This window comes from Cajanus cajan, chromosome 7 (genome assembly GCF_000230855.2).
Source record: "Cajanus cajan strain Asha chromosome 7, NIPB_CcT2T_4, whole genome shotgun sequence".
NCBI lineage: Eukaryota > Viridiplantae > Streptophyta > Magnoliopsida > Fabales > Fabaceae > Cajanus > Cajanus cajan.
Window position 1 is genome coordinate 18027119 of NC_138523.1, and position 72089 is coordinate 18099207.

Here is a 72089-nt window from a genome sequence, read left to right on the forward strand (position 1 = left end):
ATGGTGACTCTATTCCACGATATGATCCACAAAGAAATTGAAGTATACGTGGATGACATGATCGCAAAGTCAAAAGACGAGATGGACCACATCCAATATTTGAGAAAATTATTCAATCGGCTTCGTAAGTATCAGCTTAAGCTAAACCCGGCTAAGTGTACTTTCGGAGTTCGGTCGGGTAAGCTTCTCGGGTTCATCGTCAGTGAAAAAGGCATAGAGGTGGACCCCGATAAAGTAAAGGCAATAATGGAAATGCCTCCTCCTAAAACTGAGAAAGAAATTAGAGGATTCCTCGGCAGGGTGAACTACGTCGCAAGGTTCATCGCACAGTTGACTGACACGTGCAAACCAATATTCAAGTTGTTGCGCAAGAATCATTCCGAAACTTGGGATGAGAATTGTCAACGAGCTTTTGACAAGGTCAAACAGTGCTTGGCCAATCCACCAGTACTGGTGCCACCTGTCGAGGGAAGGCCATTAATCCTCTATCTGACAGTACTTGATGAGTCCATGGGAGCCGTGCTAGGGCAACAGGACGAAACTGGAAAGAAAGAACAAGCCATCTACTACCTGAGCAAAAAGTTCCTTGATTATGAAACCCGCTACACGCCATTAGAAAAGACTTGCTGTGCGTTAGCGTGGGCAACACAAAGGCTCAGGCAGTACATGATAAGGCATACTACTTGGTTGGTTTCCAAAATGGACCCAATTAAGTACGTGTTCGACAAACCAATAATCACTGGGAAGATTGCCCGATGGCAAGTGCAATTATCAGAATTTGACATCATACATGTCACACAAAAGGCCATCAAAGGCAGTACCCTAGCTGATTACCTAGCACATGGGCCGACCAATGATTACCAATCCCTTCAGGATGATTTCCCCGACGAGCACATAATGAGTATACAACATGAAGAACTAAAAGACGATGCGTGGACCATGTATTTTGATGGAGCCTCCAACATGCTTGGACAAGGGATTGGGACAGTATTAATTTCCCCGCAAGGAAAGCATATCCCCTTAACGGCAAGACTCAACTTTGACTGTACAAATAACATGGCCGAATACGAGGCTTGCGCGTTAGGAATCCAAGCAGCAATCAACAATGGTATCCTAAAGCTCAAAGTATTTGGAGATTCGGCTTTAGTCATTCACCAACTGCGAGGTGACTGGGAAGTCCGAAATCCTAAACTGATACCATATGTTGAGCATATCAAAGATTTGACACAATTTTTCCAAAGTGTCACCTTTGAATACATTCCAAGGGAGGAGAATCAGTTTGCTGACGCCCTTGCTACACTATCATCGATGTTCGCATTGGATAAGGAGCATGAAATGCCCATCATCAATATCCGGCGGCACGATAAGCAAGCGTTCTGCCTACTGATAGATGAAGCTGTTGACGATCATCCATGGTTCCATGACATCAAACAATATCTGTCAAAAGGGGAATATCCTGATATGGCTAGTGATAATGATAAAAAGCATATCCGAAGAAGGGCCATGGGATTTCTGTTGATTGGGGAAACCCTCTACAAAAAGAATTATGACTCGGTCTTGTTGAGATGTATAGACCGAGTCGAAGCTCAAAACGTGATCAAAGAAATACATGAGGGGGTTTTTGGTACCCATATTCCCGGGCCTGCAATGGCTAAGAAAATCCTTAGAGCAGGATATTATTGGTCGACCATTGAAAGGGATTGTTACCAATACGTCCGGAAATGCCACAAGTGTCAAGCATATGCCGACAACATTCATGTCCCACCAACGCCACTCAATGTTTTGGCTTCACCATGGCCATTCGCAATGTGGGGCATGGATGTTATTGGACCCATCGAGCCAAAGGCATCCAATGGACATAGGTTCATCCTTGTGGCCATTGACTATTTCACTAAATGGGTAGAAGCGGCATCGTATGCTCATGTGACCCGAAAAGTGGTAACATCCTTCATAAGGAAGAACATCATATGCAGATACGGTATTCCCGATAAGATCATCACTGATAATGGATCCAATTTGAACAATAAGATGGTGGAAGAATTGTGCAAAGAGTTCAAAATTCAGCACCATAACTCTTCCCCATATCGACCAAAGATGAATGGGGCAGTCGAGGCAGCCAATAAGAATATCAAGAAGATAGTACAAAAGATGGTTGTCTCATTCAAAGACTGGCATGAGATGCTACCCTTCGCTCTCCATGGTTATAGGACTTCAGTACGTACATCCACAGGAGCTACTCCATTCTCCCTTGTTTATGGAATGGAGGCAGTTCTGCCGGTTGAAGTCGAGATACCTTCTCTGAGAGTAATCATGGAAGCAAAACTTTCCGAGGCAGAATGGGTTCAAAGTCGATACAACCAATTGAACCTTATCGAAGAAAAACGACTGAACGCCATATGCCATGGTCAAGCCTACCAAAGGAAGATCAAAAAGGCTTTCGACAAAAAAGTCCATCCTCGGATCTACCATGAGGGAGAGCTGGTGATGAAGAAATTGCTACCAGCTCAAAAGGACAAAATCGGAAAATGGGCCCCAAATTACGAAGGACCATATGTGGTGAAGCGAGCTTTCTCCGGGGGGGCATTGATTCTCACAGACATGGACGGAGAAGAACTTCGATACCCAGTCAACGCTGACGTGGTAAAGAAGTATTATGCTTGAAGACGTTGCTTGCATCAGCCCGCTAGGATGAAAACCCAAAAAGGGCATCCTAGGCAAAAGTTAGGGCAAGACAAAAAGCCCGCCAGTACAAGGGTACTAGGCAAAACAAAGGCAAAATTATCCCCGCTAGGACATGTCCTAGGCAAAAATTAGGGGCAAAAGAATAAGATATAAAAACAAAGCAAGCAACGATCACTTGAACCGAAAACCGAAAGGCGGTTCAAGTGATAATCTTCTAGAAGCAAGCGTCTTGCAGTATCTACACTCCTGGCTCAGGCATCTCACCCAAAACGATTAGGGGAACGAGAAAAGCGACAATTACAGATATAATTGTTTAAGCCAAAAATGTATAGCCTACCTTGGCCAGCCATTCTTCAGAAATTCCTTTTGTAAATCTTTCTGTATGAACATTTGTGAATATCAATAAAATATCCATTTGTTTCTTTTCTTTCTTGACCTTGTGATTATGCCTTTAAAATTGATGTTTCTAAAAATTGTACGAAACTCTTAATAATCGGTCAATAAAAGAAAATTGGAGGGGTTCCTGTAAAATCCATAATCTCCTGCATAAAGGCTCACAAAAATACTCCCTCGCATCAATGACAGAAAGTCCTCCAAGAAGAAGAGGATAGGGAGAGCCACTCACTTTTCTAAATAAATGAACAAAAATAAAAATTGTATTACATTTGTGCATCACACACATGAGTTGCACATTCAAAGACCTTATCATGAGGCAACTGCATAAAATAGAAAAATAGAAAATTGCTTGTGTATGACAACAGCAAGCAAAATACAAAGATTCAGAAAATCAGCAGCATCATACAGAATAATTGAGCCTGGAGAGGCTTGCCGAAAGAATACTCTCAAAATAACTGAGCCTGGAGAGGCTCGCCGAAATACTCCTCATCCTCCACACCAAAGAATAATTGAGCCTGGAGAGGCTCGCAGAAATAATACTCCCCAAAGGGAACCTCAGCTCATGAAGCCAATATCCAACAAGAGCTATCAAAGCAAGATCGACGACATTCCCAATGGAAGCACGATCACCCAAGCAGAATATCCAAGTCAAAGGACTTAGACTTCCTCAGTGAAGATAGCTCTCCAACTCGAGTGTCGAGTGAGGCTAAGCCTGTAGAGGCTTCCTAAATAATACTCTGGGATACATAAGATCCCCAAATCCCCAGTCGCCTACTCAAGAGGCATCCCTGCAGAAGGAGGAAAAAATAAAAAAATCAATAATCATTCCCCAAGTGGAATCTGGCTCTCAGCCAATCATTGAACGTCAAGCTGATACGCCTAACAGAAGAGGCTAATCAAAATCAACGACAAAATCCCCCAGTGGATAACAGCCTACACGGAGGCAGCAAAATCAAAAACCAAAAGAGACACCCGAACAAGGATAACCGGGATACTCCACCAACGTCGAAAGGACGTCAGCCAATCATAAGGCACCGCTCACATCAGAAAGAGCATCTTTGTGTCTGCACCCAAAGGAATCAGAAATTCCCCAGTGGGAACCAACTACGCAATGGAAAGTTGGGACACAAGAACCTATGAGTAACTGCACATCCCCTAGACGGATCCCTGCGTTATCCAGCCCTTAGTGGCACAAAATCAAAAAACAACCGTCGAAGCAGCATCGTGGACTGTGGAGACAAAATCATCACGAATCCCTGGAAAGGAGATATTCACGCTACCCCCGTCGTCACAAACACGGAGGTATGCAGCTTCCGGCTCGGACAATGAGCGAAGCTATCTCTGGAAAAGGGGTACTCACCGCTTACCGTTGTCATAAGGGTACTTAGCTTCCGGCTCGAACAAAGAGTGAAGTTAAGCCTGGAGAGACGGTACTTACAGCTTCCAGCTTGGGCAACAAGCAAAGCAAGGCCTGGAGAGGCAAAACTCACACTGCTTACCGTTGTCATAAAGGTACTTAGCTTCCGGCTCGAACAAAGAGTGAAGTTAAGCCTGGAGAGACGGTACTTACAGCTTCCAGCTTGGGCAACAAGCAAAGCAAGGCCTGGAGAGGCAAAACTCATACTGCTCACCGTCGTCACAAAGGTGCTTAGCTTCCGGCTCGAACAAAGAGTGAAGTTAAGCCTGGAGAGACGGTACTCACAGCTTCCAGCTTGGGCAACAAGCAAAGCAAGGCCTGGAGAGGCAAAACTCACACAGTTCACCGTCGTCGTAAAGGTGCTTGGTTTCCGGCTCAAACAAAGAGTGAAGCTAAGCCTGGAGAGGCGGTACTCAACCATCAGCGTCATCAGAGGTGCGTTGATGTCCAACTTCCGGCTCGGGCGTCGAGTGAAGTTGGCCTTGGAGAAGGTAAACTCAGCTACCGAGGATGTCAGAAGCGCCGAGGTATGCACCCACCTGGAGAGGCTACTCAACATTTTCCCACCGGAAGACGCTACAAGTCAGAAGGTCGGCACAATACCCGGACAATTGGGTCAACTCCTTTACTTGTCAGCCGATATACCAAAAGGCCGTCCGACTAAGTAAAGGGGGGGCAGCTGTAGACCCCTAAAATTGTCCGGGTCGGAAATAAAAGCTTGAAGACTCTCGAAGACTGAAGGATAATCAGCCAGAAGGACTCCTGGAAAGCCCTAGGAGGGTTCTCTGTAGGTCTAGAGGTCTTAGAATAGCTAAAAATAAGGAAGTGGAGGGAAAAAGCCCAATACGGCCGTACTGAACTTAATACGGCCGTATTGAAGCTTCAATACGGCCGTACTGAAGTCAGTACGACCGTATTGACACTTCAATACGACCGCTGCGAACTCAATACGGGCGTATTGAAATTTCTGACTTTCAATACGACCGTATTGAACCCCAATACGACCGTATTGAAGTTCAAAAATTTCAATACGGCCGTATTGGCCCTGTAGGCCGTACTGCGCCTATTCCCTATAAATATGACGTCAATTGGACGTCATTCCACACTTTTCAACATAGTTTGAACCCTCTCCTTGAGTATTCTGGGGTTTTTGAGCAGTGTTCTGCCCTAGAAATCACTCGGAGAGTTGATCCGACGAAGTTCTTGAGCCCCGAGCCATTTTGCTTGAGGATCGAACCTAGTCGAGGGGAAATCTCTTTGATTCCCTTAGTTAAAATTTTGTTCTAGGAGAGCGAGGAGCGGGCTTGTAGAGCGAGGGAACGCCAAAACGCTTCCCAGTTCATTTTTTATAAAAAGCACGCTTCAAGAGGTTTCCCTTCAATCCTTCCTTTTACTGCTTTCTGTGTGCATATTTAAACTGTCATCATGTAGATAGTCAATTCATAATTGTTTAGAATAAATAGGGGTAATTTAGTAATTTTACGCTGTTATTTTAGAAAATAATCTGTCATAGGGAACCCGAAAGGGGCGCTGTGGGGTGCTAACACCTTCCCCACGCGTAACCGACTCCCTTACCCAACTCTGGTTGTAGTGGCCAAAGTTGATTTTTTAAATCAATTGCCTTATCCCTTTTTCCAATGTTTTGAGTAAAACATTGGTGGCGACTCCACGAACCCTCCTTTTATGAAAATCTCTAATCCATGGAGGGTCCCGCTTGGGATTAATATGGATTAGTGAGCCTTTTAATAAAATTGCTCGTTTGACGAGGTCTCAGTTTGAGAATAAGTCATTCTAGCAATCCACTATTTTTAAACAAATAAACGAGTCCAACCATCCCTCGCGAATGCCGAAAGCCCGTTTCGGGCCGGTGGCGACAGTTGGTCTAGTTGGAAGTTTCTCCACACAATTTTCCTGTCATGGTAGGACTTCCCTTTATTCTTGTAAATTTTTGAGGATTCATAAGCCTGCAAACGCATTTCTTCAAGTTCATGAAGTTGCACCTTCCTCTTTTCACCTACAGCTTTAATATCAAAATTTAATGCCTTCTCTAATGGTGTGGTTAATGAAAATTTTATTCGAGCTTCCAAACACACTTCATCAATCACATCCACTCTAAAACAATCTTTCTTATCATTTGGGTGTTTCATAGCTTCAAAATATTAAAATTCACCTCATCACCATGCACCCTGACCTTGAGTTTGCCATCATCAACATCTATAATGACCTTAGCTGTCTTCATGAATGGACGACCCAGAATGAGAGGAACCTCAGAATCCTCTTCCATGTCCATGACAACAAAATCAACTGGAAAGAAAAATTTATCAACCTTAACCAAGAGATCTTCAACAATACCATGAGGGTACTTAATAGATCTGTCAGCCAGCTGCAGAGTCATCCTAGTAGGTTTCACCTCCACATCACTTATCCTCTGTAACATAGATAAGGGCATAAGATTGATACTAGCCCCTAAATCCAATAATTCCTTCCCCACAGAGAGATTTCCAATGGTGACTGGAAAAGTGAAACTCCCTGGGTCTCTAGATTTTTGTGGAAATGACTTCTGAATTATAGCACTGCAACCTGCCTCTAACTCCACTGTTTCATCCTCACTCAGTTTTCTCTTCTTTGTCAGAAGCACCTTCATGAATCTTGCATAAGATGACATCTGTTCTAAAGCCTCTACAAAGGGTATGTTGATTTGCAACCTCTTGATTATATCAAGGAACCTTGCAAACTGTCGTTCCTTGTTTTTCTTTGATGGAGCATGTGAATAAGGTAAATTCTTCACAGGAGGAGGCCTAACAACTTCTTTCCCTTTCTTCTTACCCTTCTCCCTCACATTTCCATCTCTATTCTCATTTTTCTCACTCTTTTTTTTATTTTTCTCATTTTTTTCTGCCTCTTTATCAATTCCACCTCTTTCGCACTTTCAAGCTCAACTTCACTCTTATCTTCATTCACTCCATTTTTATTTTCCCTCAAATTGTCACCAATCCCCTTTGCTATCACAGTACCTCTCCTGGTTGTGATTGACTAACAATACTCTTTAGGATTGACCCGTGTATTGGCTGAAAAATTATTGCTTTGCTGCTCTGCCAACTGCTTAGCCAACTGCCCTATTTGTACTTCTAGATTTCTGATAGAGGCTTCAGTATTTTTCTGATTGGTTGTGGAAACCTGGATAAACTGTGTAAGAGCTTCCTCCATTTTTGATAGCCTATCTGGTTGATAAGAAGATTGATTTTGATATGGCTTCTGTGGAGGTTGCCTTTGTGATGGCCCTGCTTCTTGCTTCCACTCAGAATACTGGTTTTGATTATTCCTCTAGCCTTGATTCTAGTTATAATTGCTAGAGAAATTCCCTTGCCTTCCTGGATTATTCATGTAATTCACTTCCTCTTCCTGGTCTAGTTCAGAGATGGTGCAATGTCCATTTGGATGATCACCTGCACAAAAATCACATCTCATTACCTGCTGAGCGCGTGAAGATGATCCTACTTGAAGCTTGGACATCTGTTTCTTTAACTCTTCCATCTGCTGAGAAAGGAGTTTATTTTGAGCTAGAATTGCATTTTGAGTATCCAGTTCCAGAATTCCCCTTTTTGTGGGCTGGCTCCTATCATGGAGAGCTTGGTAATCACTGGCTGCCAAAGCATCAATAATAGTGATTACTTCCTCAGAATCCTTCATCATCATAGAACCACCTGTAGAAGCATCCAATAACATCTTTGTTTACGGCCTTAACCCATTACAGAACATATTGAGCTGTGCAACATCATCAAACCCATGATTTGGGCATTTCCTCAACAAAGATTTATATCTCTCCCAAGCTTCACACAAAGGTTCATCAGCACCTTGAGAGAATGTTGTAATTGTTGATTTAGCACTTATATATCTGGAAGGAGGAAAGAATCTTGCCAAGAACTTTTGCTCTACATCCTCCCATCTGGTCAGGCTCTGATTTGGGTGGGCCTGCAGCCATGTCTTAGCCTTACCTGTCAAAGAGAAAGGAATAATCGCAAATATACCGCTTTTTCATCTTCTCCAAGAACGCCCATAGTGCCAATAAGCTCATAGAAAGTAGATAAGTGTATGTAGGGATCTTCATGGTCCATCCTTCCAAATTGGTTGGCAGTTATGAGAGATAATAATGCAGGTTTCATCTCCACCCCCTTGGTTGGTCTGGCTATACTGGAGAAGTGCCTAGGACCCAACTGATGATTGTATTCTCCTAGGAGTCTTCTTGGAGGATGATGGGGTCTATCACCACCACCCGGTCCTTCTTCAGCCATTGATTCAGGAATAGAGTGTTGAGTTGAAATTGAGGTGGAAGTACCCTCCTGTTCTTGTCTCTCCTGTTCAAGCTTCCTTTGTCGCCTTCTTTTGCTATTATTTTTCCTAGCTATTTTCTCAATCTCTAGATCAAATAGCAATTGCTCAGCAGGAATTTTACCTCGCATACAAAGACTGACTTAAACAGAAAAGTTAGAACAACAGGTAAAGAATATATTTAACAAAATGAAGACCAACAATATATACAACAAGCTACAACTAGAACAATAGAAATCACAAACTATCTTGACACAAGTCCCCGGCAACGGCGCCAAGAAACTTGTTGGTGTTATTTGTTGGTGTTATAGGCAAGCGCACCCAAATCTCTGTAGTATAATTAAAAGATTGTCGAACCTCAGGGACTTGTGAAGTAAGCTATGATTTCTATTATACTAATTGATGCTTGTGAATTTAAAACTTAAGTAATTACACATGTTCAAATTTGATATGGATGATTGATCAAATTTAAGTAACCAAAGGATAATTTAATTTAAAGGAAAACAGATACGAGAAACAGTTTGGGATTAAATTCATCAATCTCCCTCCTATGCATTCCTATTGATTCTTTCAAAAGATTCCATTACCCACTGCCATTGAGTTCTCTAAATTCATTCAGACTCAATCCCTTGGCATAAGAAGTTCTAAGATATTTAACTCAATGAATGATTCCTCACTTCATTCAGTTAAATATCCCGCATTAAGAATCAGAACTTGTTGCAACTATTAATTTCAAGACCATCCCTGGCTCTCAAAGCTAATAGGTGATTTGTTTCAAGTCTAGATTTAGAAAACGTTTTCCAACCAAATTCTAAATCCAAGATCAAAGATAAATGATCAGTTTATCAAAGCATTAAGAACCGAATACAAATCACTGACATTGAGTAATAGCTGAGATATATATATATATATATGAATCAAAGAGGAATACACCAGAGTTTGATGACTACATTAATCCCAAACCTAGAGCTTTAGCTCTCCATGGTACAAGAAATCACAAAACAACAAGATGAAAGGTAGAAGAAAGAGATCCTCTGAAGAATCGCGTCCCCACGAGCTCCAAAGTGCTCTGTTTCCTCGTTCCTCTCTGTTCTTCTCTTCGTACAGATTGTGTTTTTCTTTTTCTCTCTCCCCTGCCCTTTTATACGTGCTAGAATTAAAATAGAGTAGTCAAGAAAGAGAAGAATCCGCTCAGCGCCTTGAAACGGCTGAGTGGTTTGAAGAATTCTTCACCATGAAGTAATCTGAAGGGTTGAGCCGTTCAAATCCGCTGCGCGCCTTGGAGATTCTTCACTGTTAAGCAAGGACAAGGGGCTGAGCACTTCATATCCGCTGAGCACCTAGGAGGCAGAGAGCACTCCTTCTTCCAGGGCCAAATCCGCTCAGCGCCTTAGAGTGGCTGAGCGCCTCTCCTTTGCTGCATTTGTTGAGCTCTCTGGCTTGAAAGCGCTCAGCTGTTTCAAGGCGCTCAGTCGTTTGCCTCCAGATTTCAAAAACTACAAAATAAGAGAAAAATCTGATCAAAAACTCATCACTCCATGTAATAATGTAAATTAAGAGCCCCTCTTTGATTCTTAATGTATTTGCCAAAATTATATCAATATATATACAAAAAGTGTGTTAGATAAGTGTCTCAAATTTAAATTTCATTAAACTAATTAGATACTTATCAGTTAGCAACCTACACCAAAATTTTAGGACAAGAAAATCACTTATTTCTTTTGATTTGATTAATTTGTATAAAGAATATTATAGTAATTTAATTTGATTCTAAAAGAAAATAAAATATTTTCTCTCTTTTATTAATTTCATTCTTTAACTCATTTCTCTTTTTCTATTAATTAATTTTTATTTGTTCAAAGAGAGAGAGAGAGAGAGGGATATCATAAGAGATGATAGAGAAATGAGTTAGAGAAGGAATTAATAGGAGAGATAAATAAGTTGGAGAAGGAATTTCTTGGGAGAGAGAAATGAGTTGGAGAAGAAATTTAATAAAAAAAAGAGAAATGAATTAGAGAATAAAGTTAATAAAAGAGAGAAAATATTTTGTTTTCTTTTAAAATTAAATTAAATTACTATAATATCTTTTATACAAATTAATTAAATCAAAAGAAATGAGTGATTTTCTTTTCCTAAAATTTTGGTATAGGTTGCTAATATGCTCCGACTAAAAAAATAGGTGGGAGTATATTAGCAATCCATATATATATATATATATATATATATATATATATATATAGGGTTATAATTACATCAGTGTAACTTTTACTAAGTATTACACCGCTCAATAACTTTATATTAATTGTGAATTTTGTAAATCCAACTGTTAGATTGAAAGTTCATATCACTTTATACATGTATATCAAATTTTGTTAAAATTGAACAACAACTTGAAGGTAATCAAAGTGTTAATATTTTAGTGTATTTTAAAATGAATATATTACGTCAATTTTTTTTATATAAAAATGAAGATCAAATCATCTTGGATTAATATAAATTTTTGTATATATGATCTAAGAAATATGAACTTTCAATCTAACGATTGGATTTACAAAATTTACATTTCATATAAAGTTATTGAACGGTGTAATACTTAGTAAAAATTACACTGGTATCGTTTGAACCCTCCTCATATATATATATATATATAATTACACCGGTATAACTTTAACTAAGTGTTACACCGCTTAATAACTTTATATTAATTGTGAATTTTGTAAATCTAACTGTTAGATTGAAAGTTCATATCTCTTAGATCATATATACAAAATTTTATATTAATCCAAGATGATTTGATAGTTCATTTTTATAAAACAAAATTGACGTAATATATTTATTTTAAAATATACTAAAATATGAACACTTTGATTACCCTCAAGTTGTTGTTCAATTTTAACAAAATTTGATATACACATATAAAGTGATATGAACTTTCAATCTAACGGTTGGATTTACAAAATTCACATTTAATATAAAGTTATTGAGCGGTGTAACACTTAGTTAAAATTACACCAGTGTCGTTTGAACCCTCCTCTCTCTCTCTCTCTCTCTCTCTCTATATATATATATATATATATATATATATATATATATATATATATATAACAAAACATAAACATAAACATACATACCCTATATGTTGATCAAAGCAAAAGAAATAAATCCAAGAGATATACATAACATCTATACATTAGAGCAACCTTTATCAAAGTATAATTTGAGTAACTTTAATCTATCATAATAGAAAAGATTCAAAGCATATGGTGATCATACATGCAAAGAAGTCATAATTCTATCATAGTAAAAACAATAAAGTAATGGTAGCAAATGAATATGGAAGAAGGTTATGTGTGCATTTAAAAGAATAAAATTTCCAATTCTCTCCTTTTACCATCGGACAAAAAGGATAGGGCACCATTATTGTCAATTTTTTTTTAAAAAACATAAATATTAAATCAAGATTCTAGTGGTAGTGGAAGTGGAGGAAGTTGGAGATAGGGTGGTGTTCTTACAAGAATCAGATCAATTCTTCAGCTCGGGTAGGTCACCTTCTTCATCTTCATCTTGGTCTTGTAAGAGATCAAACGAAGTCGGCCCGCGAGATTAGTCTTCTCGATTGATGTTCTCCTCCCGCGTCTCGGGTGTACCTGCAAAAAGGACTCCGACAATCAAGTTAGTTGTCCGTCATATTTCATCTATCTTCTATATAATTACCTATTCCGATGTAATCGTCTTGTAATCGGTTATCCTCCGGGGGTTAATAGAAGTTGAGTTGATAGTTATTATAATGGATTATACGTCCGATGTCATGAAAATGCCTAGGTGTCTTGCTAATGCCATGTATCAAGTTCGATATCTATATTTCCCAAGTAACTCGACATCTTATATAAATGATCTTCTGAACCGAGCTATTAGCTTGGTCTGATCTTATCATAAGCTCGGCTGGGTTGGTACATAAGCCCCCAAGCTCTGAATGATGTGAGAATGAAAGAGCTGAAAAACGCAGAAAGGATCTCGTATAGTGATAAATACGAAAAGACATCTCACAGGGTTATGACCTTACAGGTCTGACGGCTCCACATGTAATGCGTTAGGGGTTGTAACGTTTATAAGTCCAACGACTTTATTATTGGGAAGCGTGAGCAGGTGCGGCGCTCAATCATTATAGTGGGGTTTTTCCCATTCAATATACCCTAATTTTAATTACGCCAAACATGAAATTAATGAGTCGCGGCACTCGAACAATTATCGAAAGGGTTTCTTGCTACATATATAAGTGAGTGAGCTTCTACGACAGTTTTTACTGCCAACATTATTTGGTAGCAGCGTGTGTCAAAGTCTGCCATAGCCGAAACTTGAAAGGTCGCCTACAGAGAGTTAGGTACTTTGAGGATCTAAAAGTTTCAAAAGCATGCACCCAACAGGTATTATTATCGCACTCTCGGGTTTCGTTTTTGTGTTGTGATTTAAGTTGTAGGAATGGGAAAGGTGAAAGGGGAAAAAGACAAGGGGAAAGGAAAATTTTCTAGCGATAAGGAAAAAGAAGAAACTGTTCGGAAAAGGGGAGGTAATAATAGAAAAGATTCTCACTCTAAAATTTTAGTTACTGGTTATGAATGGGTAAGGAGTGATGTAGGGAAATATGAAAGTAAAATTAAGAACGAGATGAAGGCTAGCGTTTTGCAACATAAACTGAAATTTTGTCTTCCCCCCTACTTAGAGCGTCTGTTAATTGAACCTTGTACAGTAGATGAACGTGTATTTTTCGAAGTATCCACATCACCTCCTTTCATATATATGTATCAATGTTTGTTCAAAGACCTAGGGGTTTTAATTCCTTTTACTCCCTTTGAATGTGAGTTCTTAAAGAAGATTAACGTAGCCCCTAGTCAATTACACCCGAACAGTTGGGGTTTCGTGCGTGCTTTTCAAATTTTATGCTCAGTATTGGGAATTGAGCCAAGCTTAGGGAAATTCATGCATTTTTATCAAGTGAAATTAGGGGAACCACCCTTTGGTTGGGTATCATTAAGTGGGAGCTCAAATGGGGGGTTATTTCAAATATTTTCACAATCATATAAAATCTTTAAAGAAGAATTTTTTAAAGTACAATCTGCACATGGGAATCCCAGTTCGGACCCAATTTTCCATTGGAATGGCGAACCAAAATTTCCTCTAAGTTGGCAATCACAACCTATGAGGTTTTCTAGGTCAGAAAGGTTAGTATTGTCACCTGCCGAGAAGAAAGATATAGAGAGATTGGAAAAGCTAGCTCGGTGTAGACACCCAATTTCGTCTAGGGGGCACACAAACAAAGAAATGGACCTCCATTACGAAGGGAAGGGGCTTCCGAAGTAGGCAAACAACAAGACAAGACATCAGAAGGCCTAAAGGCCAAATAAGGTGGTTTCAGTAGCCTGGAACGGGCCGTTCCAAAATCGAAACGGGCCGTTCCAAAACTCAGAACGGGCCGTTCTGAACCCCGGAACGGGCCGTTCCAATATAAGAACGGGCCGTTCCAACGTAACTGAAATCAACTAAATATTTTGGGTGGAACGGGCCGTTCCAATACCAGAACGAGCCGTTCCACACAAGGCAAATCTGGAACGGGCCGTTCTGGAAAAGGAAAATTTGTGTTACTTTCTACTCTGGAACGGGCCGTTCCAAAACCGGAACAGGCCGTTCTGGCCCACTACTGATCCCTATAAATTGAAGTCTTGGGCACAGTTCACCGTGCGACCAGAGAAATTTCGAATAAGACTCCTTTGAGGCACGAAAATTCTCTATCTCTCTCCCTTCTATTATATTTTTTGAGATTTGTGTCGCATCTCTATATTCTCTCTCCCTCCTATTGTATTTCTTGAGATTTGTGAGGCATACTGTAGTGTGAAAGGTCGCCACAAAGCACCTTTTTCATATTTGAAGATTCAATAAAGCTTGTTCAAGAGGTATTTCAGCTAATCTTCTTCTCTTCCTTTTATTTCTTATCTTTATCTTCTTTTTTTGTTATAATAAACATCATAATGTAGATATTTTAGGGTTAATCGCTTAATTTATATTTTAAGCATGATTTATATTTTAAGCATGATTTATATTTTAAGCATGTAAATAAATATTAATAAAGGGGATTCAATATTTAATTTATTAATTTTTATAATGTTAACTTCATCATAGGGTACCAATTGAGGGCGCTGTAGGGGTGCTTAATACCTTCCCTACTCGTAATCGACCCCGAACCCAATTCTGGTTATCAAGGCCATAGTTGGATCTTTAAAAAACCTTTTCTTTTTCCAATGTTTTTGAGTAAAATATTGGTGGCGACTCCATGAACCTATTTTCAAAAACCATTAATTAAGGATTAGTCTGGTGTCCGGGCATTCCTTAATTAATAAGACTTTTAAAAGGATGTCTAAACCATACGTCGCGAGATCGGAAATTTTCGGGTTGCGACAAATGGCGACTCCACTGGGGACGTTTAAAGAGGGTCAGGCCCATTTAATTGATGAAGTTAATAAAATAAAAGTAATAAATTAAATATTTTTCCCCTTTACTTTATTTGTTTTATTTGTTTGGCTTTAATATTTGTTTGTTTGTTTATTTAAATTTTGCACCTGTTTGAATAAAATTGTTCACAAATCTTTGCACACAACAGTTCCCCCTACACCCGGGGGCATGAGGGTAATAAACATAGGGAGTTGTTGACGTACGACCGACCCAAGTTTGGCTTTGGAGCCTGCGAGCCTTGTCAGAAATCACACTCAAGGTGATAACCGGTTACTCTAGCCCGAAATACTGCGACAGACCTTAGAGTTTGCCAGGTGACGGCGACAGAGATACTGGGTCCCTATAATGTGGGCACCTTGGGGGCCTTAAGACCAGTGAGATTAGAACCGTCCTATACAATGCACTTTTCTTGCAGGGACCACAGACCAAGGATTTAAACATGACTGTTCGCGGGTGTACATTTGTTTGAGCATATGCGTGTTGCATTTGTTTGTGTTTATTTATTTCAAATAGATAAGAATTACAAACAAGTAGATATCAATAAAAAAAATATGATAAAAATTTTAATTCCCTTCTGTATACCCTAACTCTAAAGCATCATATAGGGTAGTTTATTTCAACAAAAAAAAAAAAATATATATATATATATATATATATAGCAAAAAAAATCATGCATCATAACTCTTAGTTAAAAACATGATAAAATTTAGGCAAAAAATAAATATCATGCATCTCCTAGGATAGTACATTAGCATACATTCATTAGAAATGGAAGACACGTGTAATAGTATGCAAAGAATGTTCTCTAAACAAAAATCAATGAGAATGATATCCGTTGAATTTCTCATATGTCTTTGCATCCTATTTTATGTTTCATATAGATAACACGTCTTCCTTGTAAATAATAAATACGAATAAAAAGGGAAATCTAATTTGTGCGTGTTAGCCGGATAATGAAAATTACTGTAATCAAATGTGAACCTGATACATCAAATCGGGAAACACTTATCAGTAATTAGGGGCATCACACCCCCAAATTGACGATTCAAACAGCGGCGAGACTTTCCCATGACGAAATGACAATTGTCGGGATAGGATGAATGCTCAAGAATGGACGAATCCTTGCTTCTAGGGAATCACAAGACAAAATCCAATTGAGAAATAAAGACATTGCGCGACGAAAACCCGCTAGGATGAAAACCCGTAAAGGGCGTCCTAGGCAAAAATTAGGGTAAAAGAAAAAAAGAATTAAAATCCCGATACGATACGTCCTATGCAAAAGTTAGGGATATATAAACATGTCTCTCTGAGTTAAAATCGAAAGGTGGCTCGAGTATTCCCTTCGAACGCAAGAATTCATAAAGATTTCACTCCCAGTTTGAAACACCGACGTCCAATCAAGCGAAACAGTCTTTTTGAAATTATCAAATCATCCATGACTTTCTAGGGGGCAACCTTTGTCTATCTCTCTGTGTATGAATCACGAACTCGGGGCATGCCCGGGCCTTCGAGCTTTGTTAAAGGGGCACGTGTAAATTGAAAGTACTATTTTAAATGCCATAACACTCTTTTGTTTCTCTTCTCCCTCTAAATATCCATTCTAGGCCTCATCCATCAACCCTTAACAAACAAAATGCATTTGCAACAAAGATGTTACTCAATAATAGCATGGAAAGGATAACAAATGAACAATCAGAATTCAAACATGACTAGGGTTTGATAAAATAAAGACATCCCATACCTCATGAGTGCTGCAAAAAATGAAGGCCCGGCAGGAAACCCACTAAGGGGGCTGCGCAAAAGTTAGGGCAAGATCTACTAGGCAACCCACAATCCAAAAAGGGAAACCTAGGCAAAAGTAAGGATCCAAAGAAAGTGTCGGCTAGGGAACACATCTCAAGTAACCTAGGCAAAAGCTAGGACATCAAAGTAGCGTTCTGAGTTGAAAACCGAAAGGTGGCTCAGGGAATCATCTAAACAAAGCACAACCCCAGGTCATCACTCCACTTTCCAAAAAGGCTAAAACACAATGATAACTTCCTTGTAGCGAATACATTTTGTTTGATAACCATAAACACCAAAGCCTACCTTGGCTAGCCATTCTTCTAAAATCCCCTTTTGAGAAAATCCCTTCTAACAACCCTTTTAAAATAATAATAATAATAATAATAATAAATACAAACATCCCTTCTTTCTTTTCTCTTAACCCTTATGGCATTAAAATGGTACTGAAAAAATACACGGAATATGCACAGTGAATACTCACAGAGGGAAGGCCGAGATGTCCTCAAATAGAGGTTAGAGACGCTTGACTACACATCGACTAGATAATCAAGGAGCCACTGAAACCTTGAGTTCAAAAGAACATATCCCGGCGATAATCACAAATGACATGGTTAAACAGGAATCGTCAACATTAACCTTAACGCGCACAGGTTAATTTCCCAACAAAAAAAATTGAATTGCATGTTTAGGCACAAATACATGAGCATAAACTGCATCGCATGCATATGAGGTAGGGGCATATGGAAGGGCGTTACACAAAAAAAATGGAATAAATAAAAGAATCATTCCTATCTTGCATTTTCTTTGCATCCATGCATCCATGCATTCTACTTGCTATGGGTCAAGAAGAGTCATCAGGACAAAGCACTCGTAAAAGCTCAAAAGTCAAGCATGAGTCGAAACGGTGACAAACAAAAACCCCAAGTGATTCTATGTGCCCACTAAGCAAAGACACATCAATAGTGGAATAGAATGGAATCAACCAAGCAAGCAACTATAAGCATGAAGAGGCCACCACGCCTTACTTCTTCACCAAATGAAAGATGATCCAAGAGAATGCCAGACTAGGAATGGTTTCCTCACCAAAGCCAGGAGTGGCTTCCGAAATAATACTCATTAATAAAGATTCAACAAATAACATCATCATGGGATGGGATCCCTCCACCAATGATGACAACAAAAGATAAAATAGAAAAAGGAAAGCTTCGTACATGTTGAAAAAGCCAAAGCATTTAAGAAAAAATAGCAGAAAAAGGCAAGCTTCAAATATGAAAAACCCGAAGCTAAACAAAAATGAAATTCAGAAAAAAGAAACCTACCACAAGCAAGCGCCTGGAGAGGCATCACAATACTTACACAACAGGGGCAACACCAGAATTCCCGTCACCCATCCACTTTGCCCACCAACACAGGGGCACATCAAACATCTCCTGCCCATCCACCTAGGAGCAGTCTTTCATCCCACAACACCAACAAGAAAAGCCAAAAAGGAAACACAAATTCCAATTGACAACATCTGAACAAAAGACAAAAGCAGCCCAAATTAGAGGCATCACGACACACCTCCTACCCAACATCCTTGGGGCAATATCTACCAAAATCCAAGCAAACCAATGAGGGCACCGACAGTTTCCTCAAAATACAACAAAGGTCTGGAGAGACTGTACTCACATCCCAACCGGTATACAACAAAGCCATGAGGGAAAGGTCTGGAGAGACTATACTCAAATCCCAATCCGGTATACGACAAAGCCGTGAGGGAAAGGTCTGGAGAGACTATACTCAAATCCCAATCCGGTATACGACAAAGCCGTGAGGGAAAGGTCTGGAGAGACTGTACTCGCATCCCAATCCGGTATACGACAAAGCCGTGAGGGAAAGGTCTGGAGAGACTGTACTCGCATCCCAATCCGGTATACGACAAAGCCGTGAGGGAAAGGTCTGGAGAGACTGTACTCGCATCCCAATCCGGTATACGGCAAAGCCGTGAGGGAAAGGTCTGGAGAGATTGTACTCGCATCCCAATCCGGTATACGGCAAAGCCGTGAGAGAAAGGTCTGGAGAGATTGTACTCGCATCCCAATCCGGTATACGACAAAGTCGTGAGGGAAAGGTCTGGAGAGACTGTACTCGCATCCCAATCCGGTATACGACAAAGCCGTGAGGGAAAGGTCTAGAGAGACTGTACTCGCATCCCAATCCGGTATACGACAAAGCCGTGAGGGAAAGGTCTGGAGAGACTGTACTTGCATCCCAATCTGGTATACGACAAAGCCGTGAGGGAAAGGTCTGGAGAGACTATACTCACATCCCAATCCGGTATACGACAAAGTCGTGAGGGAAAGGTCTGGAGAGACTGTAGTCATCTCCCAATCCGGTATACGACAAAGCCGTGAAGGAAGCTGAGCTACGAAAAGACTCCCTCTTCAACAAGCTACAAATAAAAGAACGCACTATCACAAGAGACACAATGGAGCATCTACTTGAAGATCGAAGATCAAGTGTACAGTTTGTTAGCCTTGTTACCCAATAGAGTATGCAACCAACACTCAACTACTCTAAAGGGCGAGGACACGAGCGAATACACCTATCCAAGAGAAGGAACGTAGAAGCGCCAACACCAAAGAGACGAGGAGGAGACCCGGACGAAATGTCTACGTCTTTACTTACCTTTGGAAAAGCAACACATAGCTACTCCAAAGGACAAGTAAAGAGGGGCAGCTGTAGACACCCAATTTCGTCCGGGGGGCACACAAACAAAGAAATGGACCTCCATTACGAAGGGAAGGGGCTTCCGAAGTAGGCAAACAACAAGACAAGACATCAGAAGGCCTAAAGGCCAAATAAGGTGGTTTCAGTAGCCTGGAACGGGCCGTTCCAAAATCGAAACGGGCCGTTCCAAAACTCAGAACGGGCCGTTCCAAAATCGGAACGGGCCGTTCTGAACCCCGGAACGGGCCGTTCCAATATAAGAACGGGTCGTTCCAACGTAACTGAAATCAACTAAATATTTTGGGTGGAACGGGCCGTTCCAATACCAGAACGGGCCGTTCCAAACAAGGCAAATCTGGAACGGGCCGTTCTGGAAAAGGAAAATTTGTGTTACTTTCTACTCTGGAACGGCCGTTCCGTTTACAAAACGGGTCGTTCCAGGGTACGAAATTTACACATAATAATTGGGCCAGAACGGGCCGTTCCAAAACTGGAACAGGCCGTTCTGGCCCACTACTGATCCCTATAAATTGAAGTCTTGGGCACAGTTCACCGGGCGGCCAGAGAAATTTCGAATAAGACTCCTTTGAGCACGAAAATTCTCTATCTCTCTCCCTTTTATTATATTTTTTGAGATTTGTGTCGCATCTCTATATTCTCTCTCCCTCCTATTGTATTTGTGAGGCATACTGTAGTGTGAAAGGTTGCCACAAAGCACCTTTTCATATTTGAAGATTCAATAAAGCTTGTTCAAGAGGTATTTCAGCTAATCTTCTTCTCTTCCTTTTATTTCTTATCTTTATCTTCTTTTTTTGTTATAATAAACATCATAATGTAGATATTTTAGGGTTAATCGCTTAATTTATATTTTAAGCATGATTTATATTTTAAGCATGATTTATATTTTAAGCATGTAAATAAATATTAATAAAGGGGATTCAATATTTAATTTATTAATTTTTATAATGTTAACTTCATCATAGGGTACCAATTGAGGGCGCTGTAGGGGTGCTTAATACCTTCCCTACACGTAATCGACCCCCGAACCCAATTCTGGTTATCAAGGCCATAGTTGGATCTTTAAAAAACCTTTTCTTTTTCCAATGTTTTTGAGTAAAATATTGGTGGCGACTCCATGAACCTATTTTCAAAAACCATTAATTAAGGATTAGTCTGGTGTCCGGGCATTCCTTAATTAATGAGACTTTTAAAAGGATGTCTAAACCATACGTCGCGAGATCGGAAATTTTCAGGTTGCGACACTCGGCCTTTAGAAAGCAAAGCTATTCTGTTGCTTTCGAGATCACAAAATCCGCGGGACGATTTAGAGGGTAAGTAATAACAATAATGTTTATACGTAATTAACACCGTGTAATTGAATATGTTATTGATTACTGTGATGTGTAGGAATTATGGGAAAGAGCAAGTGGCGTGAGTTTAAAGCCAAATATAATGCTGAGGAGGTTGAAGTTCTGGGTGCGGAGATCGGGCATCCAAAGGGGAAGAAGGAAAAGCTGGATGATCAGGTTTCAAAGAAAAAGCCACAAGTTGATGATAAAGGTGTTGATTTAAGTCATCAAACTAAAGTTAGTGCTAATATGCCGAGTTCTTTCGTTTTGAAAAATGAACACGAGAAGGGTGATAAGCCTGTCATAATTAATCTCGAGGAAGAAAAGGTAAGGAGTATTTTTCTATAATTTTCAAATAGGTAATTGCTACATGAAGTGTATGATATTGAAACGTACTATACTAGTTCTGTGGATATAGGCTTTAAAATCAAAGGAAACAATGGCTCCAGTTTTGCCTGATAATACAATGTCGGACTTACAAAAATTGATTGCCCAGCTCGGATTTTCGTCTTGGACTTCACAAGAAGGACCATCTCAAAGTGAACAAACTGCTCGGCATAGGACTTTGCATCAGAGATATGATTCCAATAATCCTTTAGGAAGATTGGATCATATTAGTATGTCCCCTAATGTTACTTCTCTTTGGAATGCCAAACTCACTGCCAAAGTCTTTTATAAAGAAGATCCAGCATACATTGCCGATAAAGCAATGATTGAGAAGGTTGGCCCGATTCAGGGGCTAGATTCTGTTCAAGTATTTTTGCAGAGATCAATATCCGTAATTGATCATTGGAAAAAGAAGTGGGAAAAAAATGCCATGCAAATGAGTAGATTAAAAATAGAGAATGCTAAGGTTGGATTATTGAATGCTGAGCTTGATGAGGCGAAGAAGAAATTGGCTGAGATGACAAAAGCTTTTGAAATCTCCACTAGATCTGTCAAATCCTATTCGGCCAAGGTGGAAGAATTATTGAAAAAGGTGAGGATTATGGAAGGAGAAAAAGAAGAGAACAAAAAAGAATGTACTGAGCTAAGAGAGAAAATTGAAGAGAAAGAGAAGGTTATGTTGGATTTGCAATAAGAAGTTCAAAGACTAAAGGAACAAAATAAAGTTTGTCAACAGGTGATTGTTGCAGCGGTTGAAAAGGCTGCCGAATTAGAGAAGACAAATAAAAATTTAAGTGAAGAACTTCGTACCACCGAATTGAATGTGATGGCGGAGCATAAGAGAGAATTCGCTAAAGCACTTCGCCAAATTAAAGTGATTGCTCCGGACGTTGACTGTGAAGAGCTTCACGTTAACAAAGATGTGTGGGATGGAAAATTGATTAATGAAGATGATCTGCCTGAAGATGCTAGCAGTGAAGATTGATATTTCAATATAATCTTGGTAATATATGTTCATGTTGTAGTTTTTTTGTGTTTTAATAGTGGTTGTATGACTTTTTCACAACTTGATATTGACCAGCAAGTTATCATATGGTGTAATGAAAATTAATATTAAATAGATATGGTTTCATATATGGTGTGATGAATGTTTGTTATAATGAAGTTTACTGATATACTAAAATAAGATAAGTAAAACTTTATCAAGTTATAATAAATTTAGTATGAATAGAGTTGATCATGTTTTGAATTAAGAAAGGTAAGAAGATCAAATTTGGTTAAGATTCAAATTTATATCGGCTCAAACTTGGCCGAGTTTCAAAATTACTATAAAGATGTTGGCTCAAATTTGGCCAAGATTGACTCAAACTTAATTTGGCTGAGTTTCAAAATTACAAAGTCCATGGCTCAAATTTGGCTGAGATTAAGGTCATGGCTCAAATTTGGCCAAGATTCGAGTGTTTACTTAAGTTCGTCTAAATTGGCCAATTAGCAAACTGACAACAACATCGGCTTAGACTTGGCCGAATTTCGTATGAAGAAATATATTGGCTCAGATTTGGCCGAGATTTAAATTTGTGTTAAGATTATAACATCGGCTCAGACTTGGCCGAGTTTTAAATTAAGATATCGGCTCAAAATTAGCTAATTTATTATCGTGGTTAATCACAATGTTGTCGTGGTTAATCACGATGGAGGAAGAAGGCTAAAATAAGAGAAGAGAGTACTTATAATATAAAATTATGTGCCAGTTACATCTCTTCTATTTACCTCAGGTATGCCTCATTAAAACCTCTCCAGCCAAAACCTTTTTTTATTGGGGAAAAAGACTGAAGTAGGAAAAAGAGTACAGTACCTGGGTTTACATGCCTCAACTATAATAAAATTTCAGGTGAGTGGCATTCCAAGTTCTAGGAAGAACTTTGCCACTCAACTCTATCAGGCTATACGCCCCATTTTGCAAGCATTCTAAGATGCGGAAAGGGACTTCCCAATTCGCTGAATTTCCCTACTGATGTGTCTTTCCTAGCGTCTTCTGTAGCTCTCTAGACAAGGTCTCCTTCATGAAAGGATCTCGGTTTGAGCTTGGAATTATACCTTCTCGACGCTCGAATTTTACAAGCCTCCTTTTGTACTTTAGCACATTCCCGAGTTTCATCAAGCAAATCAAGGTTCAACCTCAATTGTTCTTCATTTTGAGACTCGTCAAAATTTAATCTCCTGTGACTTGGTTCACCAACTTCTACTAGTATCATTGCATCGGAACCATAGGTTAATTTATACGGAGTTTCTTGGGTATTAGTTTGTAGTGTGCAATGATATGCCCACAAAACACTAGGAAACTCTTCAACCCACTCTCCTTTTGAAGATCCTAACTTTTTCTTAAGTTCTCGAAGAATCACTTTATTTGCTGCTTCAACTTGGCCATTTGTTTGTGGATGTTCTACCAAAGTGAGCTTGTGCTTGATTCCAAGTTGATTCAAGAATTGTTCAAAATTTTTGTCCACAAATTGCTTGCCGTTATCGGTAGTAATTGCTTGAGGTAGGCCATATCTACAAATGGTTTTCTTCCATGTAAACTTCTAAACATTGGCTACTGTAATTTTCGCTAGAGGTTCAGCCTCAATCCACTTTGTGAAGTAATCAATCCCTACAAGTAAAAATTTCAATTGACCTTTGGCAATTGGGAAAGGACCAAGTATATCCATTTCCCACCATGCAAAAGGCCATGCTGATTGCATGGAGTGTAGTGTTGTTGCAGGTAATTGATGTAAGTTGCCAAACTCTTGACAAGCTTTACATTTTTGTACATACATTTTGCAATCTGATCTCATGGTTGGCCAATAGTATCCAGCTCGGATTACCCTCGTAGCCATAGATCGGGCTCCAGAATGCATACCACATATACCACGATGAATCTCATTCATCAGATATTCAGCTTGATCTAAACTTAAACATTTTAAAACGGGAACCGAGAACCCCCTTTTGAACAATTCACCAGCTTCAATTATGAAATGACAAGATTTGACTTTGATTTTGGAGGCTTCAACTTTGTCTTTCGGTAGAGTTCCATCTGTAAGATATTTCCATATGTTTGACATCCAACTTGGCTAACCAAGGTCATTGGCTAATACTGCTACGGAGTCATAGCTAGGAGTACTAATTGTCTCCTGAATGATTGTTTCTTACCATTGTTTTGCATAAGTGCCGAACTGAGCATGTTATTGGCTACAACAAGACACAACAAGAGATCGGTGTGACTATGAGGTTTGGACAGGATAGGTGCTGTGGATAATTTTTTTTTTTAAATCAGAGAATTCTTGTTCACATCAGTCATCCCAATGAATTTTTTTTTGGCATTTTGAGCAGGTTAAAAATAGGTTTGGCCTTCTCTACCATCTTAGGAATGAACCAGATAAAGAAGCAAGTCTGCCTGCCAACCTCTGTACCTCTTTATGACTTTGGGGGCTTCTCATGTTAATCAACGCTTGACATTTATCAGGATTTACTTCAATTCCTCGACAAGTAATCATGAATCCTAAAAACTTTCCACCTTGGACTCCAAAAACACATTTTTCAAGATTTAATCTCATGTTGTACTTCCTGACTTGCTAAAATATTTCTTTCAAATCTTGAACATGATCGTCAGCTGATTTGGTTTTGATAACCATGTCATCAACATAAACTTCGAGGTTACGACCGATTTGCCCAGCAAAAACCTTGTCCATTAACCTTTGATATGTCGCTCCTGCATTTTTAAGTCCAAAAGGCATGACATGATAATAGTAATTGGTTTGCTCTGTAATGAATGCAGTGTGTTCTTCATCTGGGGGATACATTAAAATTTGATTATAGCCTGAGTAGGCATCAAGGAAACTAAGCATGGCCTATCCATAAGCTCCATCAACCAATCTATCAATGCTGGGAAGCGAGTATGCATCTTTTGGGCAAGATTTGTTTAAGTCAGTATAATCAATACACATACGCCACTTACCGTTTGATTTTTTAACCATTACAACATGTAGACACCCAATTTCGTCCGGGGGCACACAAACAAGGAAATGGACCTACGTTATGAAAGGAAGGAGCTTCCGAAGCGGGCAAACAACAAGATAGGACATTAGAAGGACTAAAGGCCAAATAAGGTAGTTTTAGTAGCCTGGAACGGGCTGTTCCAAAATCGAAACGGCTCGTTCCGAACCCCGAAATAGGTCGTTCCAATATCAGAACAGGTCGTTCCAATGTGACTAAAACACCTAGGAGTCGTAGGCTGGAACGGGTCATTCCAATACCAGAACAGGCTGTTCCAAACAAGTCAAATTTGGAACGGGCCATTCTGGAAAGGACAACTTTGTGTTAATTTCCACTCTGGAACGGGCCGTTCCGTTTTCAGAACGGGTTGTTCCAGGGTGCGTAATTTGCACATAACGACTTGCCCAGAATGAGTCGTTCTGAATCTGGAATGGGTTGTTCTGCCCCCCTTCTAATTCCTATAAATAGAGGCCTTAGGCACAGTTTTCAGGGCGCCCAGAGAAATTTTGAATAAGACTCTTTTGAGCACGAAAATTCTCTATCTCTCTCCCTTCTATTGTATTTCTTGAGATTTGTGTCGCATCTCTATCTTTTCTCTCCCTTCTATTGTATTTCTTGAGATCTGTGAGGCATACTGTAGTGTGAAAGGTCGCCACAAAGCACCTTCTCCATATTTGAAGATTCAATAAAACTCGTTCAAGAGGTATTTCAGTCAATCTTCTTCTCTCCCTTTTATTTCTCATCTTTATCTTTTTTTTGTTATAACAAACTTCATAATCGCTTAATTTGTATTTTAAATATGTAAAAAAATATTAATAAAGGGGATTCAATATTTAATTTATTAATTCTTATCATGTTAACTTCATTATAGGGTACCGATTGAGGGCGCTGTAAGGGTGCTTAACACCTTCCCTACACGTAACCGACCCCCGAACCCAATTATGGTTTTGAAGGCCATTGTTGGATCTTTAAAAACCTTTTCTTTTTCCAATGTTTTAAGTAAAATATTGGTGGCGACTCCATGGACCTATTTTCAAAACCATTAATTAAGGATTAGTTTGGTGTCTGGGCATTCCTTAATTAATGAGACTTTTAAAAGGATGTCTAAACCATAGGTCGCGAGATCAAAAATTTTTGGGTTGCGACACAACATTGGCTAACCAAGTGGTGTATTTGATTTCTCTGATGAATCCTACATTTAAGAGTTTTTGAGTTTTAGTTTTGACAGCTTCTCTCCTTTCACCACCAACCTTTCTTTATTTTTGGGACACAGGTTTTGCCTCCCTATAAATGGCCAATCTGTGGCAAATGAAATTGGGATCTATTCTAGGCATATTTGCACTACTCCATGCAAAGAGGTTAGCATTATCAGTAAGAATTGACATGATTTTACCTTGGAGATCGGTTTCTATATGCTTTCCGATTTTGGTGCATTGACCTGACTTCTTGCCAATTTGAAATTCAAGTAGTCATCAACAGGATTAGGCCGATGGTCGTGCATGTCAACTCGGGGATCCAACTTGGCCATCTCGCGTATGTCTACGTGAGCCATGACTGTAGAGGTCGGTGTTTCAAGTTGAGGCTTGGTTAAAGTGATCTTCAAACTTTCAGCGTAACACCTCCTTGCTAATTGTTGATTAGCTTTAATAGTTATGATATGTCCATTCATGCCCGAAAATTTCATGGTTAAGTGGGGTGTTGACACTATTTCTCCTAATTGATTTAGTGTTGGTCTCCGAATTAGGATGTTGTATGAAGTGAGAGCGTCAACTAACAAGTATTTCACCAACACTCTTCTCGAATTCTGAGTTGTACCAAAAGAGGTTAGTAACTCAATAAAACCATGAGTATGAACTCGCTCACCTGCGAAGCCAAGGAGGGGCTCAGAGTATGGTTGGATCATATTATGAGGGATATCAAGCTTTAGAAAGGTTGGCCAATATAACACATCGGTAGAACTGCCTTGGTCAATCAACGTCTTTTGAACTTCCCAATTAGCAACCTCGACCGAGATAACCATAGGATCGTCTTGGTTTAGGCTTATTCCTTCATAATCATCATCAGTGAAAACAATGGGAGGAGTCGGTGTATCTGGCTTGGATTCCGAGTTGTGACAATTGTTGACATTTTGGACATTACGCAGATGTCATTTTCTGGTGGAGCTAGAACTTCCTCCCCCAGCAAAGCCTCCAGCAATGGTGTTGATGACTCCGCGTATGTTATTTCCTTCAGAGGATTTGTCTACGTGTTGTGGGTCGGTACTATTTGTGCTCGGTTTGCTTTCCTCACGTGCGTTTGTTTGATGGTAATTGCTTTGTTCAGATCGGCCTTGGTAGTTCTGGTATCGTCCCTGATATCGGCTTGGATATCGACCTCGTCCTCTGCCACGTCCTCAGAATCCTCCTCTAGAGGCTTAACCGCACTGGACATATTGTCCAAGTTGGCCAGCCTAAATCAGTTCTTCAATTTAGTCTTTGAGGCTCCAACATTCTTCTGTTGTATGTCCATAATTTTTGTGGTAGCGACAATGTTTGCTCTTGTCGGCGTTGACCGGGTTGTGTGCCGGTGGGGGTAAGGAGATCAGATCTGCGTGGTTAGCTTCCTCTAAAATGTTAACTCGAGGAACATTGAGGGGTGTATAAAAATTATACCTGGGACCTCGTGTTTGACGAGGTCTCTTTGATCTTTGGTCAAAATGGGTTTTTGACTTCTCCTTGCTACTTGAATCTCCCTTGGTAGTGAAGCTATCTCGGACATAGTTGCGAAACTCAACATGTTCCTCCATTTGGATGTATTCGGCCGTGTGTGCTCTAAGTTCATCCATGCTTGCTGGTTGATGTCGACAAAGACTATCAAGAAAAGTTACTGGTTTGAGTGCCATAAGCATAGAATGAAGGGCGACTTTAGGATTAAGGTTACGAATTTTTATGGAAACATTGGCAAAGCGTTCCATAAAATGTCTCAAGGACTCGTCATCTTGTTGTCACAAATTGGACAGCGTAGCTGATGTGATGTGGTGGGGTCTGCTGGTGGCATATTGGGCAGAAAAAAGGCGCACGAGGGTATCAAAATTATCAACCGATATGGGTCGTAGTTGGGTGTACCAACTAAGGGCATCCCCCTTGAGTGAAGTTGGGAATACATGGCACATGATAGCGTCATCGTTTGTGTATAGATTGATCTGGGTGACATACGCGTCGATGTGCTCATCAGGATCAGTGGTTCCATCATACCGTTCAATATTCAATGTCTTCCAAGCAGGTGGAAGAGGAACTTCCATGATGCCGTCAACAAAGGGATGTCGACGAACCGAGTGATGATCATACGTAGGATGACTGATATGAGTGTGCTCGGATCAATGAGTTCGACTAGGCTCTGGCGGATATGTGGGGTCTGGAGAAGAATGATGTTCCTCAGCGGCGGGAGGAACATGACTAGTGTGAGGTGTGTGTGGTGGTTGGTATTATTGCCATTGAGTTCTGAAAGCAACGTTTTTGACACGCAATTGTTGCAAGTCGGCTTCATGTTGTTTGCGAAGAGCTGCATGTTGTTGCCACATCAATTCTATTTGCTCAAGTAATCGTCGTACGGGTCGGATTGTCTTCCATGTTCGACGTGTCTTCGCGTACTGCACTCGTTGCTATGTTGGTTTGACTTTGGGTTGAAACCATAAGGATGGTGGATGAAAAGTTTTACCAGACCCTCCTTCTAGCGCCAAATGTTCTTACAAGAATCAGATCAATTCTTCAGCTCGGGTAGGTCACCTTCTTCATCTTCATCTTGGTCTTGTAAGAGATCAAACGAAGTCGACCTGCGAGATTAGTCTTCTCGATTGATGTTCTCCTCCCGCGTCTCGGATGTACCTGCAAAAAGGACTCCGACGATTAAGTTAGTTGTTCGTCATATTTCATCTATCTTCTATATAATTACCTATTCCAATGTAATCGTCTTGTAATCGGTTATCCTCCAAGGGTTAATAGTAGTTGAGTTGATAGTTATTATAATGGATTATGCGTCCAATGTCATGAAAATGCCGAGGTGTCTTGCTAATGCCACGTATCAAGTTTGATATCTATATTTCCCAAGTAACTCGACATCTTATATAAATGATCTTCTGAACCGAGCTATTAGCTTGGTTTGATCTTATCATAAGCTCGGCTGGGTTGGTACAGGTGGTAAAGGAGGAAAGTATTATTGTTGTTGCTAGGAAAAAAAGATTTAACACAAGTTGTTCCAATCTACAAATGTGTCTGAGAAAGAACCTATAGGTAGAAAGGTTTACTACAACATCTTCATCATCCTCTAGAGGAGCAATCATATGAAGGGGGTGTTGAGCTTGAGGAATTGGAGGGTGTGTGTGGTGGGGGGGGGGGGGACAACTTCCACAAATATGTCATTGGCAATTTCTATGATTGGTGGTAGAGCTTCAAGAAACAAGGGCATATCTTTAGAAACAAGGACGAACCATGGTACATGGGGGACAAGTTAGAGTATGACGAAATTTTCTCACATAAAATTTGATAATCAAATTTTAACAAATTAGAGTGTGACCAAGTTAGACTAGTGCCATAGTGGAATAATCAAATTAGATCATAAAATTAAATGACTTAAATATATTTTTAGTCCTTATAAAATTGATAATTTTGATAATGGTCCTTCTAAAAAATTTTCTTTGTTTTTCATTCTTCTAAAATTTATAAACATTATCTTTTGTCCTTGTAAAATGATTAAATTTTGATTTTGATCACTGTAAAATATTTTTCTTTGATTTTCATTCCTTTAAAATCTAAACCAACTATTTTTAGTTCTTGGACATTTTAAGGTAGAAAAATAACATTTATTTTAAGGATCTATAATATTTTTTAAAAGTGTTAAATATTGATATGATATCAATAATGATAGGTAATATTTAAGACAGTTACTTAATTCTTTAATAAATAAAAAGTAGTTAAAAAATGATCGCATAAAAATAGGGACTAAAAATAATAATTTTAATTTTATAAGAATAAAAAAACAAAGAAAATTTTGAATAAGGACTAAAATCAAAACTTGTTAATTTTATAGGGACTAAAAACATATTTAAGTCAAGTTAAATTTAATGTTTCAAAAAGTACTTTTTATATATTTTGAAAAATAGATTTTGAAATATTAAATTTAATATTTTAAAAAGTATTTTTTTCTTCATCCTTAGGGGGTTTGTGAAGTTAGAGTAGAAATGAAATTATTATTAAAAAAGAGAGAATAATAAAAAGTGTATTATGATATTAGAGAAAGATGTATTTAACAAAAGTCATGTATCATTGATTGCCTAAAGGGACTGAGCCCACACCACACCCTAAATAAATTGGGTAAAAAAGTCAATAGGGCCCACTTTAGTCGATGATAACGGCCAATAGCAGCCGTCAGCTAATGATCAAAGTAATAGTAGTCAAACATCATGCTTTTCCACATTAATTTAATTATTTATTGGATAAAATAATTAAAACCAATTGTATAATTAAATTTAAAATATAAAGATAAATATTTTATTTCTTATAAGTAGCGCGAATAAGCATATTACAGTTCAAATAATAAGAATAAATATTTTTATCAAATGCAAATGAAAAATTTATATATAAATATTAACATATAAGTATACAGATAAATATTTATTTTTTATTTTATATCTATTATTTGTAAATTAATAATTGATCTAATCGTACATTGCAGGGGATATAAAAGAGAGAAATCATCTCAGACCCTCATCTCCCATCCCAAACTTCAGAAATTTCCTCACTTTCTTGTTTTCGGCCAATTTGGATAACGTGCGAAAAGAAGCATACAAACCAACGGAAACATTCATTGAAACTTACACTAACATCGGATTTCTGAAACTAGGCGACAAAGACGATATAAAAAAAAATATTTTTTTTTATTATTTGTTTTAAAAGAAAAAACATGGAATATTTTTCTTGTAATATTCAAAAATTAAAATTAAAATTTTGATCCCATGATTTCCACGAGTAATTGCTTAATTTTCAAGGAACTTGTTAGTTGCTCCTGTGTGTTGCGGGTGCATGGTGCGCTTTCAGCCATTGAGCCATGTGACCTACTGAACTTGCTTGTTATGGGACCGAGAGCAATTAGCTTCTCCTGCTTTTCATTTTTCTTTTTATAATTTTTTAATTAAAAAATATTTTAATTAAAAATGAGTAGACAATTTTATATTTTAAAATAACAATAAATGATGCTTTTATGGGATTAAATTTAGTTTATTTAGTAATTGTAATAGCTAATACAATTCTATACCACTATTTAAAATTATAGACATAGTAGAGTTACTTAGTGCGAATTTCTTTGGCGGTCAACATTTTGACTTTTGAGAGAATGGACATAGTAAGCAAAGAGCAGCTTCATGGTCCACAAAACTTGGTCAAAGTTATTTCCTTCTTGTCTATAGAATTATTATTCCCAACCAAATTCCCAACAAACTCCATCTATTCAGTTGCCAGAGAAAATGAAATTATAGATGGAACAACAAACGTAAAACATGGACGTCACTAGTAGAATGAAGAACACAACAATTCTTTTAAAATGAATTTAATTAATGAATTTACATTATCATACATGAAATCAATAAATGTAAAAAAGAAGCTAAAAATAATAATAATATGCACGACCATCCTTCCACACACAACAGAAGATTCGAATGTGGGAGTTTGGAAGGTACATTTGAATGTGCTAGTGCAACACTACAACACAATGCTGCAATTAGTAAAATTGAGATTTTGGATACACATTGCATGAGCCATGAAGCATGAGAAAACTTGCAGCAATATGTTATGTACAAGATTGTCCAAACATGTACCTCGCACTGAATTCCAACAAACCATACGAGTGAGAAGGCTCGTATGTCATATCATATCCAAGTTTTATGAATCAACCACCAAATTACACTCAATCTCACGTAAAAGCAAAAAAAGAACACTGCACAGTACACCAATTTTTACCATTCATGGGGCAAAACAAAATTTCATCGTAGTAGTAGTAGTAGTGTTAATAAAATTCAGTTGATGCTCCCACATTTGACATGGGAATTCAAAAGTTAATCCCCCATTTGCATACTCGAGACACATCGCCATGGCCTTACACGTGTTCCCTTGTCCAGAAGCATCAGCAGGCCCACACTTTCAGGTGGTAACCCGAACATGTACCTGCAGTCACAGCATTTTACATAATGAACAATTTTTAGTCTAGGATCGTTGTTTAAGGATGTGAGGATATCAGTAACAAGCATTACTCTTCCCTTGAAGATTTAAAACAATGCACATAACCGATGAAATTATGAAACCACTATATTTAGAAAATAATAACATAATTAAGACCTATTTTGGTAAACTTCTTCAGAAGCATCTCTGAGAGAGAAAATTAGGAAGGAAACATGAAATAAATTTATTTATAAGCTAATTTGTAGAAACTCTCCTATTAGCTTTTTCAAAATCTAATTTCAGCTTATAGAGAAGCTTATTTCAATTTTTCTTCCTATTTTTTTATCTTAGAAATCCTTCTGGAAAGTTTATCCATACATGCCCCTAATGGATAACATTACTGTGAAGGGTGGTTTCACAGAGCATGTGTATTGTTTCAAACCTGGATGCATAATTAACAGGCATCATCACAATGACATTGCTATTTGAACAATGCCTATGATTTGAGGGAACGATATCAGTATGTGATCATCAATTTGAAGAAGCGACCTAAAAGTTCCATAACAAGAACAAATAAAAGCTCTCTCACACTTCCCAGAACTTATGTTTTCCTGTACTGTTCAAAGACTAGGTGTTGCCATTGTTACAAACAAGAAATCATTCTGTAGAGAAGAGATTATGAATTTATGGATATGGTAGCATTTAACTTTTCATAAATTGCGTTTGGTCCAATCTTGTTATTTTAAGGAAAAGAAAAGGGCCAAAAACCAAATCCAATGACAATGGTGAGGCTTCAAAGATATATATGACTCAATGTCTAATATTTACTCGTAGGAGTTATCACTCATGAACAAAGGCCACTTGAATTCCAAAGGATTGCCTTCTATTTAAAATGATTTCTGAGTAAAGGCCATTTTAATATGAGAATTATGCCTGTTTTGCCATCACATAAGTAAACTGCAGACTGAATAACAAAGGCAATAAATAAAAAATGTAGCCATCACTTACTTGCTTTGACGAACTTTCTTTCTCCAGAAAACAATTGATGAGACCCACTGAACACGGATGAAATAATATAAGTTCCATTTTCAAAGCTTTAATCAAATGTAAAAATGTTTTCAACAATGCAATCAGTTAAAATGGCATGCATTACAAAGGCATTGTTTAAATGATCAACGAAACACTACAAAGAGAGAACAAAGGAGAAAAAAAATCTGTTACTTCTGCTGTAAATGAGTGACATCTTTTTCATTCATTAATTGGATTCATAAGTTAGCTTGTAAGGCATATTCAAAACTTGGAAAAGCCAATTTGGTTAGCTGCAAACCACAGAAATAAATCCTTTACCGTAATGCAAGCAATGATAAGAAAAATGACGTAACAATAGATTGATTATCTCAATGCAAGCTTGAAACCAACCAAAAAGATGGATAGATTAAATAAAATAGGATGTGTTCTTCCCCCATCAGATATATGGCAGAAACTAATACTTTGTATTGGAAGTAACCATTTTCGTCTGTAAATTACCTTAAAAATTGATTGATTATCTCAATGCAAGCTTGAGACAAACCCAAAAGGTGGATAGATTAAATAAGAATTTAAGATGTATACTTCCCCATCAGATATATGATAGAAACACATACATTGTATCGGAAGTAACTATTTTCAACATTAAATTACCTTAAAAATTGAGAAGAACGAAGAGTTTCCAGCAACATATGGTTTCCTTGCCATTTTTCGTTGTGGTGACATCTCTTTGCACAGATGTTGAGCTATTTCCTTCAGTAATACCATCTGTGCTTTATCTGTGCGCATTGAAATGATTGCCTGCCTCATTGATTCCCTATCGGCCTCAAGTGCCTGAAGTCTCATGTAAAGCTTCTTAATGTAGGGATCCTCAAAATCAGCAGCATGATTCCCCAACTCCCTTGGAGTGGTTGCATAATCTTCGAAACCGCCAGCTCCAGCTTTGGAATCTGAGAAACCATTATTTGGTGCCCCAGCCCCACAATGAACAGAATCAATCGTATAAATTCTGTCACTCGTATCATCACCATCTGATGTATTATCTACCTTCTTCAAATTGGAATGATCCTCTGGCTGTGAGAAATAATCCTTCCTATAGTTACTATTGAGCCTGGGAGAATCCATCATAAAATCGGGACCAGATTCTTTTCCCATCCCACCAAATGATGAGTCACGGGACAATTTCCTAGCATGCTTAGCCCGACTTGGAGACTGTCCAACAATCACTTTCTCTAGAATGTTTTTCCCTGTAAAATCCCCGTCCATCTGGCTGTAAGTGGGAGTTTTCTCCATTTGAGAAATCCTGTTTTCCAAGTTCCTCAAATGGTCAGTTGGAGTTTCACCAAACGCGTATTTCTCTATATCCGTGTCTTCATTATCAGCATCCACACCACCATGCATCACATTGCACTTCAAAGGAGGGTATTCATAGGTTGGAAGTTCACATTCATCGCCCTCAGCCTCAGCCTCGGTAAGGCCAAAACTCATCAACCTGTGTTTGTAAGCCTGAACTTCACAAGTAAGTGACTGAATTATCTGCTCTCTCTTATACAACAAATCTTCCAAAGATAGAAGCTCCTCCTGATCATGTGTCATCTTCTCCTCCGCAAAACGCTTGAATTGGCGTGCTTCCATTTGAACCTCTGCCTTCTCCCTCTGCAACCTCAGAATCATCGACATAGCCTCATTCGCCGCTGTGGACGAAGAATTCCTCTCCTCCTCCAACTCAGCATTCATATCCTGAATAGTTTTCTGCTGCATGCTGACCATCTCCCGTAAGGCCACACATTCATTCTCAATTTCAACCCGCGCAAACGTGGGCATGGCTAATTGACCATCCATTTTGAACTCATCATGCTTCCGTTTAACAGATCGAATCCAAGTCCCCGAAGATTGAGCTAGCAAGGAGCAACCACATCCACAGTTGCAACATTTCAGCAAATCCCTAGAAGATGGGACTACTTCCGAATCCATAGATCAGAGAATGCATAAAACCCTCAAACAACCTCAATTCACCAAAAACGCCTCACCCAAAAAAAAAAAATATAGCTAACACAAAAATCTCATTAATTGGAATTTTGGATTTTTCTCTATCTTCCCCCTCACTCTATGCCGAACACCTGCTCCCCGGGATCAACAAATCAGGCAAAACACCTATAACAAAAGGGGGAGAGAAAAAAAATGTTAAACCTATTAACAATAACAAACAATCAACAAAAGAAAATAATAAAAAAAAATTAAACGCACCTACATGGTAAAAAGGAAAAGCATTCCAGAGCATGAAAAAATAGAGAGCAGCAAAAAAAAAAAAAAAAAAACCAACCCCAGAACTAAAAATCGATTTTTTTAATTCCCCCGCATTTACAAACAACCTCAAAAGCTTACCTCCAAACCTAATTTCCAAAAACCGATAAATTCAAAACGAAAAAGAGAAGAAAAAAATGAGGGAAAATAAAAATTAAGAAGAACCCACCTCAAAGGAAGTGCCGTTGACAAATCAATAGCAGCCGGCGGCGAAGGTAGCAGCAGATTTTCCCGAAAAAACCAGCTTCGGCGGATAAAATTAGGAACCAAAGAAAAAACCGAGAAAAAAGAGGAAATTTTGAAAAATAAAGGGAGCAGCAGCTGCTACGAATGAGAGAACAGTTGAATCCTCGTTTTCTTGGAATGAAAGAATGAATGCAGGAGCGGGAACGGCGTTTGGTGGGAAGGGAAAAAAAAAATAACGAAAATCAAAGAGGGAATTTTTTAATATTGAGAAACCCTAGATATTTTTAATTTCTCTTTTATGTGTGTTTGGGATTTGTTTTTTTATGTTTATGTTTTTGTTTTTGGGAGCTGTAGCTGATGGATCTCTCTCCCGAGACAGAGAGAGAGAGAGGGGAGAGAGAGAGACAGAAAAGAACAAAGAGGAGAGAGAGAGATGAACGAACGGTGTGAATTGTGAATCCCAGAATTGAGAGTGAGCTGTTCATGGGAGCTTTGTCGGAAATTACAACTTTTCTTTACTTTTTTTCTCTTCAATATACTATTTTTTTATTGTGATTTTATCCCTTTTTTCTTTTTCAAATATCTATTTATGACTATTGAGAATTTGAGAGTACTATCAATTTGACAAAATTTAAACCATATATTGTATCTTAGGTATTAGGAAAATTCTAAACGGACGTTCATTTGTTGAGGGAAACTAAAAAGAATATGATTAGGAATAAATAAGATTCAGCCGTCATAATGGATTTGAGTTTTGAAATTATATTTTTTAAGGATATATTTCAGTTATATTTTAGATGTTTTGATTTGATTTAGTATTTTTAAAATGTATATTTTTAGTAGTCATCAAAAGTATATTTTTAATAAAGTTTAATATGTTTTTATTTTCTGTAAAATTAGTTAACTTTAATTTATTTCTTGTAAAAAAATTATTTTTGTCTATCTAAAATTAAAAATATTGTTTTTAATCTTTGTTTTTTATGTGATTACTTTTAACTATTTTTTTATTAAAATATTAAATGACAATTTTAAGTATTATTCACAACTATTAGTGATATAAAACACTAATTTCCTCTAAAATTTTGATACATACTTCTACTAAAAAATAGTAACAATTGTTTTTCATTGGACCACTTCAATTCTAATAAGATATTTTAGTCAATCCAAGTCTTTGGCCCATAAATGTTGGAACAAATGTTGCTTAAGATGTTGAATACCACTATGATCATCTCCTATAATGACAATGTCATCTATATAACTAATAAGATACACACATTGAATAGTAGAAAAGTGTTTATAAAACAATAAATGCTTAGTTTCACTACAAATCATCCCAAACTCTTGAAGAATTTTGCCAAATCTCTCAAATCATGTTCTAGGACTTTGCTTGAGCCCATATAAGACTTTATGTAGCCGACAGACCAAACCATGAGACTCCTCATGAGCAATAAACTTAGGTGATTGCTCCATAAAAACTTCCTCAAGCAACTAACCATGGAGAAAAACATTTTTTTTTTATATCTAACTGATAAAGTGGTCAATTGCACATGGCAGCCATGGATAGGAAAAGACTTACAAATGTCATTTTTTCAACTTGAGAGAATGTGTCACTATAAATGAGCCCAAATATTTTGGTGTAGTCTTTAGCTCAAGCCAAGCTTTCAAATGATCAATCTGACCATCAGGACCCACCTTAATTGTAAACCCCCAACAATAACTAACTATAGATTACCCCGATGGAGAGAGGACAAGAGACTATGTATTGTTAAATTTCAAAGTTGTCATCTCATCAATCATAACCTACCTCCAACTTGGATGTGAAAGTGTTTCTTGAATAGTCTTAGAGATGGAAAACCTGATCGACCACCTTTAATAAGATTTCTCGTTCCAATAATGTTTTTTCATCTACAATGTTCAAATTCGAGACTTTATTTAAAAAAGAACTGAATTTAGTATTACTCAGACCAACAATTTATTGATGTGACTTTGATAAGTTATAAACGCTCTTGAAAGTATTTATTTAGTAAAATTTTATTTTATTTGTTATTAAGGTAATATATACATTTTAACAGAATAATTAATTATACTAATACTTACTATAATAAGATAATTATATATAATTAAAATTTCTTTATTTTATAAATGATTAATTATATTGTATATTTATAGTTCTAGATCTACTAAGTATATTTTTAGAGCATTAGGGTGAAAAAAGTAATAATTTATTGATATTTTAAAAATAAAATGAGAGAATAAGAATTTTAATGTTACCATTTTTAACTAAAACTAGTAAATAACTTGTGGATATGCACAAATATTTTTCTTTTCTTGATTACTTGTGAAATAAATATTGTTTTAAATTCTTTATATTAAATTAGAATAAAATAATAAGATGAAACGTGTACAAGAAAAAAAAATGATGATGGAGGATCATCCTTAAAGCATTATATAAGGCCTATCACAAGGTCCATGGCTAGGAGAGTGGAGAAAGATGAAGAACACACCACAACAAAAGCCATAATCGTCATGTGTGTGGATTTTGAGCCCTCTCCTTAGTTTGTTACTTTCTTTTTCTATTTTGCCCTTGTATTTTTTGGGTACATTAGATATTAGGATTTTATTTTTTATTTTGTATTTAGCCTTTGTATTATGGGGAAAATTAGTCTTGGATTTATTTTGGGACTTAAACCTTGACTTGTGAGGTTGAAGTCCATCTCTTTCTTTTCTAGGTCTAAGGGCACTTTAGTCTTTTAGGAGAAATGAGAGCCATTTCATTCGGGCTGCATTTAGGGATCATTTAGGGTACCTTTGGGCTTGAAAATTTCGGCCAAATGCTCCCAAGAAACTTAGATGCTCTCCTCTCTTTATAAGTACTCTAGGTCATCCACCTTGTAACAACTTTGGAATATATGCATTTTGAGTGAGCATTTTTGCCTCAAGAAACCTTCCTTAGTCTCCTAGGACCTCACGGCCATATCCTCTCATCTCTACCCTAGAGTGGACCCCACCATCCCTTGGTGGAGAGAGCTAGCTAAGAGCACCAAAAATACCTTTCACATCTCCTCTTCCTTATTCGTCTAGCCTCACCTCATTACCACCCAATATTATTTTTCATCACCCTTGAGGAAACATCCAACCATCATTCTTCATCCTAATCTGTGGAGAAAGAGGGAGCTCCTCCTTGGAATTCATAGATTACACCATGGAAGGAAGGAGTCCATCAAATGATGTAAACTTTTATATTAAATACAAATAAAATTCATATTTATGAACTGTTCTTACCGGGAATCCAAGGTAGGGATGATCCACTAGGTAAGATCGGTGAGCCTCCTTCACTGGTACGCTTGCTGCTCCAAGATGGGGGTGGTACCTGCAAAAGAGACTCCGATGCTAAAGTTAGGGTTTGTATGAGTGTATGTCTCGTATAAGTAATGCATGTACCTTAGTATGGATTAGGGTTGCGTTGGGCCTTGGGCCTGAGATTAGTTGTGATCTAATTAGATAGCGGATCTCGTCTGGACCGAGATCTCCTCAGATCAGTTATGATCTGGTTAAGTGACGAGCTGACGTCACGTAGCGCGTATCCGAGGTCGTCATGCACTGCGATGCCGAGCTGGGAGCTCGGCTTTGCAGTACAGATAGTACACTAGCCCCCCGAGCTCCGAAGGTCGTAGGTCGAGGAGTTAAGACTGAGCTCGACAAGGGGTCGTGACTTTTCGCGTACGCCTATTTGTCATGACGCCATGTGTCATAACCGTCACCTCGTTCTCATAACGCGCGGGCGGCGCGGTGACAAGATTGTATTTTTATTTGTTTGATGACGTGGCCTCTTTGGGCCGATGTGGTGTTCCGATGTCCATGTTTCATGGTCGGGCTGAGGAGCTCGGCAATAATGAGCTTACAGCTTGGTTAGACTGGTAAACCTTTGACCGAGTCAGCATATTGGTGAGGGACAAGTCGGCAACTCGGCTGGCCAGTACACTTGCCTCCCAAGCACCGAGTGATGTAAGAGCAAAGGGGCTTCTGAGGAGTTCCCAAATTTGTTGTTTGAAGGTTCAAATTCGACCTTGTTAAGTAGATGTGATCTCAAGGTTCGGACTCGGCCTTGGTTAAGAAAATGTGATGTCAAGGTTCGAACTCGACCTTGGCATCAAGGTTCGGATTCGACCTTGGCAACGTAATTTGTATTTGGAGGTTCGAACTCGACTTTAACATCAAGGTTCGAACTCGACCTTGGCAAGTCGTCATGGTTAATGTGCCGATACCGAAAATGTATGGGAATGGAGTTGCTTTGTTGATTTATTTCTGAGGTGTGCCTCGTTAAAACCTTCCTTGGCCAAAAACCCTTTTCTTTAGTGGGAAAAAAGGCTAAGGAGGAAAAAGAGCACATCACCTGAATTTACAAGTTAAGAGAAATAAAATTTGAGGTGGGTGGAATTCCAAGTTCCAAATTTTCCTTTGGAGGGGTTTGTTTGCTGAGATGCCACGTGTCATAACCGGTCACTTCCGAAAACGTGCAAGTAGCGCGCTGATGGGAGTGACGGTTGTGTAATGATGGTTTGTGTTTGTCATAATGGTTCTTCATTAATGTGTCGTCAGACGTGCCCCTTGGCTGACGCGTGGCGTGACCGTTTTGAATTTAGGAGGAAACCTTTTCTCTCCCTCGCGCCTCTTCCTCTTTTCACTTTACTCTTTTTTCGCTCTTTGGCTTTCTGAGTACGATAGTTCTCTTTGCCTTCTCGTTTCCGTTCGTTCTCCGTCTCCGTTTCCACAGTTTCCGTCGCCTTTTCTGGTAACCCCGTCATTATTAGGGTTGTTTTCTGAGGAAGAGTACCAGGTACTTCCTTTCTACAATTTTCTTTTTTCTTCTTCCCAAATCTTCTTCGAGTCTTCCTGTTTCTTTAATGGCTAGTGGAAGTGGTGCCGGTTCTTCTGCGCCTGCCAGGGGCAAGGCGCGCGACAAGGCGGTGGCTGCCGGGAAAGCCGCTGTCGAGAAGAATGACCCGCCTCCGCCCAAGGACCTGGAACCAGGCATCCCTGGTTACGACTGGGTCAAGCGCGAAATGGGGGGGTCCAAAGTGTGTTCAGGTCGTTTCTGGAGGTCAACGCAGTTTGGAGAACGCACCGAATATGTGACCCTTCCATTTCCCGGATGATCCGGCTCGAACCCTGTCCGGGCGGTGAGGGTGTGTACATGGGGAGGTCTACTGACCCTCCCCATTTTTATGTCTACTAGTGTCTCTTCAGGGACTTGGGCGTCTGTCTTCCTTTCACTCAGTTTGAGTGTGATTTTTTGAATTACATCAACGCGGCTCCTTGCCAGCTGAACCCCAATAGCTGGGGTTTTTTGAGGGCGTTTCAAGTCCTGTGTACAGTCCTAGGGATAGAGGTGTCCCTTCGTGTTTTTCTTCACTTCTACCAGTTGAAAATTAGTGTTCCGCCTTACGCCGTGCTGTCGCTGAGTGGGAGTAGGGATGGGGGTTTATTTACCCTTTACGCCCAATCGTATAAAAATTTTAAGCAAGAGTTTTTTCGGGTTGCCCTTGTGGATGTCGACCCTTTAGAGGATGGGGGTTTCTACTTCGGCGGGTTGCCGAAGTTTCCTTTCTATTGGTGCCCCAAACCGTCTAGGTTTCACGTGGTGGATCACTTGCAATTGACGGCTTCGGAGGCGGCCGCCATTGAGAACTTTTTCGCGCTTCCTCGTCCGCTGGATTGCAAGCTCATTCTGTCGCTTGCGAACTCGGTGTACAGGGAGAGGGGCTTGGAGAGTGAGTATTTTTGTCTTTCGGTAGCTTGTTGGAGTTTGTGTAATTTTTCTTCGCTAATGTGTTTTATTTCCTGTTTGTAGGCATCATGGGGAAGAACTTGTGGCGTGAGCTAAAGCATCGCTACAACGTTACCGAGCTCGTGGTCCCCGAACCTCAAGAGGAGGATGTTTCCCCCCTGAAAGTCAACTGAAAAAGAAGGAGGGGAGAGAAGGAGGTCGGGGGGACCTCTGCCCCTCTAGACGCCGAGGAGGTGACCTCCAAGGCTGTTGATGCTGGTGCGGTGGACCTTACTGAGAGTCCGCCGCCCAAGGAGGCTCCTCAAGTGGCCGTTGAGGAGATGGTTGGGTCGCCGAGTCTGTTGCTCAGGCTGCCAAGGTGGTGACCCCGGCTGCTAAGCAAGTTGCTCCCTCCACCGAGGTAAGTGTCTTGTTTTCTTTAATTTTTCTTTTGTGTTGATTTTGCTTGGTTTATTGATGCGATGTGGTTCTTTGCAGGCGGGGATAGCTGCCGAGGTGGAGGTTCAGGTTGCTGAGCAGGTCGCCCAGGCCGCCGTGGTGAGTACCCCAATTTTCGTGTTTTCCTGTATGTTGTTCTTTTGTCCTCTAACATGCTGTCCTTTTGTAGGTGGGGGGTGCTGTTGAGACCCCGGCGGCTTTGGGCTCGGTGATGCCCGAGGCAGGTTTCCCTGTTGTTGAGCAAGGGATGTCGGCTGCCGCCTCTGCTGCTGCCGAGGTTCAGGGTAGGGGGCCAGGTTCCGAGGTCCTTATGGCGACGCCTGCAGCCTCTGTGGCGTCGTTAGGTCCATCACAGGGGGCCTCCCGGAGCCGATATATTGCTCACCGCTTCAGGAAGGATCGCTCTGATGTGCGTCTGGACCACGTGAGTGCCTCCGCCGACATGAATTCGTTATGGAGTGCGGGGGTGACTTCCGAGAGGTTTTTCCCCAAGGGCTCGCTAAGCTCGGAGGATCAAGAGATGATCGAGGAGGTCGGGCCCGTGGAGAGCTTTAATGCTGCTCAGGTCCTTCTGTAGAGGGCTACGACCATTATGGACCACTAGAAGCATAGGTGGTCTAAGCAGCAGGAGGATCTGGTTAGACTGAGGGGTTGAGTTCGACCCCTGAAGGACGAAAATAAGGTCCTGAAAAAGGAGAACAAAGTCCTTAGTGCTGCTCTCGGTGAAGCAAAATTGTAGGGTGCCGAGCTGCGAGCCGCGAGGGGGGATCTTGCGAGGGTGCAGAAGTCACTGGAGATTGCTTTGCGCTCGAACGAGAACTACGCCTCCCAGGTGGGCGAGCTGCAAGGGCTTGCCGCCTCGTCCCGAAGTCGGGTGCGCCTCCTTGAAGATAAGGTGACGTCTTCCCGTGGTCGGGTTCGCTCCTTGGAGGATGAAGTAACCTCCCTGAAGAGTGAGCTGGTGATGGCGGCTGAGAAGCGCCTCTCGACGAGGTCGTGCTTGGCGGTAAAGAGGAGGAGGTCGCCGCCTTGAAAGTGGAGCTGGCGAAGCAGGAGGCGGAGAGGGCGGTGTTGGAGAAGAAGCTGGAGGAAACTGAACGAGCTATCGTGGTTGAACACAAGCGGTGTTTCCTCAAGGTGGCTCGCCAGGCGAGGCTTCTTGCCCCGGGGTTCGACTTCTCTGCCATGCACGTGGAGAAAGTGGTCCGCTTTGGGAAGCTGGTAAAGGAGGACGACCTCGAGGACAACTCTAGTGAGAACGCCTCTACGTAGGCCATTTTTGTCGTAGCTTAGTTAATGTTTTTCTGTTATTTTTTTGTTTGGAATTCAAGTGTAGAACTCTAAAATTCTTGCTTGTATTTGTTTATTTTTCTTTTTCTATTTGCGTTTGGGCTTTCCTTTGCCTTTGCGTTTAGGCTGGATTTTTGTTGTTTGCACTGTGAGACACGTGTTCGATGTCTGTTGTATACTTTTATACTTGGTGATACTCTACCTTGAGTTGATCTTGCCGAGGTTCGAACTCGACCTCGATTTTTCGTTACTTCTTGTAAAGGTTCATACGCGGCCTTGATTTGGTCATGCCGAGGTTCGTACTCGACCTCGGGCTTTTGTTACTTAACTCTTGTAAAGGTTCGTACTCGACCTTGATTTGGTCACGCCGAGGTTCGTACTCGACCTCGGGCTCTTGTTAAGTAATTCTTGTAAAGGTTCGAACTCGACCTTGATTTTTGGTCATGCTGGGGTTCGTACTCGACCTCGAGCTTTTGTTACTTAACTCTTGTAAAGGTTCGTACTCGACCTTGGTCATGTCAAGGTTCGTACTCGACCTCGGGCTTTTGTTAAGTAATTCTCGTAAAGGTTCGAACTCGACCTTGATTTTTGGTCATGCCGAGGTTCGTACTCGACCTCGGGCTTTTGTTACTAAACTCTTGTAAAGGTTCGTACTTGACCTTGATCTGGTCATGTCGAGGTTCGTACTCGACCTCGGGCTTTTGTTAAGTAATTCTTGTAAAGGTTCGTACTCGACCTCGAGCTTTTGTTACTTAACTCTTGTAAAGGTTCGTACTCGACCTTGATCTGGTCATGCCGAGGTTCGTACTCGACCTCGGGCTCTTGTTAAGTAATTCTTGTAAAGGTTCGAACTCGAACTTGATTTTTGGTCATGCCGAGGTTCATACTCGACCTCGAGCTTTTGTTACTTAACTCTTGTAAAGGTTCGTACTCGACCTTGATCTGGTTATACCGAGATTCATACTCGACCTCGGGCTTTTGTTAAGTAATTCTCGTAAAGGTTCGAACTCGACCTTGATTTTTGGTCATGCCGAGGTTCGTACTCGATCTCAGGCTTTTGTTAAGTAATTCTCGTAAAGGTTCGAACTCGACCTTGATTTAGCGTGAAGCGTGAAATGATACAGGACTAAAAATATAAGTTGAACAGAATGAGTCATTTTATTGGTTATGTAAGTGTGCCTCGTTAAAAACCCTCTCAGTCACAACCCATTTTTCTTTTTTGGGATAAAAGACTGAGGCGGGAAAAGAGTGCACAACTCATTCATACAAGATTAACTGAAATAGGACTTGAGATGCGTAGCGTTCCGAATTCGCGGTATTGGTTTTCCGCCGTGTTCTTGCAATCGGAGAGCGCGGGCTTCCTGAGCCTTATCTCCGAGCTCGCTAGCGGGACTTGGTCCCCGGGCCGAGGTCAGTGGCCTCCACGTGGGTGATGTGAGCCACGGTGGGGGGATCCTTCTTGCTTTGGTTGCTGGATGAGGAGATCTTCAAACTCTCAGTGTAGCACTGCCGAGCCGTCTTCTGATTTGCTTTGACGGTGATGATTTTACCGTCACTTCCTGGGAACTTCATGGTGAGGTGCGGAGTGGACACCACTGCTCCGAGCTGATTCAACGTCGGCCTCCCAATGATGATGTTATAGGAGGTGTTGGCCTCCACAAGGAGGTATCGAACCATGATTCTCCTTGTATTCGGAGAGGTTCCGAACGTGGTCAGTAGGTCCACGTATCCCCAGGTGTGCACTCGCTCTCCTGCAAAACCGACTAGGGGCTCTATGTGGGGTTGGATGAGAGAATGAGGGACGTCTAACCTGAGGAACGTTGACCAATACAGGACGTCGGCCGAACTCCCTTGGTCTATAAGTGTCTTCTGAACTTCCCAGTTGGCTACTTCTACGATAATGACCATGGGGTCATCTTGGTTGGGGCTGACGCCAGCGTAGTCCTCGTCGGAGAAGGAGATCGGCGGTGAGCTCTGGTGCGATGCCGAGGTAGCGAGGTGGACACTGTTGATGTTGCGCAAGTGTTTCTTCCAGGCCATGCTACTGGCACCTCCCCCTACGAAACCACCTGCAATTGTATTGATTACTCCCCGTAGGGGAGCTGACCCTGTTTCCTAGCTTATCTCTGCTTGCACTGCTCCGCCGGCATTTTGCTGAGGGCCAGAGGGTTGGTCCGTGCGAGCTCCCAAACCACGACCTCTGCCTCGTCCTCGTCCACCGTAGCCCCCTCGGTGACCCTACTGTCGCTGGACATATTGGCCAAGGTGGTCTGCTTGAATGAGCTCTTCAATACGGTCTCGGAGTGTGCGGCACTCCTTAGTGGTGTGACCGTGATTCTTGTGGTACCGACAGTGCTTGGATTTATCGGCACTGTTGGGGGTGTGACCTGGCGGTGGCAGGGTGAGCAGGTTGTTGTTACTGGCCTCCTCCAGGATATGCACTCGGGGCACGTTTAGGGGAGTATAGAAGTCGTATCTCCCCCCTTTGTTTGCCTTAGCCGACTTCTTGAATTGGCTGTCGTTGGTGACTTTCATCTTGTCTTTGTGGTCACTGTTAGGTTTTACTTGTGATTTGCCGCGAACCTGGTCACAGAAAGTGGAATGCTCCTCCATCTGGATGTAGCCCGCAGCACGAGCGCGAAGCTCGTCCATGTCGCAAGGAGACTCACGACATAGGCTATTGACGAAAGGTTCAGGATTGAGTGCCATGAGCATGGCATGCAGGGCGACCTCGGGGTTCAGATTTCTGATTTTGATCGAGGTAGCGACAAATCGTTCCATGAACGCCTGGAGCGGCTCGTCATCGTTCTGTCTAAGACTGGCCAGGGCGGCAGAAGTGATATGGTGAGGTTGGCTCGTCGCATACTGTGCTGTGAACCTTCTGACTAGGGTGCCGAAGCTGTCAATGGATTCAGCAGGCAGTTGGGTGTACCAGTTGAGCGCAGCCCCCTTGAGTGAGGTCGGAAAGACCCTACACAAAATAGCGTCATTGTTAGTGTAGAGGTTTACCTGTGTCGTGTACATGTCAATATGCTCATCTGGGTCTGTTGTGCCATCATAGCGATCGAGGTGGAGAGGCTTCCACCCATGAGGGAGTGGCGTCTCCATGATGCCATCCACAAAAGGGTGGCGGCGGAAGGTTGCCTAATCCCCTGCGTCGTGAGTAGGGGCCTTGCTGACTTCATGAGCCGACTTGCGCGTCGGTGCCTGAGACCGGTGCGTGGCAGGTTGTTGAGTTGGTGCCCTAGTTGCAGTCCGGGGTTGAGAGACTGAATGTTCCTCTTCCTCGTTGTGGTTGCTGGTATGAGGAGGATGATCAGAGTGGCGCCGAGGGAGTTGAGCCCGAATTCGCTCATTCTCGGCGCGTAGCGCCGCCAGGTCGGCTTCATTAGCGGTACGCATTGCCGCTAGGTCAGTGTCGTGCTTGGCACGCATGCTTTGTAGGTCGGCGGCGTGTTGCTGCCGCATCTGTTCGACCTGGTCGATTAGTCTCCTCAATGCTGCTTCGTTATCCATGGTAGTTGAGTGATTTGCGTCGTCTATTGCGCGTCTACTATGGCTTCTGGTGAATACCATAAGTGTGGCCGATAAGAGCTGTCTTGATCGGCCCCACGGTGGGCGCCAAATGTTCTTACCGGGAATCCAAGGTAGGGATGATCACTGGGTAAGATCGGTGAGCCTCCTTCGCTGGTACGCTTGCTACTCCAAGATGGGGGTGGTACCTGTAAAAGAGACTCCGATGCTAAAGTTAGGGTTTCTACGAGTGTATGTCTCGTATAAGTAATGCACGTACCTTAGTATGGATTAGGGTTGCGTTGGGCCTTGGGCCTGAGATCAGTTGTGATCTAATTAGATAGCGGATCTCGTCTCGACCGAGATCTCCTCAGATCAGTTATGATCTGGTTAAGTGACGAGCTGACGTCACGTAGCGCGTATCCGAGGTCGTCATGCGCTGCGATGTCGAGCTGGGAGCTCGGCTTTGCAGTACGGATAGTACATGAACTATTGTAATATAAAATAAAAAAATTTGGTCATTCTACCGTTAGTTGAGAACATTAATTGAAGTCTGTTAACAAAAATGATTGAAAACCATGCTAACAATGATGATATATGTTATGTCTATGTTGTAAATAAAAATAAAAGAAAAAAGTATTTAAGTTCTATAAATTTAGTTCTTTTACATATATTTCCTAAGTTTTAGTTTCACCGCATTATTGATAATTTTTCAATATGATTAATTATTAATTTTGTAATTATAGATCTAAAGTTTGAATCAAAGTTTTTTAATATAGTTTGTCCTTGATACAATTAATATAGTTATAAAATAATTGGTAGGTACAATATTATAATACTTGCATAAAAGTATTTATTTTTCCTATTCAACCACAATAGTAAATAAAAAAAATGTATATTATTATGCACAAAATTTTAAATATGATTGATAATTGATTTTGTAGTCGCATAACTAAAGTTTGATCTCAACTTATCTATAATTTAGATTGTCTTCAAACCTTTGAGTATGCATTTCTTGATGTATTTTTAAATTTAATTTATAATATGTCTATTAAGAGTCAACAATGATAATATATTAAGTCAAAAGACGTTATTTGATCCCTCAAGTTTTAAAGTTTTAATGTTAACAAATAGAATGTTTATTTAAGAGATTTTTTTTTGCAAAATACAAATTAGACAAAGAATAAAGATACAAATCGTTAGGCAGACAATGTGTCATCATACGAAACACACAGTTTGACTTCATAAAGTCTTAAATGCATATCATTTATAATGACTAACGACTACTTGTTGCATGTCTAGTTGATTCCTTAACAAATTGAATTAAGAAAGCTCTTTGGAACTCACAAATTTGTTAAAGTGAATGAAGTCATGCTTTTCAAGAAAACCAAGGAAAGATGGATCCCTAAAATCACGAAGAAAGTCAGCGTAAGTCGATGTAGAACTTGCTCTTTGCTGACATACACTACAAATAGTATGTTTGGTATCCTAAAGTTGATAAGTAGACTCCTTGATTAGATAAGAAATGACAATTTGATGAAACATATTTAATGCATCAACAAACAATTCTCACTTCAAGGAACGTGTAATGAAGACAAATGAAGCAAGACTGTGAGGAATCTCAAGTTTTTGCAACAATCATCTTCATTTAGGTAATTATATAAGAAGCTTCAAGATAAAAAAGAAGAACTTTTGAAGAAATATTTTTAGAAGAACTTTTTATACAAATTATTATTCATTCTTTCTATCAAAGACTTTTGTTCTTAATTGGTTGTATCATGTGTTGTTTGTAAGATTAAATAACATCTATAAAACTTTACCCAAATATAATTGTTATAGGGTTGAGTCTGGAGAGGCTTGCCTGTAAAAGAATACTTGTTTAGGCCTAAAGAGACTTGTTTGTAAAATAACACTTGTTTGAACCTAGAGAAACTTGTTTATAAAAGAATAGCCTAAAGAGGCTTATTTGTAAAAGAGGCTTATTTGTAAAAGAATACTTGTTTGAGCTTGGAGAAACTTGTTTGTAAAAGAATATTTATTTGAGCCTAGAGAGGCTTGTCTGCAAAAGAATACTTGTTTAAGCCTAGAAAAGCTAGTAATTTTATTTATTTATTCTTGTCAAAAAGCCAACTTAATCTGGTTGGATTGAGAACTAAACATAGTCTTAGTGGTTGAGATGAACCAGTATAAAAATACCGTGTGTTTTGTCTATCTCTTCTCTAACACTCTTTACTGTTAGCGTTATTACTTCACTACTTAAAAAAGTGCGAGTTTTTTTTATTATTATTCAACCCCTTTATAGTGTCAATTTTTTCCACACAATACTTTATTTTTATTTATTGTATCATCTAGTTGGTGTTAAATTTTACTAAAAATAAAAAAATAAAAAAAATGTTCCTTTTAAAAACATTTTTGTAATCACAATTTTTACACATGGCATTATATAAAGAAGTATAATGGCATAAATTGCTAGCCTATTCCATACACTCACACACATATATATAGTTCGTATGGTATATATAATATTATAAAAGTTGTATAAAAGCATTTATTTAGCTCACATGAGATCAAACATAATAGCAAAATAAATAAAAAATGCATACTTTAGTAATCACAATTTTTACACATGATATAATATAAATAAGTATAATAATCTAAATTTGCTAGTCTATTCCACATACCCACACACACATAGACATACACATATATATAGTTGGTATGGTATTATAATATTATAAAATTTGTATAAAGTATTTATCTAGCTGACATGAGATCAATCATTATATATATATATATATATATATATATATATATGTATGTATTATTATGCATAAGTTTTTAAAGAGGATTTGTGGAGAAAAAATAAACACTAGAAGGGGGTTGAATATTGTATATCAAAAACTCACATATTTTTTTGCAGTAAAGTAATAATGCTTGTTAGATAAAGCAAAAAGAGTAGTTAAATAGAATATTGAGTATTTTTATACTAGTTCACCTCAACCACAGAGACTACGTCTAGTTCTCAATCTAACCAGATTGAGTTTCATTATCTTGAAACAAAGATACGAGTATTTTTTTTACGAAGCCACTTCTGGTTCAACCCTAAGAATTTTTTGATTTGCCTCTTCAAGCAACTACCCAATTATTATTTTAACAACAAGCTTTTACAGGCTTAACAACCACATATTCTTTTACCGTTAAGCATCTTCAGGCTCAAGAACAAGTATTCTTTTTTTTTTGTACTAGCCTTTCAAAGTTCAATGTTATAATAATGATTATGAAGGTTATGGAAAATTTCTGTTCGTCTCACTATGATGTTAAATAACCAATTATAGAGCAATGAATGTTTATAAGAAATAGGGTTGTCAAAATGGGTAGCTCGACCTGGCCTGGCCCACCATGGGTTGGGCTATAAGTGGGCCAACTCGGCTCGGCTCACCTTTAGGTGAGCTTAAAAAAAATCAACCCGACCTGGTTCACCACCGATTGGTGAGTTAAACAGGTTGACTCATTTAAATTATAAAAAAAACAAAAAAAAATTATTGAACTTTATAAAAAAATAAATATTATAATTTTATATTTTAGAATTATAACTATGTTAATAAATATGACAAATAAAATGTCAAAAAGGAATTAGATATTATCCACAACCAACTTATAAAATCAAAATTATTACATAAAATATTGATAAATAATATCAAATTAATATTAATTATCATTATCCATAATTAGTATGTACAAAATTTAGTCAATGGTATAAATGTATAATCACATAAATTAATATTTGAGATCATAAAAGTAAAATAAAAAAATGAAAAAAATATATTAGGTGAGCCAACCCGGCTCACCATGGGTTGGCTCATGGTGAGCTGGGTTGTAAGTGGGTCGGGCCAAATTTTATACAAATGTATCTATGTAAGATTAACATCTCTTTTTCTTTCTTATGCATTGAGTCTTCTTATATAGTAGTTCAGAGAAGATGATCGTTGTAACACTTTGAGTCCAGCTCACAAGTTTGTTTCGTTTAGGGTTTAGGATTTAGGGTTTAGGGTTTAGGATTTAGCATTGCCTTCTTTATGACGACATGTAACCGTTTGACTCATTTAATGCGAGAATTAAATGTATTTCACCAAATAGTACATCTTATCTAATCAAGGAGGCTTCTTATCAACTTTCCATACCAAACGGAGCTTTTAGAAGCAATGTCAAAAAAAATAGTTGTGATAGTGACTTTATCTGCTTTTCTCCGTGATTTTAGGGATTTGGTTCTGACGGAAAGCAAAGCTCTTCTTTTTAACAAATTTGGAAGTTCCTAAATGGTCTTTTGATTCGATCTGTTAAGGAATAAAACATTCAAAGCAAATTTTGTCATTAATCTTAATAAAAGATATATATTTAATGTATATGAGACAAACTTTATGTTTCATCTGATGGACAACGTCTTACAAATGATATGCGTCTTATACTTCGTATGGTAAGTTTTTCAAAGATATGTTTCAAAGACATTTTTCGCATGCATTTTTCTATATAAAAATGCTTAGTTTGTTAGCATTAACATTCTGAATTTAAGGGATCGTCTTTTGACTTAACAGGATTGATAATTGATTTTGTAGTTACAAAATTAAAGTTTGATCTGACTTATCTTTAATACAAATTATCTTTAAACTTTTGAGTATGCATTGCTTGATACATTTTTAAAGTTAGTTTTGACATGTTTATTAAGAGTCAATGATAAAAGTACTTTGTTTTTTTTTTATGGTATATCTAGTTAGTGCTATATTTTACTTAAAAGTGTTTAAAAAATAAATGTTAACCAAAAAACTTTAATAACCCCAATTTTTATAAGTGACATAATGTAAAGAAGTCTAATAACATAAATTATCTAGCCAATTCCATATATATATATATATATATATATATATATATATATATATATATATATAGTATGTACAATATTATAAAACTTGTATAAAAGTGTTTTTTGGCTGACATAATATCAACTATAATGGAAAAAAAATCTATATTATTATGCATAAAGTTTTAAAGAGGATTGATAATTGATTGTGGAGTCACAAAACTAAAATTTGGTCCTAACTTATCTTTAATATAACTTGTCTTCAGACCTTTGAATTTGTATTGCTTGAGTTATTTTTAAAGTTAGTTTATATTATGTCTATTAAGAGTCAACAATGACAATACTTTGTTCTTATTTATCATATCATCTAGTTGGTGCTAAATTTTACTTAAAAAAACTTTAATAATCCCAACTTTCATAGTGGCATAATATAAAAAAGTCTAATAACATAAATTTGCTTATTCATCATACATATTTTGACAATAATACACTTGATAAAATTGGTAACATGTAATACTTCAAATTTTAATAGGTGTGAACAAATAAGAAAAGTTAAAAAAGTGATTTTGCTAGCCTAAACAACAAGAAATAATTAATTTTTGAAATAACTAAAATATCACAAGTTTAATACTAATGTGAAAGTAAATATCTTTTATTTCTTTCCTTTCTTGTATGTAGTTATTTTATAGCTAAATTGCATGAAGATCTCCTAAGCATTCTTTTTTTTTTTTTATAATCTTAGTAACTTTAATTTCTTGTGGTTGAGTTATCTTTCGGGGGAACATAGTTTTCAAATCTCATAATTATTCTCATAACTTTTTTTTTGTAATTGGCATTTTTTCTTATTTTTATTTTTTAGATAAGATACATTGAATAAAATGAAAAAGGAAATAGTACAAAAGTTAAAGGTAAGAAATTTTATATTTTTCTATTTAAGCTCAATATCTATTTCATTATTTTTTAAAAATTTAATATTTTAAACTTTAATTATAAGTTACACATTGTAATGAATTAGTTCTTCTTTTGAGAGAACAAGATGAAGAGAAAGAATTTTTTTCAAAGATATTATTGAAAGAAAATTTATTACAAAGAAAAAGAGTCTAAGCTATATATATATATATATATATATATATATATATATATATATATATATATATATGTAGATGCACATATGAAACAAAACTATATTATACTAAAATATCCTATTTTAATATATATAAGATGACAACTCAACTAGCTTTCCTAAAAGCTATATCAATCTCATTACTAACACCCCCTTGCAAACTAAGTGTTCCAAGAGAGTGGATATTTAGTTTGGTCCTAAGAGTAAGAAACTGATTACTAGAAGGAGCTTTAGTTAAGAGATTTACAATTTGAAACTGAGTTGGCACATGTTTGACATTTATTTCTCCTTTGGCAGCCTTCTTGCGAACAAACCACAAATCTAACTCAAAATGCTTTGTTTTGGAATGCATAACTAGGTTAGCAATAAGCATGAAAACTCCCAAATTGTCACACAAAATGAGAAGAGGAACCATTACTTTTATCCTGAGTTCTATAGAAGAGATTTGAGCCATTGAGTTTCTGCTACCAGAGCTGCAAGGCTTCTGTATTCTGCCTCTATGCTACTCCTTGACACTACTTGTTGTTTCTTGGCCACCCAAAATATCATGTTGCTTCCAAGAAATAAATAGTACCTAGAGGTGGACCTCGTATCATCTTGATTAGAGGCCCAATCACTATCACAGTAGCCCATTGTATGCAGATTGTTTAACTTTTCGAAAAGCAAACCATGATCACGTGTCCCACTAAAAACTCTTTCAACTAGCTTCCAATCACTTTATAGTGGCTTGTGCATATATTGACATAGTTTGTTGACTGTGAAGGCAAGATCAGGCCTAGTAATAATGAGTTATTGAAGAGGGCCAACAACATAATGATATAGACTTGGATCTTCAGCTGCTTATGTTCCCTCATATTGAAATTTACATCTAGGAGCAAGAGGAGTCTTCACAGGTTTTGCATCTTGCATTTTAAGTTTATGCAACAAGTCAAAATCATATTTGGATTGATTTAAGAGTAACTTGCCATCATTGAGATTTTTGGCTTCTATTCCAAGAAAATAGTGCAATTCTCCAAGATCCTTTAGGGGAAAAAGTTTATTTAATTTGGAGATAATATGTTGCACAAAGTCTGCATTGTTTCCTATTATAAGGATGTCATCAACATACAAGCACATATGTGATAATATTAACAGTAAAATGTATAAATAGTGAACTATCACATTTAGCTTAAACAAATCCAAAGGATACAAGTGTAGAGCTTAGTTTGCCAAACCAAGCTATTAGAGCTTGTTTTAATGCATAGATTGCCTTCTTTAATCTACACACCAAATTGGGATTGTTGTTGTGAAACCCTTCTAGTGGTTTCATGTAGACCACTTCCTTTAGATTGCCATTCAAAAAGGCATTATTAACATCCATTTGTCTAACAAACCAGCCTCTAGATTGTGCAATAGACAAGATGACCCTAATAGTCGTATGTTTAACTATAGGGCTAATAAGTTTATTAATAATCTAGACCATGTTGCTGGGTAAATCCTCTTGCCACTAGTTTGGCCTTATATTTAGAGATGTTTCCATCAAGATTATGTTTGAGCTAGAAACTCCACTTGGATCCCATGGGTTTTCTATGTGGAGGTAAAGGAACAAGATCCCATGTTTAATTTTTGATTAAATCATTGTGTTCTTCATGCATAGCTTGAATCCATTTAGGAGATTGTAGAGCTTCTCTAACTGTACTAGGTTCCATTTCAGCTACCATGGCTTTTGGTTTAAAAATACCAGCCTTGCCTCTTGTGACCATAGGATGATTATTGATGACAAGAGGTATAACTCCAAAGCTAGGATCTGTATCAGAATCAATCTCAATAATGGAAGTATTTGTATTCTTAGTTAAAATAGTTCCTACATTGTTAGGAAGAATAACCGTAGGAATAATGATCACATGACTTGTAGGTTAAGGAGTATCCTTAATTTGAGGCACATTACAATTAGGAATTGGGAGGATGTATATTATCGGGAGTAGGAGGACAACTCAAATCTTATTTTCTTTTACTAAGCATAGGAAAATCAAATTCATCAAATATAACATGCTTAACAATTTGAATTTTTACTGTTGAATCAAGACATTTATAACCCTTATGATTACAACTATAATCTAGAAAGATGCATGGTTTAGACTAGTAATCCATTTTATATAGATTATAAGGTCTAAGATATGGATAACACCTACATCCAAAACTTCTAAATATGCTATAATCTGGCTTCAGATGAATAAAGTTTCAAATGGAGATTTTAGTTTCAAAACAGGTGTAGGAATGCGATTTATAACAAATGTAGTACAAGCAAATGCAGTGCACCAATAATCAAACAACAAACTAGATTCAGATAATAAAGTGAGGCCTATTTCTATAATATGGTGATGCTTCCTCTCAAGGGCACCATTCTGCTCGTGCATATGAGGGTAGCTAAATCTATGAGTTATGCCATTCTTTTTTAGTATAGAATTGAAGCTTTGATATTCTTTTGCAGCATTTGTTTGAAGAATTTTCAATTTCTTTTAAAATTGTAACTCTACCATCTTCTTAAATTCAAGAAAAGAGTTTAATGCTTGATGTCTATATTTTAAGAAGTAAGCCTAAGTGAATTTTGAATATGCATCAAGAATAAAATGTAATATCTATATCCTTCTTTTGAAGGTAGGGGTGATGGTCCCCAAATATTAGAATATACAAACTGCAATGGCCCAATATAAACAATTTCAAAAATAGGAAATGGAGATTTATACATTTTTGCCTAAGCAAAAATAACCACAAATAGAAGCATTGTCATTTATTAGTATAGGTATATTACATTGATTTAAGACATGCTTAAAAATTTTGTTTGCACAATGGCCTAGCCTAGAGTGCCAAATCTATAAACTATTACATGTGGTAAAGGAATATAAATTTGGATAGGAAAATCATTATTATGATGAACAATTTGCATATTCTCAAAAGCATAGAGGCCATCTTTAAGCTTCCCTTGTAGCAGAAGCTTCTAAGAGCCCTAAGATTTAACAAAATAGTCAATGGAATGAAATTCAAAGAAACATGAGTTTTCTTTGGCAAATTTAGCAACAGTTAACAAATTTTTAGTGATATCATGCACATGTAACCGTTTATTAAGAGTAAAAACAATGTTATTGGAAGGATTTTTTAGTTTAGAAGTGCTAGCATTATGAATACTTAGGTAATTATCATTACCAACTACTACCTTCTCTGATCCTATATAAGGAGTTTTGATCATTAGATTGGATAAATCATTAGTAAAATGATTTGTTGCACCTGTATCAGGATACCGGGTGTCATCCAAAGAAGATTGAGTTGTAGAGGTTGTTATCATAGCTTGATTGACAATACTTGTACAATAATATCAGATGTGTTGTTCTTAGTGGACTTAGGATCTGGTATATTTTCATCAAAACAAGACCAACAATTATAGGTAGAATGCCCCAAATTTCCACACAATTGATATTGAATTCGTTGTCCACAACCTCCACCAAAGCTATTTCGATTCGAGTAGCTAGATCTGCCTCTTCCATGGTTCTGACCCCGTCCACGTCCACGATTGGTCACAAGATTACCTTTCTTATTTTGATTTTGAGCAATATTTGCTTGAAAAGTGGACAACTCATGTTTCTTATGCCTCTCAAGATGTTCTTCTTGATGCATCAACAGAGCTTCAATCACAACAATAGTGTATGCTTCAGTATGTGATATACATGAAGTAATGAATCCATCATATTCTTCACCAAGACCATCAAAGATTGCGTCTATGTGATCTTCAATTAATAATGGCGATCCAATTGCAGCAAGGGTCTCGATGATTTGTTTCACTTGTATGAGATACTCGGCAATCGATCCACTTTTCTTGACACTACAAAATTGAATTTTTAACTGCTTGACACGCGCTTTCATTTGAGATGCAAAATACACTTTCAAAGCATGCCAGATTTGATGCAACCACACGCATCAAACCATACAGATCTTAAATTGTGAATCCATAGATTCAAGCAACCAAGATTTCAATAGATTGTCTTGTTGCTCATAATTTTCGAACGCAACATTCATCGAACCCTCCAATTCATCATCCGAAGTTAAGAATTTTGTAGGAATCGATTCTGCACCATCAATGTGTTTGTGCAAATGAAATCCCTTGATCGTGGCTTCTGCATGTTGCATCCAGGTGAGAAAATTATCATCTGTTAATTTGGATGAAATTGCATTTGAGAAGATATGAGGATGAAACAAAGTTTTTGCGGAGCAATGAGAAAGATCTAGGATCTTGGCGTAACTGATACCATGTAATGAATTAGTTCTCCTTTTGAGAGAACAAGATGAAGAGAAAGAAACTTTTTCAAAGATATTATTGAAAGAAAACTTATTACAAAGAGAAAGAGTCTAATATATATATATATATATATATAGAGAGAGAGAGAGAAAGAAAGAAGGGATCCGTTTACTCTAGGAGTAAGTCTACCTTGATTTACTTCGTCCAATAACTCATGTTTTACATCAAATTTCAACGATCCAACCGTTAAATTTAAAGTTCTTAATGCATAGATCAAATTTACAAATGTTTAAAAAATTAAAAATTATTTGATACTTCGTTTCATTAATTCAAATCAACGTATAATTATAAAAATATTTTATACGAGAATACTAATATATGTAACTATTTTTTGTTTCCATTTTTTAGTGGACTATTATATCTTTCAAATATTAAAAGAAAATAAATTTTCATATTCTCTCATAATATCCACCCACAACCATAACTATCTACAATCATTTATTCCATTATCTCCTTTTTATTTTACTAGTATTTTAGCATGTGTTATGCACATGCTAAATATTTATTATATGTAATTAAAATTTATAATGAATTATATATAAATAAATATTATATTTAAATATATAAATCATATTTAAAATTTGTATAAATAGATATTTTTAAACATATAAATTATATTTTGAATTTTTGATAAATAATTTATATTGTTACACAATATTATTTTTATTTATTGATACTTTATTTTAAAAAATTAACATTTAATTCAAAATATTTATAATAAATAAAATTTGAATTAGATAAAAAGAGAGAAAAAAAAATCCTAAAAATCCTCTATTTTTTTTAAAAAAAATTAAGAGACACAAAATGTCTTCTTTTTTTTCATACTAATATATATATATATATATATATATATATATATATATATATATATATATATATATATATATATATATATATATATAAGATAAAAATCACATTCTTTAATAATAACCATTAATTTTGTAAACAAAAAAAAAACCATTAAATTTAGTTACAAAATAAAAATAATTAAAAGTAATAACAAAAGTATTTAATATTTATAATATTTTATTTTAAATCTGCATTTACCTATTTTCGTGTGAAAATAAACCTTTCTCATAAAACTTAGTCAATGTATAATATTAATTAGGTCAAAGTTTCTCATAAAAAAAGTTAGGTCAAAGTTGAAAGAGAGTTTGAACGCATTTTACCATTATACATTTCCTGTTTTCTTTTCATTATTATTTTAGAGTTTGGGAATTATAACATCTACAATTTCTAAAATGTATTGATAAAATTAGCTTATAATTTAATTGAACGTTTTAAAATATAAGTTATGTGTTGAAAGTGATTGAGTTAAATGCATATATTAAAATTAATCAAAAAATTTATCCGTATATATTAAATATAAATAATTATCATGTAGGAGAGTATTTTTTTAGGAGATTTTATTTAAGAAAAATATTTTTAACTTCTTATTTATTTCAATTTGTACTACCATATATATATATATATATATATATATATATATATATTAAATTTATTAATTTAACATAAGTTTTCAAAAATTAAAATAATCTTGGCGCAAAATATATAATTTTAAAAAATATAAATATAATTTATATGTTCAAAATATTTATTTATATAAATATCAAATTAATATAAGTTATATATTAAAATACATATTATTTATTTACATGCATAATTTACTATAAAATTTATTTTATTTTATATATAATAATCATGTAGTCTATCCATTACACCTGGGAAAATATCAGTTTACTAATGAATGTAAAATAACATTAAAGACATATTTAGTTTAAAAAATTATATTCAAATAAATTAATAAAATAAAATAAAACTAATTATATAATAACTTGCTCTCATAAGTTACTAAAATAGTCTCGTGTAATAAACAAATTTATTTGATTAAATTAACTTAATGTTTTGCCAAAATACACTCTTAATAATTTTCTATTGTTTTGTTTCCAATACTCTTGTGTTCTTTGACCATGAGTTGGAATTTCAGTTGATCATTACGACAACTATAACTAGCTTATAAAGCTATGTGAATCTTCCACAAAAAAATTGTGTACACAACTCCTAATTTATATCATTCACTTTGAGAAAAGGTCAATAAATAAAATACTATATTATTTTTTATGCAAATAAAATTTCTTCGTTTTTGTGAGTTGATACAGTTATAAAATGCAGGACAGCGAGGAAGGAGAAAGAAATGCAGGCTAACTTAGCAATATTAGCTAAAATTTTAAGAGTGATTATTATTTTAAAGAATGTTTGGGTGAATTTCTTAAAGAAATAATTTTAAAAGAAAAAAATATATAAAATAAATTTATTTATAAATTAAAATTAACTTATGTATAAGTTAATTTAAAAAATTATTCTACTAATTTCTTTAAAAAAAATTTACTCACACATAAACTAATTTTAATTTATAAAAAAAATTATTTGCTTCTATAATTCTCCCATAACTAATAGACTAATAAATGTTACACAATTTCCTAACTATTCGTTTATTTTCTACATATTTGACCGGTCTGTTTGTAGTATAGTTGTCAAAACAGGTCATCTGGTCCAGCCCACCACGGGTTAACTATTTGGTGGACCAACCTAACTCGACTCATTTATTAGTGAGCTTAAAAAAATCAAACCCGACCCGGCTCACCACAGGTTGGCAGGTTAAACGAGTTGACTCATCTAATTTTTTTAAAAAATATAATTTTTTTCATCTTATTTTTTTCTTAATATACAACTCACTACAACACAAATAATTTATATTAAATATATTTTTGAACTTCAACTTAACGTAATTATTATTTTTATATTTTACATTAAATAAATTACTTATTAATATATTACAATTACTATTTTCACTAATCATATTAATCAATTAATTTTTTTAAATCTCAATTTATAAACACTAAATAATTACTATTTTATTTTTATATCACTTCAAATTCCAAATATTACATATAACATTTTCCAACTACAACAATATTTCCTTTCATTTTTTAAAGCTCCAAACTCGGTGATTAAGGAAATTGTGGCCATCCAACGTGATTTCTTGTGGAGAGGTGTCAAGGATGGCTCGCAAATTCCTTGGGTAAAATGGGAAACGGTGTGTAAGTCAAAGGTTGAGGGTGGACTAGGAATCAAAGATGTCAAATTGTTCAATTGGGCACTACTAGGGAAATGAGTGTGGAGGTGCATGCTCTCTCCAGGTATGTTGTGGGCTAAAGTTCTTCATGATAGGTATGGTCGTATTGAGTCCTTTTCAAATTGCTCAAATGTGGATAGGAGGGCCTCTTGGTGGTGGAAGGATATAGTGGGGGTGCTACAACAAGGGAATTTTTGGTTGGACGAAAAGATTGAACGTTGTATTGGTGATGGCACTATGACCTGATTTTGGGAGGATAAGTGGATAGGTGGTGTGCGCTTGTTGGATGTCTTTCCTCGTTTGTACTCCTTTGCCTTGGACCCGTTGTCAATGGTGGCAGATAATGGAACTTGGGAGGGATCTACGTGGGTGTGGCATGTTAATTGGAGAAGAGAACCTTTTGTTCATGAAGGTAGGAGTGTGAATACCTTGTTGGATATGCTTCAGGGCTTGCAGGTTATCTCTTCAAGGCAAGACTATTGGAGATGGATTTATGATAAGGACGATGTATTCTCGGTGAAAAGTGCGTACCTTTGACTACAACGCTCGGTAGGTGGAGAACTCAGATATTCTTCGGATTTTCAACTAGTTATAAAAAGTCTTTGGAAATGTAAGGCTCCGATCAAGTGCTTGGTGTTTTGTTAGCAGGTGTTATTGAATGCGTTCCCGTGCAAATCATTGTTACAAGTACGTGATGTGGAGTTGGATAACAATTTTTGTTCTTTTTGCTCTCTGTTTGTTGAAGACCCTCTTCATCTCTTTCTAATGTGCCCGATGGCATTTAATACTTGGTTAGCTGTTGCTAATTGGTTGGAGGTTGCGGTGGTCTTTCCCAATTCTTTAATTTCTCTTTATTTATATTGGACGAATCTTGGTATATATAAAAAACATTCTCACTTTTTGCGGGTAGTTTGGGTTTTTGTTATCTGGTCACTATGGCTTCATCGAAATGTCATTATCTTTCAGCAAGGTACTACAGATTGCAAGGAAGTGTTGGATAATATTAAATTGCGTTCATGGAAGTGGATTAATAGTTCTGTCCCTGGTTGTTCTTTTAGTTACACAAGTTGGTATTATAACCCGAGTTTGTATTTTTCATAGTTTCTTTCTAGCTTTGATTCTAATTATGTCTATGTGTCTCTTGTAACGGGTTGGAGTACCCCTTGTACTCCCCTTAATTTAAATTTATTTTGCTTATAAAAAAAATATTTCCTTTATTATATAATATATACAATAATTACATTTAAAACATTATATGTATTTAAAATAATTAAATGATCACACTTACGTCATACCCGCCAGAGATGAAGAACGGTCGCTGCTAGAGTCGAAGAACGAACAAAGAAGCTGCTGAACAGAGAAGACAAAGAATGCAAAAGTCTGAAAGTGGGAAAGAAGAAGAAAATGGGAAGCGGAGGAAGAATATGAAATGAAACGCATATAAGGAGGAAGGAGGAGTGGAGACGCATGCAAGGAGAAGGTGCAGGGAACCCAGGGCGCGTTCAGAATTCGCAAGGGGGCCCCTACACTAAGCTCATCTTCCCGATCAACGTAATCAAAAACTCACTCAGTCTAAAATTTTGCAGTGTTAGTGTACCCATGCAGGGGACATGTGCGCAGATGAAACAAGGCGCATAAGGCACCTACGCCATGCGTGAAAAGCAAAAAATCTTCGACCGTCCTATGCCTACTATATCCCATGCCACGTGGTCGTTTTGGCCTATTACGGTACAATGTTTTTTATTTTATTTTATTTCCTGTATTTTTAATTTTTTCTTTATTTGGGCCAAAAAGTCACGACCTTGGCATGCATTACCAAGTTACATATGGAGTTAGCTCACTAACTATCCATAAGGAACCACACAACCTTTCTAATAATCAGTTACGGGTTGTAGCCATTGACTTCTTACTTTACTCCATATTGACTAAAGACCCAGATGAAACTCAATAAAGTCCACTCCAAGAGTTTCACACCTATACGTCATACGGTCGCGGAACACGTGTCCAGTAAAAGGGAAATATATCCTCGTCGTCTTGGCTGCAAAAGAATCGTCGTCCGTTCGGTCGAATGGTTATCCAAAAGAACCCAGCTTTGAAGCTCTTATACGAATAGGTAAAGCTGTCAAATAGTTGTCGTTTAGAAACCCGAGTGCGAGATAACCACTTTGCTAAATCGGTCAGTCGACTATAATAAAAATAAAGGAAGAGAAGGGGAGAAGCTTTGAGTGCAAGGCATTGGCACAAATGGTTGAATGTTTGGATGTGGGCCCAGTTGTTGGGATGAATTTGGGTCGACGCCACATTTAAAAGCCTTAGGACCCCCATGGTAAACTCGTCGAACGACAGCTTCACCTTCAAATCCCGAAGCAAGCAGTCGTAGACATAGAATGAGTTCATGTTATCAGCATGCTTCCCCAAACAAACTATTTCAGGGTTCGGAAAAGCATTATTTTAGCAGGCCCGAATGCCAATCGGGTCGGGGTCCTTGACAGCATCAAACCTCAAGCACTTGGTATACTCCAATAGGTTTGTGATCGAGGCAACGTCTCGGTAGCGTGAGTAATACGACCTCGCTATTAACCCAAGTAAAATCAGGAACCTCAGAAGGACCATACTTCGGTTGGTTTGATGCTCTCACCGTCTTGGTGCGAATAGGAGAATTGAGCTTGTGGACACCTCCTCGGCATTGCATGTAACAGCCCGATTTTCACAGATTGTTTGAGAGCCCAATTTTCACTGGGCCAAGATCCCAATTAAGGTGGTTTAGTAGTCCGGAACGGGCCGTTCCAAATTACTAAATATACCTACTTTTGGTAGCCCGGAACGGGCCGTTCCGGATTTGAAACGGCCCGTTCCAAACCATAAAATTTGTCTATGATTCTTAGTTGGGAACGGGTCGTTCCATATTTCAGATATGGCTTTTGAACCTTATTGAGAATGGGCCGTTACGGTTTCAAAACGGGCCGTTCCAAAATATGACCGTTGAGAGTTTTAATGCAAACCCTAGAACGGGCCGTTTTGGTTTGAGAACGGGTCGTTCTGGATGTGAATTTTACACATGATGTGAGATTTCAGAATGGGCCGTTCCGAATTTGAAACGGGCCGTTCCGCGAATCCTGATGCCTATAAATTGAGTGCTCTAGCACTCCTAAAGTGATATTTTTCAGTTCTGACTTCTTTCTTCTATATTCTCTTCTTTACCTTCTACACTCTCTGAAGATTGAGGGGCACTTAGAAGAGGAGACCAAGAGATCTCTGTTTTAGTTTCAACTGCTATTTATCCAGGTACGGGGAAAAATGGGATTATTTATATGTAGAGTTACATGAGGGAATTTGGTAGACGAAGAGTCCCTTAGGATTATGAGTAATTTTATAATTATTTCTGTTTGGAGAATTATTGGTCTTATGTGATTCTGTATATATTTAGGACTACAAATATATGATTTATTTGTAAAAATGATGCTTTGGGAGAGAGAACGAAATTATAAAAAAAGTGTCTGTAAGTTAGGTTTTGGAAAAATTGGATTACTTCTGTTTGAGAAATTAATGATTCCATTAGACTATATATGTATTGAGGATTAAAAATATGCTAATAATTTGTACAAATGATGATCTGGGAGAGAGAACGAAATTGTAGAAAAGTGCCTGTGAGTTAGGTTTTGGAAAATTTGGGGGTTTTATTGTTTGGGTTAAGATTATATTAAATTGACGATTTAATCTAGTTTTATATTAATTTATAAATACTATTATTACATGATTTGGTAAAATTGATGATCTAGATGAGGATGAGGATTCATGGTGAATTACTTGAGGGGTATGTGAACCACTATTTTGTGTGGATTGTGTATGTATTGTGGAATTGAGATGTGGATGTGGATGTGGATGTGAATGTGATTGTGGTTCCTCACACTTGTGAGCAGGGGTGGCACGACCTTAGACAAAAGATGTTATAGGCGTGACCTTGGCATAGTATGAGATGGGTGATTCCTCATGCTTATGTTGGGGGTGGCACGACCTCGAGCAAGAGATGTTGTAGGCGTGACCTTGGCACAGTGTAGGAGTGTGATTTCTCATACTTATGTCGGGGGTGGCACGACCTTGGGCAAGAGATGCTACAGGCGTGACCTTGGCATAGGGTGGGATGTGTGAGGCAATTAATGTTTATGTCGGGGGTGGCACGACCTCGAGCAAGAGATGCTACAGGCGTGACCTTGACATAGGGTTAATTGTAAGATTTGTGTGAATTGTAATCGATTTATTTGATTATGAATTGTGATGTGAAGATGATAAATGATTAATAGAATGATGATATATCTATAGAAACGCTTGTAAATAACATTTCAAGTTATGATGAGATGATGCTGTGGATTTCCTTGTGTGCTTTATATATAAATGTTTTCTTTTCTCACCGTACAATTTGTGGATGTTTTAGGTGAGGAAGATCTGGCTTTGAGTGACATCTAGAATGTCAACTATTGAGTTGTGGGTGTGCTCTGATATTGTGACATCGGGGCAAAGAATTCTAGGATAAATTTTTATATGTATTTAGAGTTATACCTTCTCTTTTGAAAGCAATTTGTAAACTCTCAAGTTTTACTTTCTAAATTTCATTTTTAATTATTTTGGTTATTTATGAAGGTTTTATGTGAACCCTTTTTACCAATGTTGAATATTTTATTCTTTAGTTTATTTACAAAATTTATTTATATATGTGTTGGGATAGTAAGGGTGTCACATTGCACCCGCAATCAATCGTTCAATTTCAACCTTGGGAGATAACATCTCCACACTTGGATTACTACCAGATCCCATGGACGACGATGACGATGAATCAAAGCTTGACAATGTACCCAATATGGACGAGCCGATTGGAGACCCGCTGGACGAAGAGCGCTTAGACATAGACATAATTAAAATACGTACCCTAAAATGCAAACTGAACGAAGAAACAAATTGGCTACGTAACAAGTCAATCGGTCGCTTGCACCCCTCGCTCGGCCTTAGTCAATACGCATGGTGGGCTCTACTATACACGCTTATTTATAGCCCTGAAAAAGGACGGGAAAATTCAAACTCAACAATCGTAGCCGTCAGATCACAGAGATCCAACGGTGTAGATTTCGCGACTCTTCACCTCAACCCTTTCGGAATGCCAACCAACCGACAGTTTTGAAAAGACATTAATGACATAAGCAGCCCGTATTAACCCTTGGATTCGTTTCTCTCTCCAAGGCTGGGGGCAAGTGTACGGGGAAGACCTTTCGGCCATATCCCTTGGCAGTTGAGAACTATTTGGCACCCTCGGTTGCCAAAAATCGTTCGGCACCTATAGTAGCCGAGATTCATTCGGTACCCTCAGCAGTCGAGATCCGTTCGGCACCCTTGACAGCCGAGACCCGTTCAGCACCCTCAGCAGCCAAAACCCGTTCGGCACCCTCAGCTGTCAAAACCCCTTATACGAATGTTAATCATCTCTAATTAGTGATCAAAGGTTAATCGTGGCCATAAGGATAATTAATGGCGTATTACCTAATTTGGTAACGCTAGTACAAGACCATTAATGTTAGTATAAATAGTTCACATCTTGAGGTAACATCAATGTTCATTAATTACTATTGATATTCGTGTTTGTCCTGACTTGAGCGTTCAAGTACCTTTTGTAGGTACCTCCCCCACTAGAATATTCATTTAGAACTCTCGTTCGGCCTTCAGATTACAAGAAAATTACTAATGTACCCCTCATATAGGTACACAAATAAATTAATAAAATAAAATAAACCTAATTATATAATAACTTGCTCTCATAAGTTACTAAAATAGTCTCGTGTAATAAACAAAATTATTTGATTAAATTAACTTAATATTTTTCCAAAATACACTCTTAATAATTTTCTATTGTTTTGTTTCCAATACTCTTGTGTTCTTTGACCATGAGTTGGAATTTTAGTTGATCATTACGACAACTATAACTAGCTTATAAAGCTATGTGAATCTTCCACAAAAAAATTGTGTACACAACTCCTAATTTATATTATTCACTTTGAGAAAAGCTCAATAAATAAAATACTATATTATTTTTTATGCAAATAAAATTTCTTCGTTTTTGTGAGTTGATACAGCTAGGGGTGGGTATGCGGACCGGTCCGGCCCGTTTAAGGCCCGGTCCGCGAAGTCTGCATTTTTAACGGGCCGGATAAATCCGGTCCGCTAAATAAATGGACTTAAATCTTCAAGTCCGTATCCGGCCCGTGAAGCCCGCGGATAAACGGATAAGTCTGCGGGCCCAATTAAATCTAAATTGTTTAAATGAATATTGACTCAGATTTTGAATTTCTTTTCCTTTATTTAACCTATGAAAACATGAGGAAAAAAAAACATATAAAATGATATAAATATACTTCTAATAATAACATCAAACATTGTAAATAATAAATCAAAGTCTTAAATAACAAAATTTACACATTTTAAATTTCTAATAGAAATATTTAAGTCTCAATGCCTTTAAAATTTAAAGTCCAAGCATACCAACTATTAACCAAATATTAAAGCCTTACTACCTTAAAACTTTAAAAATCTTAATACACAACCAAACAAATATAAAACATTTGTAAGTCCAAGTACATCAAAGTCTAAATACCTTAAAACATCAAAGTCTTAATTAATATCTTAAAAACAAACATAAAATATTTGTAAGTCCACATTTAAACGGGTAATCCGTGGGCTCGCGGATTAAATCCGCGGGCTCGCGGATTAAATCCGCAAAATCCGCGGACTTAACGGGCCGGACCTAAAAAATCCGTATGATTATACGGATTAAAAAACATGGGCCCGTTATCCGTGAAGTTCGCGGACTTCCGGACCGGTCCGCGGACTCAAGTCCATATACCCACCCCTAGATACAGCTATAAAATGCAGGACAGCGAGGAAGGGGAAAGAGATGCAGGCTAACTTAGCAATATTAGCTAAAATTTTAAGAGTGATTATTAGTTTAAAGAATGTTTGGGTGAATTTCTTAAAAAAGTATTTAAAAAAAAAAAAAATATATATATATATATATATATATAAAATAAATTTATGTATAAATTAAAATTAACTTATGAATAAGTTAATTTAAAAAATTATTCTACTAATTTCTTTAAAAAAAAAATGTACTCACTCATAAATTAATTTTAATTTATAAAAAAATTATTTGCTTCCATATTTCTTTCATAACTAATAGACTAATAAATGTTACATAACTTTCTAATTATGTTAACTATTCAATTATTTTTTGCATATTTGATCGGTCCATTTTTAATAGAGTTGTCAAAATGGGTCACCTGGCCCAACCCACCACGGGTTAACCATTTGGTGGGCCAACCCAACCCAACTTATTAATTAGTGAGCTCAAAAAATCGAACCAACTCGGTTCACCATGGGTTGGTAAGTTAAACAGGTTGACTCACCTAATTTAAAAAAAATGTAATTTTTTTCATCTTTTTTTTTTCTTAATATACAACTCACTACAACAAAAATAATTTTTAGCAACATTTGAAAAGTGTTACTTAATTGTGTATAAATGTTACTAATTTGCTTTAACAACATATTATCAAATGTTGTATATAGTCCATGTTTTTAAAGACTTTTAATAACATTTTTACATAATTAGGCAACATTTTTCAAATGTTAGCAAAGTAGTATTTTTGTAACATTTTAATGATGTTGCTAAAATTTTGTTAACTCTATAAAATGATAATTATTTTTAATTTAGATATTACTATCAATTATTATATTTTTATGCCTCCTAAACTCTTAGGAGTTCTTTAAGTGAAGATTAAAGACATTCTTAATTTGTTTTAGGGGAAGACATTCTTAGTTAATCACCACTAATTATATATAAAATATCAAAATTCATTTATCTTGAATATAACTATATGATTATATATACTCTTAGTCATTCATCTATTCGATATGAGACTTTAATTATGAGTAACAATCAGAGATGAGAAAAATATGCTTTTTTTTACTCGATGTGTGACTTTGATTTTAGAAGCAATTATAGTAACATTTTTAAAAGAATGTTGAAATATAACCTATGTGACATTTTTTTATTCGATATGGGACTTTGATTTTGAAAATAATTGGAAAGAATAATATTGAAATAAAAAATGTTACAAAATAACCTATTTATTTAATATATAGTAATATTTTAACAAATGCAAGAAAGAAAATATTGCTAAAGAATTAAAATCTAGTAGTGACTAAAGCCCAAAAAGTTCAAACCTATTTTAAAAATTTGAGATTCGCAGTGGTGCGTGGTGCGAGATGGTTCGTGCCACGAGCTTTGGGGGTGGTGCGTGTCCCGATGTGCCTTAAGCATGAACATGAGGCATGACCACACGAGCGGTGGTATGGTGCAATGATTTAGTGTGAGAGGGTGGCTGGTGGTGGTTGGTGAGGTCGTGAGCATGAGGGTGGCTCTGGCTAGTGGTTGAGGGGTTGGCTACGTTGTAGTGAAGCGTGAGGGGTTATGAAATTCAGAAGTTGAAAGTTGAAACCCTATCTCATCTGTAACCTATCCAAAACATTGGGCTAAAACCTGAAAGTGAAAATTGCAAATTGTAAAGGATGAAAAACGGACCCTATCTCATGTTGGGCTGCATTGTGGCCCAATAATTATTACATTTTTTTAATCACAGGTTGGTGAGCCAACCCAGTTCACCACGAAGGTTAGCCAAGTTGTTAGTAAGCCGAGTTCAAAATTGGACTGTACTAAAATTTTCAAATTTTTTTCAACCCAATTCGGCTCGAACTCGTGGTGGACCAAGTTGGTTCACATGCTAAAGCCCACTTTGACAACTCTAATTTTTAGCATTGTTTTTATGGGGTCAAATTTTGATTTTAATTTTCTTTTTGGTGAATGAATTTTGATTTTGATTTTAATTAGTTTAGCTTTTTTGATTTTTGAGAAAAACATTTTCATTTTATATTATACAGCCATAATTTAAGCTGAGAATTTATGCTAACAAGATTTAGACTAAAGACTTGTCAAATCTCAATCGAAAACTATTAAGGAAGGTTTATATGATCAAAACATGAAAGATTTGTCTATCTCCTGAAGTCGAGCAACGACTCAAGGAAAAATTAGGAGACCTAGGCCCATCATTAATGCTTAGACTCAATAAGAATATAGTATAAATAATATTAGTAATAGAAAGAAAAAAAAACACTTTTAGATCTTATTTATTACAACATTTAATATATCGTATTTGTCGATGCTAAATGCTAACTTAATCGTTGGAATGATTTTTATATGTCCACTCCTTTTCCTCCTAAGGATCGAAGACTATGAAGTCAAATACTTAGGCAGTGAAAAATTAGCATTTTAAAAGAAAAAGAATTCACTATAGAACCCTTTTGCAGGTATAAGTATATTGTTTTTTTAATTTAAATAAATAATTAAAAGTATAAGTATTTTATATTAGAAAAATATATTTAAAAGAATATAAAAAATTAGTTTAAGGAAAACTAATTAAAAAGAAGATATAGGTAAAAAAGAAAGAAATCTTATTATAAAATCATTTTTAAAGTAAAATGGTTTTAATTCTTAAAAGAAACTCTTAAAAAAAAATTGTTAAAAGCAAAAAATATATAATATAATATTAAATTTTATTCGTTTTTAATTTAAAGAGTAAATCAATGTTGAAATGAGATATACCATTTCACTCATAACTCCAAAACGTCAATTCTTACCAATTATGACAAGTCATGCCTAATATCAGTGATTCGTGACTATTTCTGTACCTTCCCGGTAAAATGCCGATTGGACCCTCCCCCACTCGTCTAATATCTGACTGGATCGTCACAGCGTACATCAACCCGGCTCTGGCTCAATTACACGCACCAGTGAGGGGCACTCGTCTTTCTCCCGACAGGTCCCTTAGTACGGGCCTTGCCGGTAAAATCCCGACTTGACTAACCACCACTTACCCCACGGCCTCGAGATAAGAACGGTTAAGGAGAATCCCGATAATCTCGGGGCCCACGAAGCCCATGAACAGAAAAGTATAAAACCTAAAACCCTAGAGCTAAGACGCCAGATTACACTTTTGAATGCTCTGGCTGTGAGGCTTGACCTAGGAAAAAACCCTAGTGCACCCCGTGGCCAGAACATTTTGGCGCCCACCGTGGGGCTACGGTGAAACTTTTCCTTACGCCCCGAGAAATACAAAAACCCACACCCTATCATGGCGAGAGGCGGCACTAACAACAATTCACAACCTCCTACCATGGAAGAGATGATGGCCATGATCAATGGCCTAAGAGAGGAGAATGCGCGCTCCCGGGAGAGAGAAGAAGCCATTCAACGCGAGAATGAGGAGATTAGGAGGAGGGCGGATGAGATGCAAGCCAGAATAGCAGCTAATACTAGGATTGTGGAGGAGGATGTCATGCTGGAGGTCCCGAGAGACTTTCGGCCATTCTCGGAAGCCATAGAAGCTGAGATCATCCCTAGGGATCATCGAATCCCACAAGTCGAACCTTTTGACGGAACACAGGACCCCGGCCAACACTTGACGAATTTTCGAGCCCAAATGTTGATCTGTGGTGGGAGCATGGAGGTCCGTTGCAAATTGTTCATGGGCACGCTCAAAAAGGCGGCGCTTGATTGGTTTAGCGGTCTTCTTGATCGATCGATCACCGACTTCGATGTCTTCAGTCGGCTTTTCATGGCGCAATTCGCCGCTAACAAGAGGAAGCCGCCGATCACATCAGACTTGTTCGACCTCAAGCAACAACGCGAGGAGTCCCTAAAAGACTTTATGCAAAGGTTTAATGAGGTCGCCTTGAGGATAGCGTCTTTGGATGAACGGATGGCGGTGATCGCGTTCCAGAAGGGTTTAAGGTCCGGGGCTTTCGATATCGCGCTTGAAAAAGCAAATTGTCAGACGATGTCGGAAGTCTGGGCTTTCGCATTGAGTCATATCAAGACGGAGGAGAACCAGATTATTAAAAGGGCAGCGGAGAACCGAGAAGCATCGAGTAGCAATAAGGAGGGCAACAAATATCTCCGGCCGCGGTCGGATTGGAGTAAGTGACGCGACCAATACAACCCGAAGGAGAGTAACTACCGACAGGCCGATCGTGCTGGTCGGTCAAGGGGTGAGTGGCCGCGTAGCAAGGAGGAGGAGAAGTATACGCCACTTAATGTTTCCAGGCGACACATTTTACATGACGTTAACAGTGCGTCATTATTCGAGTTCCCAGAGGCAACAGACCGCCAGTTGGGACCTCACAAAACCGATTGGTGTGAGTTCCATCGGACTCATGGGCACAAGAC

The 72089-nt window shown here is 37.6% G+C and overlaps 2 protein-coding genes across 2 annotated transcripts; both read right to left on the reverse strand.

The window, feature by feature from the left end:
• Nucleotides 1-32390: 32390 nt before the first annotated feature.
• Nucleotides 32391-36793, reverse strand: LOC109817062 (myosin-binding protein 7). Its single transcript, XM_020382256.3, has 4 exons — nt 36280-36793; nt 34461-35960; nt 33789-33835; nt 32391-32786 (listed from the first exon to the last, which is right to left on the reverse strand). Exons 2-4 carry the CDS (start codon nt 35778-35780, stop codon nt 32678-32680), a joined length of 1476 nt encoding a protein of 491 aa, XP_020237845.1. The 5' UTR covers nt 35781-35960; nt 36280-36793; the 3' UTR covers nt 32391-32677.
• A 9257-nt stretch (nt 36794-46050) lies between these two features.
• Nucleotides 46051-46868, reverse strand: LOC145949876 (uncharacterized). Its single transcript, XM_083060778.1, has 2 exons — nt 46822-46868; nt 46051-46711 (listed from the first exon to the last, which is right to left on the reverse strand). The coding sequence occupies exons 1-2, from the start codon at nt 46866-46868 to the stop codon at nt 46051-46053; spliced, it is 708 nt and encodes a 235-aa protein (XP_082916904.1).
• Between the last annotated feature and the right edge of the window lie 25221 nt (nt 46869-72089).

Bases quoted from the DNA above. Each gene is read 5' to 3' on its own strand.
- LOC145949876 (XM_083060778.1), bottom strand. From the start codon at position 46,868: ATGGCACAACAGACCCAGATGAGCATATTGACATGTACACGACACAG. The intron at 46,712-46,821 runs GTAAACCTCTAC...ATCCATTGACAG, and splicing joins TTGACATGTACACGACACAG to CTTCGGCACCCTAGTCAGAA.
- LOC109817062 (XM_020382256.3), bottom strand. From the start codon at position 35,780: ATGGATTCGGAAGTAGTCCCATCTTCTAGGGATTTGCTGAAATGTTGC. The intron at 33,836-34,460 runs GTAATTTAATGT...ATCCGTGTTCAG, and splicing joins CGTTCTTCTCAATTTTTAAG to TGGGTCTCATCAATTGTTTT. The intron at 32,787-33,788 runs GTAAGTGATGGC...CTGTGACTGCAG, and splicing joins AAGAAAGTTCGTCAAAGCAA to GTACATGTTCGGGTTACCAC.